The 60,948-nt window shown below is 42.0% G+C and overlaps 2 protein-coding genes across 8 annotated transcripts in view; one reads left to right on the top strand and one right to left on the bottom strand.

Annotated features, from left to right (window-relative positions):
- POLA1 (DNA polymerase alpha 1, catalytic subunit) overlaps positions 1-16,379 on the bottom strand; it is a 189,676-nt gene extending 173,297 nt beyond the window's left edge. For 4 of the 6 annotated variants that reach the window (XM_031599289.2, XM_090124333.1, XM_090124330.1 and 1 more), the window contains exons 1-12: positions 16,146-16,288; positions 14,819-14,943; positions 13,649-13,745; positions 13,083-13,163; positions 12,246-12,361; positions 11,940-12,002; positions 10,322-10,420; positions 8,319-8,517; positions 7,913-8,081; positions 6,863-7,041; positions 3,327-3,439; positions 2,759-2,875 (exon numbers count right to left, since the gene is read on the bottom strand). In XM_031599289.2, the coding sequence (XP_031455149.2) occupies positions 2,759-2,875; positions 3,327-3,439; positions 6,863-7,041; positions 7,913-8,081; positions 8,319-8,517; positions 10,322-10,420; positions 11,940-12,002; positions 12,246-12,361; positions 13,083-13,163; positions 13,649-13,745; positions 14,819-14,943; positions 16,146-16,158 (1,371 nt within the window). In that variant the 5' untranslated portion in view covers positions 16,159-16,288. The other 2 variants (XM_031599290.2, XM_090124323.1) reach the window with 2 other exon arrangements.
- Positions 16,380-28,461: 12,082 nt separating this feature from the next.
- On the top strand, positions 28,462-60,680 carry PCYT1B (phosphate cytidylyltransferase 1B, choline). 2 transcript variants are annotated; one of them, XM_031599292.2, is made up of 8 exons: positions 28,462-28,613; positions 40,521-40,620; positions 42,006-42,122; positions 45,271-45,422; positions 46,190-46,268; positions 49,243-49,385; positions 51,453-51,641; positions 58,078-60,680. In XM_031599292.2, exons 1-8 carry the CDS (start codon positions 28,497-28,499, stop codon positions 58,282-58,284), a joined length of 1,104 nt encoding a protein of 367 aa, XP_031455152.1. In that variant the 5' UTR covers positions 28,462-28,496; the 3' UTR covers positions 58,285-60,680. The 2 variants fall into 2 exon arrangements, with proteins under 2 accessions (XP_031455152.1, XP_031455153.1); XM_031599293.2 differs by lacking the exon at positions 58,078-60,680 and adding an exon at positions 57,167-57,503.
- Positions 60,681-60,948: the final 268 nt, after the last annotated feature.

The raw sequence follows: 60,948 nt of genomic DNA on the forward strand, positions 1-60,948 counted from the left end.
TTACAGTCATAAAGTAACAGATGGCCACACATTGCTTTTAGCACTTACCTTTTTTTTTTTTTTAAACTCTCAGGCTTCAAACAAGTTCTTGTTACAAATGCAAGCTGAACACAGTGTAAAAATAGCATGCGGCAGTGATTCATCTGCGTTATTCCACAGAGCTCAGCTCAATTACACAAGCCCCTGGTCATAACTGCAGTGAATGAATGCTTTGCTGCAGAGTAATCTGCCCTTGAAGTGGCCCTTCAGAGAGCAGAAATGAGCAGCAGTGATTAGCTGCTAAGTTTCTAAGTGGAGTATAAGGCTGCTTTCAAATTGATTTGTGAAGACTTGCTAACTTGGCAGCAGTGCAACCCACTGAAGCTGCAATTAGCAGCAGGTGCAGGAGGAAGTGATATGGCTTAAGTGTATCTGTTCAGAGGGACAAAGTTTGGGGCTGGCAAGGCCAAGACAGGCACACACGTGCACGCAGAGAACAACTTGTTTCAGTGTATAAATACTAGCTCTCTCTGTATCATTAGAAAACAGGATACTCTGAACAAAACAACTTTGGGTGCATCATAGGTATGCTAACAACTTTTCTAATTCCCAGCTAAAGGTGGAAGAATGAGAGTTTCTCCTAGTTTCATACTGCTGTGCAAGAAGTCACACAGTACCCCAGTAGTTCCACCATTACCTTACAGGCAGCAACAGCACCCCCTGCTGCAGACATGCAGTCTGTCCTGGTTTATGTTGTGTAACCCCATCACTGGCCACAGAAATTTTGTGTTAAACTGGAAAAGCAGAGTATACCATATTTCCCCTCCAAAAGCCTCACCAGCAGCAATCCTTCCCCTCCCCCCCCCAAACCTTTTCTCATACCTCCCCTCACACTACCACCTGTACCATCCTGCCTGCTCTGGTCCTCACTTCCTCCTAAAAGGATTTAATAACTATCAAACTCAGAAAAAAAATATGCCAACAAAATAAAACTAAAGAGCATTCTACCATATTCAGTTAGTTAAAATCAGTTATCTGGAAAGCTTGACAATTTCTAACAGTAGAAACACTGCTGTCAGGTTATTTCAGAGCTTCTGTGAACCCTCAACTCAACCCAGTCTAATTTATTCACAAATTACATTTTATAAGTATATTCTTTTGCTAAAATTATCCTTTTAAGCAGCTCTTGTACTGCTTATCTCCTTTTAATGTTTTTAGAGAGCAAGAAGAATACCGTTATTCTTCACTTTACTGGACTGAAAATAAAAATAAAGCTCTTTCATAGTAATCTCTGGAATAACTGACTTTCCTTTTGTCTCAACCCTCCTAATTGCCATCTTCTATATCTACTGTCCCTTAAGTTCACTGTTCCTCATCAGGACCCCAGATGCACTGCAGTCATATGTCCTGAAAATACAGTTCAGTCGTTCCTCTAAGCTCTATATAAAAATGAGTAAAAAACTGACAAGCTTTGAACAAATATCAGAAAGAGCAGCTTACAAACTTGCAATGGCTTGCTTAATTTCTAAAACCCAACTCTGAAAGTTAAACTATCTTACTCTGTTACCTTGTCCATACTATTTTTCCGGATTATAATGAAATGGATGTTTTTTTATCACTATTCTTTTAGCAGATCTGCATCTGCTTACAAGGTCTTCTTCCCTCTTTCCTTTCCTGAAATACAAGTATTTGCAGCCTCTATTTTAATTAAGAATTGATTAGCTCTAAATTTCCTTTTTCATTCCTGGAAGGGTCTTTGAAAAATGAGCTATTACAACCATGAAGCATTGCTAATGTTTTCATTTCATCAGCCTGTATTTCCCAAGTACTCACCTCCTAAAGCTTCTCCCAACAGGAATTACCCTATGAACTTGCTTTTATTTTCCCTCATTTATTTACTGTTAAAAATTCCATTCTTCCTGTACTTTTACCTACCATCCCAATTACCAATCACCCATCCCAGAATGAATTTCATCAAGTCACAAGGACTCCTAGCCTCAGAAAAGTTACAACTAATTCCATGCCACCAGTAATAACAAGGAAAGTCAGCTTTACCTCACCAATGTTACTTCAAGAAACAGAAAAGTTTCTGAGCACCACATTTTGAAGACATCTTTTCCTCCAACCGGCACGTTAGCCACCTTTCTCCCACACAAACTCCCTACCTCCACCCTCTCCCTCTGCCATCAACAAAAGATGGATGCTCTGCACAGTTAAATGAGAAAGCCTCCTTGTACTAATTTCATCCAAATTTGCAACACTTAGCAGCATTATCTGCTTTTTCCCTGCGGCTATGACAAATTTCGTATTACGTGAATATGTATGTATGTGCATGTTTCCTAAAACAGCAACATTTTATTTTTCAATCCTCAGTTAAGAATTTGTTGAGTAAACAGCACAGCAACAATAAAGTTATGTAACTGTAAGGCTGTAACAGCTGAAGTTTCAAGACTGGATGAATCTTAGAACATGTTATCTCCTATGTAACTCATTACGACAATCCATGTTCCAAGCACACTAGGAGGGTAAACATACCAGGGTAAAGGATGAAATATGCAAAGAAAAAACTTCAATATGACAACTGGGCGAATGCAAAGACAGTCTAATCCCAGCACTCTCATCTCTCTGCTGAACAAAACCATCTTTCACTTTAAATTCTAACACAATCTGATATCTACAATTCAGAATAACCTCCCCCACCAGACAGTGTTTCAATAGACCTTCCACCTTTCAAATCAGAAAAACAGAAAATGAGCAAATAAAATGCTTGCATACAAACCTTGGATTTGAACTTCATAATCTTATACTTTGGTGAAATGCAGTCATTAAATTCCTTGAAAACATTCATTATGGTTACCGGAGTCTCTGTCTCTTTCCCACTGGATAGATCCACTTCCTTAAATACAGAAGTTTTACAAATCAGACATGAACAAAGAAGTTGAATTTTGCTTTGATATTATGAAAAATTTATCTCCTCTAAGTAAACACTCAATCAACAGTAAACAGCAATTAGCCAGGAAAACCTGAATTTAAAAAATACTATTTGAAAGAGTGTTAAGAAAGCTCCACTCTTTCTCATAATACTTCAAGATGTTTTACTCCGTGAGCAGCAAATCTAAACATAACAATTTGTCTGCACTCGTTAGCAACAGTCAGGGGAAAGCAGCAACACTACAACTGCATTTCACACAATATACACCACGTGTATGGAGCAGATCACTTTACCACCATCTGCATCAGACAATACTGGCTTCAGCAGTTCATATAAACACGCTACTAAAACTCACAACCTGCCACGATCAGAATGAAAGGCACTTATGTTTGACATGCTTAAAAGATACACTTACTGTTTCACGTGGCAGTAGATAAACAGTTCTCTCAATGTTTTTCACTGTCACACAACAGCTGACGTAGGTGTTTGCTGATTCGATCCAAACTTTGCCAAACAAAAACACCACACCTAAGGAAGAAGAGCAGAGCAAAGAGTTCAATATGCAACTCTTAATCTTGCTTAAAGCAACTAATTATGTATTATTTCTACGTGCATAGAAATGCAACCATTTCCTCACTTTGGTCCTTGAACAACAAATCCTTTCTATGCAAGCAGTATATTCTAAATCATTTTAAACACCAGCTGTGTAAATTATCTGCATAGTTCTTCACACCACGACCTCCATCACAATAATAACAACACTCTGATATGTGAAATTCAAAATGGCATCACCCAACCAGCCTCAGAATTCCGATCTGATATTCCACTTCTACCTACATTACTTTCGTAAGTTATGAGGAAAGAGAGGGAGAAGTCACTCAGAGCTGAAGATAATCAGAATGCCTGTACTGTAAATCACTTCTGAAATATCTGTGTTATCTGCAATTGCTCATTCTTGAGGTAGGCTTGTACAATTAATCCCATTTTCCTTCAGTACTGTGAGATTAAGGCTCTACTCCAAATAAAATCTAGAGAAACACATTCAGAAGACAACAACTAAAAGTTAATTGATTGCATGATTTCAATTGGCTTTTTTTTTTTCCTTTTTATGTAGATGAGGACATTGAAAGATGTATTACATTGCAAGAAATATGCTATGATGCAGTTATATTAACAGTAGACTTATATAAAGCTGAACTAGAGTAACTGACTCTTCACAGTGAGCCACATCATAATTGGATGTGCACAACTTGAGCCATTAAGAATCTGGAACTAGCAAATAACACCACAAACAGCTAATCCGTGATGCTAACCTTTGAAATAACACAGAACAAGTGTAGTTGAATTTCAAGTACAGTTTCTGAATTACGTGTAAAACGAACTTCCAGGTGCACTTGGAAAACCTGATTTCACCTGACTTCCCTCCAAAGTCCATAAATAATTTGAAATTTGATTACACATTACATAGTTTCTCTACTATTAATGAAATCAGAAATATCAGAGCTGCGACCATCTCAGAAACAATGATTCAAATAAGAAAGATTTTAAATTTTGTAACCTATTTTGGTATGCTGACAATGCACAAAATAAGTCCTTTTTTAAGCACTGCAAATTATCTTTGCCATGCAATCTATCAGATGTAAAGATACCTTCCTTATTCCATTAGTTGTAGATAAATCAGTGTAGATGCACTAAGCTGGATGACAGAGTTAGAGTGACAGGCAAAGAAAAATCATTTCTTGAGTGCTTGGAGTAGATGTGAACAAGACTACTTTTGTCAAGAACAGAGAAAAGAATGTTCAGTTTTGAAGATGAGAGTGAGGATGCATGCTTCAGTTGCACAAAATGTCTTAAGAGATTTTAATACAGATACAATCTTCAAGATTTGGACAGTTTGAATAAAAGGATCTACAAAGGGCTGAAATTACAGATCTAAATGACAGGGAAGATGGAGTTCTTGTCCTTGGCAACCATTTCTCTTTTGAGAGACAGACAGACAGATTTGGGTGGGTTTGTATCATAGCAGGAGTTGGCTGTTTGAACAGCATATGATATTAACAGCAGTGGAAGTTAACCTGCAAGAGGCATACATGTAAGCAGATGAGAAGTAGAAATAAGGATACACAGGGCTGCCAAGGAGAGGATAAAGAGCCACCTGTATTGCAGAGAAACTATAATCAACTCTAGCATGGACAAATTCATGGCCTCAGTCCCCATATTTCACAGAAACAAAGTAATTTACAACAGAAGGAATCTTTGGAGGTCAACTGGCATCAAACACACGCAATCTCTGAAAGAATGGCCAACTTTCAAAAGAGTTCTCAGAGATATTTCATCTGTAAAACACAGAAACGAGAGAAGACATACAGGGCTCTATCCCCTGTAAGCTTGCTTGTAGAAAGAAGAAACAAAGGAAAAAAGAAGTAAAATGTAAAACACAAAATCTGTGAAAAGAAAGATTAGTTGTCAATGAATCAAAATGCAAGCAAGTCAAGAGACAGGGAAACTGCCCTGCTCAAGGTTAAGAAAGGTGGATTTTTTTATTATTACCAATTACTATTACTTTAAACTGTTAATAGGATTACAATTCTCAAGTTCTCTCCCGAGATGGTGAAGACAGTTATGAAAAGTAAGCCTCCAAAAATGATTAAGTTTGAAAGAATCTTATGATTACACTGTAGTATTTACCCTTCAGGCCACGCATTTGAGATCACAGCAAATGAGGCAAAAAGACCATGAGCATGTTAAACAACAAGCAGTACCAAAATTTCCTCTTTTATGCTACTAATTGAAAACAGGTGCAGTCTTTATTATTCAATCATGAAAAAGTCATAATGAGAAAAGAACACTCCTTGTAAGCGAGGAACAGAAATCCTTTCATAATTATGTTCCATTCAGCAACCACTGACTTAGAAGACAAAAAAAAGGAAAAGAACAATAGCGGGGCCTTTAAAAGGAGTAATTTTACATTAGAGCCATTGATTCCATCAAGATATCTATGATTATTACCACTCCCATCACTAAGCTGTTCAATGCAGTACAGTCTCACATTTAAGTCTGGCATCCCCACTTACAGCAAAAGGTGCAACAGAGAAACATATCTGACTCAGTGCTTGCAGCATCGACCCCAGAAAACCTTCAAGATATGGAAGAATCCTCTGGCAAACCTGCCCTAAGCACATATTAGAGAAATAGAGTCTTAATCTTTAAAGAAAAGGACAGACAGGAAGTGCTGAGAACAGATGTGAATGCAACTTCTTTTGTCAAGGCTGGTGGTCAGAGAGCTGAAGTTTTGAAGGTTTGAGAGCCAGGATTCACGCTTCAGAATCCTAATGATACTTTGTGCATCTAATACAGAGACAGTACTCAAGAATTACACAGTTTGAATAAGAAGATCTAGATAGCATTTATATCTTTCAGGCCACCTTCTGCCCTTTATTAACAAATCTTCTCCTTGTATAAAATCATACAACTATTGCAGGACTTCCAATAATCCACCAGAATCATAGAATGGCCTGGGTTGAAACCAGTTGACCTTTGAGGTCCTTTTCAACGCCCCTGCCATGGGCAGGGTTGCCAACCATGAGACCAGGCTGCCAGAATCTTAAAAAGCATTTCCAGAGAATCTGAATGCTCAACTGTTGCCCTAGGAATAAGCTGGTACTGTTAATTTCTTACTTAGTGGTACATGTATAAATGTTAAGAATATCAATAGGTCACCAACATAAAGAAGAGCCTCTGCACCACCTTAGTAGTACAATGCAATATTCTTTCTTTGTCACGTCATACTGTTCTGCACTAAAGATGAGGTGGCAGAGGAACAAAAGAGATTACCGCACAAGCTACAGAACACAGATATAAAGGGTATATAGACACAACTTAAGCAGTACAAAATTCCAGTTGCAAAAAAAGAATGAGAATGGCATTTTCTGCCTTTAGGTGAATAGTTACCTGGCTGACTGTATTGATCTTCATAAGCATCCAGCCAATAAAATCTTAAGACTTGATCATCATTTTCCCCGTGCACAAGTGGAAGGAGATTGGGGTCCAGCTGAACATCTGTCGCCACCAGATCAGCTTCATCCTCATCTACTTTGTCCCAACATGAGATATCTGGGAGAGAATAACTTCTGCAGGTTTTGCAGAAGAAACACAACAAGAAATCAAATAACCTTTTCCATTGTTTCTCCTTTTTCCACTCCTACATTCTCACACCTTTGGTTACTTTTCTCACTACCAAGAAACATGCCAAGAAGTTACATTTCTTCAGACTACTTCTGAAGAGAAGGATGGAGCACGAGAGAAATCCACATGTAAGTATGGCTCTCATTACACAACACATAAGCTTTAGAAGCCATACACCTGGAACTTCAGCTTTGGCCATTCAAGTCTTTACATAATTAAATCTATACAACTGTACAAGTTGCTTAGTGGGAACAAGAAATTATTTCAGCAAACTACCTTTGAGTCATTCAATGTTTAAGCCAACAAGAATTTTATAATTTAAAGTTATGGGAATATAGGAGTCAAGATTTTTCCTAAACAATCAAGAAAAAACAGTAAAAACATTTTTCTTCTATTTCCAAGATGTAGCTGATAACCATGATCAACTACTTCTAGCTACAATACTTTCAACAACTAATCTTAGAAAATTCCTTCTGGGTTGCTTAGTATAAGAATCTTCAGCAGTTTCTCATTTTTGTTCGTTGGGATCAAAGTGCATTCACACCCAAATTAAGTCACCCCAGCATACTGAAATACACTGTTATGTTGTTACGTGCCAAATCCCAGAAGAATTCAGTATTTCTTAGTGAAATAAGTAGCTATCAGCATGTTCAATATGATCATTTTTAAGGTGATGATATAAACACTCACACTGGATTGTTGCTTTCTGTCTATATCACAAACAAGCCACAGGCAAATAAAGACAAATCTAAGGCTTGTAGATACTGAAAAGGCTACTTGCTAGGAGTTAAAAAGAATAAAAGGAGAGATTCTTACAAGACAGATGTCTCTTTCTTCACAGATTCCAGCTGCTCTCTCTCTTTCTTTTCAACTTCCTTGTCTCTTTTCAAGGTTTCAGCTGTCTCAGGTACAGTTCCCATCAGCTCTGCTTCCATAGGTTCATCAAAGTCCTCATCATCAAAATCCATCATTCCCTGATCATCATCTGCAAGAGATGATAGAACTAAAGGTCTGAATCATTAAAATGACAGTGCATACTACACCTGTGCATGCAGACTGCAAACCATATAACCTGCATGTTAACACACAGTACTAACCTACAAACTCAACATCACAGTTAAGCTATCTAAATATCTAACTAAAGCAAACTATGAAGAGTTTTAACACTAATATGATGTATTTAATGAGTTTCCAGAGTTTGGTTTTGATTTCTTTTCAATACCTTCAATAGCTTTTTCTTCTTTTGCCTTCACTATTCTCCCATTTTCTGTAGCTTTTTGCACAGACTTGATATCCTCATTCTCTTCAGAGGCTGTGACAGACTTTGCTGTGTAATTTGGATGTTTAGGATGAAATGAAGCTGGAGGAAGAGCTTCTTTCCTGAGTTGAACAGGAGCTTTCTTTGATACAGGAGTGATTACCTGAAAGACATTTTAGACATGAGTTAAAAAATTTTCGTTTAAAAGTGTGGAAAAAAAAAAAAATCCAGCACTTGCTATTTGCAGTAGTAACCAGGGCTACAGGGAAAGCTCCACATGTTCTGCAGCATGACAGCTAAAACTCCTCAAGATTAAGCTTTTACAACAGAAGTGATGCTAGAGAATTAACGTGTTCCTTCTTTAGTTGAAAAAAAAAAAAAAAACCACACAGTTTACAACAGGCCATAGTTGACATTTAGTTATTTTCACTGTTTTCCCACATAGTATGACCCCATTCCTAAATTAATATTTCTGTGTCAGCTGAGTATGTGACAATATACATCAGGCAGAGACAGGGCCTGAAACAACTAGGGAAAGCTAATGTGTTAGTCCCCACTTGTTTGGATCAGTAATGAATTCAAGCTTTCTAAAGGACTCCATGGGACCAGACAGCAATGCTCCATGTCAGAAAGAGTGAGAGAGACAAACATACTGCATTTCAACATTATCTGCAAGCCTGAACTCCAAAATGGTACGTACACAGCTTATATATCAGTCAGAGTGTAACTACAAAGCAGCTACAGAACCTCTTCTAACAGATGTTTATTAGATGGTCTTCACTATGACCAACAACAGGTTTCTGTATCTACTGGCCTTTAAACTGCAACAAGAGCCCAAACGTGTTTACAGATGTAGAATTTAGAGTTGCACTCATGTATTTCTAGGGTTTTAATCTCAGTTCAGCTGCTTTAGTTGCGGCCACCAGAATTCAGCTCATCTTAGAACAGAAGCAAACATTATGTAATACACCCCTACTAACAATTTCTTCTGCTAACTCAGCCAGATGAATTTATTCATACTTCCGCTCTTGCCTTCTGCACTAAAAAGTCACTGATATCTTGTTCTTTCATGATCATTTATTTTCTAAGGCTGTACTCTTCATTTATTTCTCTGTCCAAATTTCCAGCTCCTCCTCCTAGGAGGAAGCTATCACAGTAACTGCCTCTCATTTCCTACAGAGATGACTTCTCTTTTGCACTACATAGACACAGATCTCCTTTCTTACCGTATCTCCCATTTGTAAGTTACTCCCACACTCCACCACAACTGTTGAAGTAAGTGCCAATGGTGACTATTTTTAAGAGTTGATTTCAGTATAATATTAAGTTTTCACATTGTATTTAATGGCAAACCAGATTTATCTATTCTACTCTGTTTGCTCTCTAGACTCCTAGCAAGCATCTCATTGTATCTCCAGCTATACAGTCCTTCCCATTTAGCAGAACCCTTATTATAACAGTAGCCTCCCATCCACACAGAAGCCTATTACTCCTCTCATTCTCAGTCTTTCACTAAGTCCAACTTCTACCCATAGCTTCAGTTTCCCATTTGTTTTCCAGTTGTGCAGGAGTCTCTTATACTTTTCCACAACACTGACACTTTCTACTGCTTACTTTATTTCCCATCATCTTCTCTTTGCCACAAGGTTTTTTCTACTCTTAGGGAAAAGAGACAGAGGCAAAAGCTCACCTTCACACGACGCACCTTACAGAAACAATTTCATCTATCAGCTGTAACAGCTACACACACTATGGCTCTGAAGATATAAAGAGCATTATTCTTTTTATACATGAACACGGAAGGAAAAGAAGAAAAGTGTGCTATTACACAGCAATATGGCTTAGGAAGCTAATGAAAAAACTAATTTCTAGAAGCAGAAACAAAAGACAACAGTATTCAAATTAACCAAAACACAGATTAATAGTTAGTGATGAGAATTTTTAAAAAAAAAAAACTTTTACTTCACCTTAGGAGCTTGAGACTGTACAGAGAAAGGATTCAGTGGCATTCCAGCAGATCTTTTCCTTTTCAGCACTAAAATTGGCGGTGGACTTAGCTGAACAGTCTGAATATTGAAAGAGACAGAGACACAATGGAGAGGGATTGTTTAGTGGTTTTTTTTTTTGCCTTGGTTCGTAACATCTTCCATCAGTGAGAAAGAAGGCCACTGATATTTCTCATTCATCAAGCAAAGAAACTTCCAGATATACAACTCAGCTATGTAAAAAGAAAAAAATTATCTGAGCAATCAGCCCATGAAGAAAGACACTAAATTTTTTTGGTAAATTTTCAGAGAAATATTGTCATAAGTAATTAAAACAGTTTTCCAATAGTGGACATTTCAAAAGCCAACCATGCCTTCAACATACAAGTATCAGAATAGCTGGTGGGATGTTCTTCATTTCTGCTAGAACAGTAGTACTGAGCACACGCGCTTTAAAGGCAGAAAGGCTTTTTAAGCACTGTCATACTAGAGCAAAAAACAAACTTTAACATATTTGTAAGTACAGTTATTTTTTACTCATCCTTACCAACAGATAACAAAATAAAATGTTGGAAAATAATCAACAAAGACAAAACAATAGCTAGCTATTATTTAAATAGAACCTATAGTGTAATTATCAGCATTATTTCCTCTATTTAATGCTCTGCAAAATTTGACAGCAGTAGAATGCATTTGATTAACGATTTGAGGGTTTTGACAGCCTAAGATACTGTAACTCTCAACCACAAAGACCACAAAACTAGGAGAACAACTTTATACTGGAATCATAGAATGGCTCAGGTTGGAAGGGACCCAAAGGATCACTAAGTTCCAACCCCCTTTGCTCTTCAACGATAGAATACATTTTAATTGTACATTTAAATTACATTTTAATTGTACGCTTAATTGAACATTAAAATACATTTTAAACAGTATTTCTCCACAACAGCAATTTCACATGTTTACATGTAAGCAATCCTTCAACTCTAAGAAATCCTTCTAAGTGGCAACAACTCACTGAAAACTCAGTGATGATCAGGAATGGCTTCATTAGAAACAGTCCAACCTTGGCTGCTGTAGCAGCCATCCTGCACTCACAGTTCACAGAAAGTAACCATCAGATTCACCATGCAAAGGAGGTGGCAGACAGTTCAGACTGTCGTGTCCCAGAACAAGCCTTCCTTATCTCCTCTGATGCACTCAAATACACCAGATGGAAATACCTCACAGCATGACAGAGCATGGTGATACACACATATAGTACACACTGTCCAGATGCACACAAGTTTTGCTTCATTCCAAGCTGATTGAAACCTAGAAAGCTGCATTAGCACAGGTTCTAGGTCACACACTATGAGCTGTCCCTAACTAGGAGATACTAGCTTTGGCTTAACAACTCAATAGTCATGCGACTTCTGTGCAGTAGAGACAACAGGCAGACAGATTGCAAACATACATGAAATATATCAAGCAGATGTGTTATTGCAGATATCAATCTTAGATGGTCTGGTTTGGGGAAAAATTTTATTTTCTTCACAAGTTCCACAGCAAGAAAAATAAATGGATGACGGTATCTCAGAGATTTTACCTACATACTTACTTCAGCATTTAGATCTTGAAGAATATCCCCCAGTAAATCATCCTTTGACAGGTCCACAGTTTTCTGCAAGACAACAGTTTAACCAAACAGTTTTTAGCTATTAATTCGAACCCAGTCAGGAGATTAGCACCAAACAGCTAAAGAATCTGCATAAAACACACGCACAACTTCAGAAAAGCACTACACACAAGAACTCCTGTTAGGAGCTAGACACAGGAAACTGAAATAAAACTTCACTTTATCCCACCCCCACTAAAACAACAAAAAGTTAACAAAAACTTTAATCTTCACCATGCAATAACTTACATCCGTGTTTTTCTTCCCAGCACTGGCAATAAACATAGATTTAATTGTGTTTGGCTTTGATACCACAGATTTTTTCACATTCTTTTTATCAATTGTAGAAGCTTTGCCACTTTTTCCTACAGAAAAAGATAAAATCAGTTATTTCTACATCAAAAAGTTAAACGTTTAGGGGTCCAGTTAGAGGCAAGAATAGACAGATGAGGTAATCGCTTTGTCTACCTTTACACTGCTGCATCAAATGAAGCCTAATACTTTTTTGTTTGCTGCCAGTTTTCTAATAGTTGTCATGCACAAAGAAGTACGCAAAATCCTATCAAAATCATATCTCTGCTAGTCACATCAGGGATGATCTCTGCATCCATACAAGTCCGTACTCCAGAAAAAGAACCAAAATACTTCATATGGAATCTGCACAGAAGTAAGAAGTACCTCGGCATTAGGCCTGGATTCTCAACATCAGGCTCCACTGCAGTCATAAAAGACGGCAAAATCATTTGATCCCAGATCCATAAACACATTTAAGAATTGTAGTGGTAAGAGAAACCATGCAACCCTCACACGTTGGCTTTGAAAGCCAAAAACATTCCCCAGATGTGTTTGCTGTAGATTTGAATATACATTCCATAGAAGACTAAGCACTAAAGTAGTTAGAAGTGACTTGACAACAGGTTGTGGACCACTCCCTTCTGCATCACAGAGACTAAAAAAATTTAAGGTCAAAACCATGGAACTACACTGCATGCCTTTGGCCACATTTACCATATTCTGACACCAAGAAGTTGCCTGTTTGAGAAGCAGCTGAAAACTTACTTTCTATAGTGGTTTAGTTCATCCTACCTTTCTTACTGGAACCAAGAGCATCATCGTCCAGATCTTCATCAAAGATTTCCCGTCCATCTTCTACATAACCAATTCCATCTGTACAAATCCAAAATGTTAAACATCTGCAGTTCCAATTCTCTTTTGTGATATTTCTAAATATCTTCATAATCCGAAGCGTTACATAAACTTTTATTTCCTTTAATACAGAGCAAGTGATATAAATGCAAACATTAAAATGCATACCACTCTCAGCTGCATCTTCTATTAAACAAAATATAATATTATTATTACTTAATTAGATATTACCAGTTACAGTACTTCTTTTTAAAGTTACATAGCTGACAATTGGAAATAAAGTTTCAAAAGCAATTACTGGTAGAAAAATACATTCACTACTATCTTAATGCAGTACTATGAGAATAATGCAATACTCATTTCCATATTAAAGTTCTTTTTTTAATCTGCTAAAATGGTTCTAAGAATGCACTGAACTATAACTTACCTCAAAACACAGGCATTATGAAATCCAGCTGGTTATAATACTATAATTGGAATAACTCTCCAAATGAACCTTAACTTACCATCATCAACAATCCAGTCATCATCCTGACGTTCTCTGACTATCTTGGAGTATTGTTCTTCATCTATTTCATCGTAAACACCGGTGAACTCCTCAACCTACAGTTAAAGTACACTGATAATTAGCTGTTCCATTCCTTATTCATACAGGCCATCAATGAAAACACAAAAGTTCTCGGAAACTGCATGTCCTCCTGGACAGATGCAATATTTTCATTTAGTAAGCAAAGCTATTCATTCAATTTAAGTTTCCTTTTTTTTTTTTGTTATAGAAGAACTGTTACCAATTTTTTAAATCATCACATTATACCAAATTTCCTGAAAAACCAGTGGAGATTTCCTTTGAACCTGATATACTTCATTGCTCATTTCACACCACAAAGAAATAAAATAATAAATGAATCCTAACAATTACTAGCTGTAATGTTCTGCTTTACTCTCAGGCACCAAGATGAGCTTGGTGAAAAGGAAGGCAATTTGATATGAAGAATAATGCTGAAGATGCTCTTCTGTGCTTAAGAGTGAATTTGCATCTTAATGATCTATGCATTTCAGACTTCTTCAGACTTATCCACCTCAACGTGGGAGCCACTTTCTGATAACACTACAATTAATTGGATGGTCTTCATGTCACACTGCCAAATTTTAGTTATATCAGTTGAATACTTAAATTTTGTATTCTTTGTGGAAACATAGTATCATATTCATGGACTAACAGAATTAATTTGATTTGAAGGGACTATAAAGGTCATCTAGTCCAATTCCTGTGCAATGAACAGGGACACCAACAATACATTACAGTATATTCAATCCATATTAATGGATTTCAGTCATGTAAAACTTTGAAATTTGAAGAATAAGATCACTCAAAGTTTAAAAAAAAACAAAATATCATAACATTAACTAAATTATATTTAAAGGCTGTTCCTTCTTTGCTCTCTGTGGGATAGCTACCAAGCAAAGATGTTGCATATTTGACTAGCAATTATTAAAAGACAGTTTTGAAAACAAGAAAAGCAATATGAAAGACAGTTACATTCCAAAATATACACATTATTAAAAAAAGTAAGCTGAATGGCACATTTTGCTTCACATAATTTTGGGAAATGCATAAAGGGTGGTTAAGCATTTCAGCTCACATTAACTTTTTATTAAAGAGGGGGAATTTTCACCTCATATTTCAATTTTTCCCCAGCTTTGGCCTTTTTCAGACGTTCCAGTGCTTCTTGCTGACCTCTTTTTGACTTCCTCTCACGCCTAGAGCGTGATGCTGCAAAACTCCCAGACTCAGGCATCGCTGAAATAAATTAAAAACAAGAGAAGAAATTTTAGTAACGAGCTGCTGTTATCTCTGGTATTTAGCATTCAGTGATGCATTAAGAGCTGGCTGTAAGTGCTCAGGTAGTTACTGAGCAAAATCATAGAATCATTAAGGCTGGAGAAGACCTCTAAAACTATCAAGTCCAATTGTCAGCCCACTACACCACACCCACTAAGCACATCCCCCAGTGCCACATCCACACGTTCCCTGAACACCTCCAGGGATGATGACTGCATCACCTCCCCAGGCAGCCTGTGCCACCGCATTGCCACTCTTTCTGAGAAGAAATTCTTCCCATTATCCAACTAGAGCCACCCCTGGCACAACTTGCAGCCATTCCCTCTCATCCTATCACTGTTACCTGGGAGAAGAGGCCGACACCCACCTCACCACAACCTCCCTTCAGGCAGCCGTAGAGAGCAGTAAGGTCTCCTATGAGCCTCCTTATTCTGCAGACTGAACAATCCCAGCTCCCTCAGATGCACCCACAGGACACGTGCTCCAGACCCCTCACAGCTTCACTGCCCTTCTCCAAACACGCTCCAGGGCCTCAATGTCTCAATCAAAATAAAGACCCCGACTGCCCTTGGCTAAAGGCACAGCGTCACGGACGGCTGTTGAGAAGCGGTTCTGGCATTAGGGAACACACGGTCTCTCACACACACACACAACAAGCAGGTTCCATGCCAGCCGATGTTCAGCAGGATGGGGAAGGACAACACAGAAACTGCCTCCCGGATTTCCAAAGCACCCCTCACATCTCATCAGCCTCCATCTGAAAAGAACGATTTCCCCGGGCACTTCCAGTTCCTTATATTTTGCACGTCTCCATGACAACTAGGAAATAGACAGGCAGCGAAGGGGCCCATACCGCTGCAAAGCAGCAACGTTCGTTACGTGGATCCACAGCGCTTAGGAGCGCAGCTGCACTGAGGCAGAGCCGCGCTCTGCCCACACCTGACGGCTGCCTCCCGGTTCTTCCGCACCTTCACCCGCGACCAGCGACCCCCACGAGGTGATTCCCTCCTCCTGACCTCCTGAGAACCCCGCCCCAAAGTCCATTTCTCCCGCCGGGCTCGGATAGCCCCGCAGCCCCGCTCCACCCGCCCAGCACTGCAAGCGGGAGCTCTCGGCCGAGCGCCCCGCAGCCCAGCCCAGCCCAGCCGCCCGGCCCTCACCGTTCTCGGCCATGGCGCCCGCGCGCGCTCCGCTCGCGCCAAAGGCGAAAGTGGCGCGAGACGGGAGTCCCGCGAGCCGCCGCCAGGGCGGCAGCCAATCAGGAGCCGCGGCGGCTCCTCTCTCCCCCCTTCCCACGCACACACACGCACCTCCCACCCCACCGCCCCTGATGGTGGGGGCGGGTCTTGCGCTGCTGCCCGGGGCTGGAGCTGGGGCTGCGCGCGGACCGGAAGGGCGGGATGGGGCGCAGCGGCTTCCGGTGCGAAGCTGTGTGATGGGCGGCTGCGTTAATGGCGGAGCTGCGGGAGCGGCTGAGGTGACTGAAGCTTTGAGTCCTTTCCTCTGACGTGGCGTAGGACTGCCTGTGGCTTTATTTAAAAGCCTGGGAAACTAGTGGGTTTTGTTCCTTTTTTTCTGCTTGGGTGTTTTTCAGACGTCGTCGTTGGCCGGTCACTACCCAGTGATCTTTCCACCTTTGTTTGTAGGATTTACTTGAGGAGCGTTTGCTGCCTTTGAAAACACGCGGGCATTGACTTTGGAGTTAGGGTGCGTGGGCTGTAATGGAGGCGGGTGGCACCAGCTCTGACTTACCTACCCACCTCTTGCTATAGTGCTGTCTGTTACTGCTGCACCTTGTCTTTAATGGAACCATAAAACCTACCGTAGCAGCAGCATCAGAAGTGCCAGACATGCCCCCAACCATCCCAACAGTCCATCCCTGGACATAGAGAGGAGACCACCCCTCTCAGCAACAGTTGTTTACTAGATCAATGAAGCTGTAGCAAACGTACAGCCCTGGAAACCTATAGCTTTGGAGGGCTGAAGCTTGATGATCTTTAAGGTCCCTTACAACCCGAGCCATTCTATGAAACACTGACAGCTGCAAGAAGAATGCCTATCTGATCTACAGATACACTGCATCAAATGAAGTGCTGTCTCATGTATATAAAATTTATAAAATAGCTATCGCAAAATTGTTCAGTGGGAATAAAGATACAATGATACTGCATTTCACATACACCTAAATGATTTCTTACACATTCTTTGTAATTCTGAATTGACTGGATTTTAATTGTTTTGATTAAAATAAAACAATACCCTTTGTCAGCTGTCAAACACGCAGTGAAATGTTATTCAGGTGATGCCATGATCTGAGATGATACACAATGATACAGTTAACTTATCGAACTGTACTTGTTGATGCAGCTCCACTGTGGGACAGGGCAGACTAAACAAAACCCTTTTTCATGAATGCTTGTTCAATCCTGGCATTCATCTTTGACCATAACAAGAAGGTATCTGTTTCCTGGAGCATAGCATAATAAGCATTTAAGTGCTGCAGGGAGGAGAAAAGGGGGGAGGGCGCGGGGGGGGGGGGGGGGATACAGTTTGCTTTGGAAAAGAAAAATAGCCCAGCAGGATCTGGGACTTCCTCTGCTACATGGCTTTGTCACAGCAGATTACCTTGAGCTGAAGTTTAGCCTCCCTTGGGACAGTCACTCAAGAACAGCTTGGTATGACCTTTGCTCAGTTGTCTTTGAAGTAAAAGAGTGGGAATTTCACTGTGCGGCTCCAAGCCACTCAAGGTTCTCTCAAGGAAAGTGTGATAAGCCTCAGAAAAAAAGCACAAGAGAAGTGCAGTAATGAAGATGGTAGGCAGCCAAAAGCACGGAGCAGAAGAGGAAGCTCAGGAAACCTGCGCTCCCAGATTTCAACGAAAGGTGACAAAGATATATTTTTCATGTTGTTTTCTTAGAGCTATGATTTAAATATGTCAGTTCTGAATCAGAAACAATATTTATGACTAGAAAATGCGGAAAACCACTGCAGGAGCTCCAAGTTAATATATGCTGCAGTATATATTAATGCACAAATGGAGTACAGTATCAAACCTATACTAAATTGACAAGGTAATTACTGTATTGAGAATAATTCTGTTCTTCCTTTTTATATCCATGTATGCATGATCTGTCTCAAGGACAGCAGGGCAAAAAGTTTAAAATTCTCAGATTCCAATATTACACATTAAGCTTATGCTTGGTAATTTTTATGATGATGAAAAAAAATCTGTTGAAATTAAGAGGGATTGTATAAAATACAGAATGCAAGTAGACTATGAATTGTAGCAGAGATAGCAAATTCAGCTGTACTAACTTAAAATGCCTAAGCATTACTATATCATTGTTAAGGACAGAGTATCTCAGTGGAGAATTGTGTGCTACTGCATAGAATATGGGTGTGTATATAGTATGTGTACTCCAAAACAGATTATTTCATTCTCAGACTTTTTATCCTTATGTTGGTCTGAATTAATTCATGTTATCACTCAACTTAAAGTTTATACATCTGATACGATTTAGTTCTTTTCATTTTCATTTCATTTCATTCACTGTTTCATTTCAGCAGTTCAATTCAGCAGCACAGTTACTCAACTGTGCTATTCATGTGACATTTTATCGTGACTTACTTTAGTTGCTACAGCCAGTGCTGGCTGCACAGGGGACTAAGCTACTAAAAGAGCACAGATTAAGTAAATTAAAAATAAAAAAAATCTCAAATTATTTCCCACCAAGAGTCCTTTGATTTTAAAACTCTTCACATGTATTTAACTTACTTATGAAGAAAGAGATGCTTCTCCTTTTATTTATCAGTGAAAATGATAATGCAAACAGTTATGTTCAAAGAGTAGGCTTGTTAATTACCAGGCCTGTAAATGCGTTTTGTTCACTGCACATCTCCTTTTAATTTCTTACCCATATTTCTTGCTAACAATAGGATAAAAAGGATAAAGATGCTACTATGACACAAAGGCTCTGAAGTGTAAACGTAAAATAGAAACCTGAACAACACAATTAATTTGCCATCTGAAAGAAGAAAGTTGGTATAGAAAGAATATCCAGAGATTAAAAAAAAAACCAAAACAAATGCATTAAATTCTAATTGCAGTTAAACAAATCCTAGTAACTCTTCCAAAATCAGTGAAATTTACCTAGCAGTAGCAGAGAGCAGAATCGAATCACCTGCTTCCCTCATACAATATTCCTTTTCAAGTACAAAATATTGTAATGTAGATTAAATAGGGAAGACAAGTTAGAGCAAACGCACAGAGAATGAGCTCACATGTAATTATAATGTCTAAAAATTAAGTCTGATGCCAGTGGTATTCAAAAGCATACAGTTATTGCCACAGCACGGAAGTCTCTGTTTTAACTACTTTCACCACTCCTTACAATTTCACAAAAGTGAACCATCAATGTATAAGCAGAACATTATTGCAGAGAGGCTGTTACGTTTCAACACCTGGCTGAAGATTAAATATACTTTGTGTGTTCAGAATATTTAATCTTAATTTTAAGACATTTCAGCAGGAAAGACAAAGCCATCGCACTATGCTGTGAAATAATTGCTAGTCTTGTTGCAGTCCCCACATGTCTCTTGCTGAATAAGTGCCAGTAGAATCCATGCTCACAGTATTGAAAGGCAACAAGGGCTGGCTGCTCCCCAGTGGAGGGACAGGGAGGTCCATGTCCCACACAGTCTGAGTAACATCAGTAGGGCAGGCACTCAGAGGCAGCCAATTGTCCAGTCCATGCAAGTCCCTGGTAGTGAGGCAGCCCTGAGGTCAATCATAAATGGGCTCAGGGGCAGGTCCTGTGATGTTAGTCTGGGTCCGGCATGGCCTGATTGTCACCAGGCATGCCCATGGTGATGAGTCAAGTCAAAGTCACCGCATAGGTGAGGATCAGACCTGGTGATGGTATCTAGGGTCAGACAGAGCCCCGTGTTCACCAGACAAGTGTGGAGTAACAGGAAAGGTCCAAAGCCAAGAAGCAGGGGCATGGCTGTTGCTGAGATGGAGGCTGGTACTACTACAACACAGCTCTTGCAAGAGTAGAGCCACTGAGCGGAAGGTAGAGACTGGTCAGGGCTATTGATATCCTTAGGGCACTACCAGCTGCTTCCCCTCCTGAGCAGGGTGCATCCTCGCATTTCACAGAGATCTGCACTTGGAAAGAAAGTAGTATGATTTAATTGTTTGGGTTGTTTGTAGGTTACTTCATTAACATTGACCTGGGGCGGGGACAAGGACCTGGGAAAGAGATGAGGTGTAGGGGATCAAAAGGCAGCAGGGACCCCTGAAGGCCATGTCTCAGACGGAAGGATTTGTTCAGGAGCCTGGGGCTTGGCAAAGGCCAGCATCATGGGGAGACCAAAGCTCAGGGTCAGGATGATGAGTCAGAATCATGTGAACAAGATCTCATACAGCCATGGACCAGGCCTCACTGCACTGAATTTAGGGGTTGAGAACATCTGAGCTAATTGCCAGGGTGCAGCAAGAATCAGCTGTTCCATAAGGGCAAGGATAATGACACCACTGGTGTGAGAAGGACCTTGCCACCAATGGGCTCAGCCATAGTAGTCAGGGTCAGCCAAGAGTCCAGATCACCAAACAAGATTTTGAACTTGCCTCATTATCACGGGCAAGCCAGAAGTGCAAGGCATTGTCGGGTCTGGTGACAGTAATGTGAGTCAGACAGGCCAGGGACCACCAGACAAGTCCACAGTGATGAGACAAATCCCAGGGCAGGGCAGGAAGTCAGTCCACAGGACAAAGTCTGGATCAACTGGGCACATGGCTGAGCTCAGCAACAGCACATCTGTGTTCATCCTCTCCTACAGCATACTATAGACATTGAAGACCCAGGGCTGAACTGAAATGAGGCTTCTGATCAGTTTTGGTGGCTTGATCTGCCTTATTTTAGAATAAGAGGTCTTCAGAGTTTCCAAGTCCCAGGATTAAACGAGGCAGTTATTCAGTAGAACTAGACAGGGGTTGCTTACCTTCACCCACACCCAGTAAGGAATGGAGTTTCCAGGTAGCTTGGTAGCTAGACTAGTGATTATTCATACTAGTACTGTACACGTTGACAGGGAGTAGTAGGAGTGGTGCTGCTTGTTAAGGAAAGGCAAGTTAAGAGCCAAGGGGCTGGCAGGACAGGGCATCACCAGCCAGGGCCCAGCCCCACAGTACCCAAGCAAACTGAGCATGGTCCACCCAAGAGTCCAGATCATAAGGCCGTGAGGCAGGCCTAACAGCAAGCCATATTGTCAACCTGCAGATCAGGATTAAGATCACAAAATAGGTCTTATTTCTAAAACAAGGAAGGGCTGAGGTCACGCCAGAAAATCAGCCTGCAGTTTCAGGTCCAGATCATACTGGTGGTTAAGTAAAGCATATGATGGAGGTGAAGACTCCTCCAACAGTGTTCAGTAAAAGGGCTGAGGCTTAAATAGAGCTTTTGGGCCCATAGGCAGAGAGTGCAGACTGGAGGTCCCTGCTGAAGCTTCAGTGCCATCAAGTTCATTTAGTGCTCTCAGGACCCTGGCAGATATGAAATGATTTATATCCAAGGCTGAATTGCACGAAATTGTCGCAAGTGCCAGGCCTCCAAGCAAACATCAAATAGTTCCTCCCAGTCACAGGAAGCAGCTATACTGTGCTGGTAGAAGTTTTCCACAGGTGCTGAATGAATAGAAGATGCCCAGCCAGTAACATGCCATATCAATAGCTTCAAAGTTGACTAAGTTATAAACAACTGAATTGTGATCTTGGGGTTGAACAATCTTGATAATTAATTAAAGCTAAGCTAGCTAGCAAATCCTCATTTTGCAGTGCATAAGTGAATGTTTTGCTTTAAATAAGGTATGTCACTCTGCCCAGATTTATCAAATTCTACAGTTGATAAGCTTTGGTATCCAAAATAATAGACTTTGATCCCCAACTTGTGTGCAGACTAGAGTACAATTTTTTGGTGTTTTATGTGGCAGCTTGAGAAGACATTTGCATGAAAGTTTGACAAAAGGTTGACATGAATGGTATTGGTGGCTTATAATGCTGAAAAAGTCAGAGTGATGGAATACTGAAGATCAAGAAGTCTGAAATTGAGCTGGGGAGAAGGAAGGTGGCAGGTAGATTGAAGATGAGTAGAAGAGAATGCAATAGAAATATAGGCAAGAAAGACAGCTTTGGCAAAGGATTTTATGTGGATTTGAGGGAATTGGTGTGCACATCTAGAAAGGCGGAAGAGGGGAAGCTGAAATTGATCCAGAAAGAGAGAAAATAATGGCTTGCAGGGAAAAAGTGAAAGGAAGGGTAACAACATAGTTTAAATGTACATAGGAGAAAGTTTTTTCTTAAATCATATTTTATTTGTAATGAGTATTCACTCAATAGCAGGACAGGCTGAAGATGAATCATTTAGGCAAACTTATACTGAGATAGAGAAAGCACTCAGCTTTATATTTCTCAGCAGTGGTGAAGTTGCAGCTATACTGTTCTTACACTATTCTGCAGTAATGCTTTAGAGAACCCAAAAAACAACATGAAAGATAATGAGATGGTCTTTAAAATATAACCTCTGAGAAATCTTTGGAAAAATTAAGGCTGTTTAGTGTAGAAAAGCATAGTAGATTTGTCAAAAATAAAAGTCTACCTGAATCTTCACTCCAAATCCTGAAACTATTGATTCAAAACCTTAATGAAAAAATAGTCAAGACACAAGAGAATGAAACTGTTATCTATGTCTGATATAAAAGCAAGCAATAGAGTTAGGCAGCTTCAACAAAAACTCAGGGTAGATGTTAAGAAAAAGACATTCTCATAAGAAAGTAAGAACAGCAATAAGAATGGATTGAGTAGGCTGTTGCAGTGCTGGGAAGGGAATGATGAAGAGAGGTTAGCTAATTGAAATTCTTCACAACCTCTGTGCATCCAGCAGGAAAGTCCCACTGCTGGAAAAGCTGTCCTCCCATGACAACCCAGTAATTAAAAGCTTGATTGTTAAAAATAGCAAGGACAAAAAAAACAATTTAATGATGGGAGACACAGACCTAACATTTCTCACTCTCACTGAATAGCTCAGTGGAAATATAAAATTAAGACAGCTATTCTCTTGCTCAAATACTAACCATGATTTCTATCTATTTTCTTCAGAAGTGCTTATAAAAGCTGCTTACAAAAGAGAACGCAAAGAACCTCTGCACTATCAGGCATGGATGAATGGCACTCTAAAAGCCCCTGCTTTTAGGAATTTGTGATTTTCTGATCATTTGTTTATAAATCATATTGGAACTGAAATGTGCTTTTTTTTTTCTTTTCTTTTCTTTTTAAATCTCAGCCTGGTCTACAGCTCCTCACAAGCTCTGCTCTCTGTGACAGTGACAGGGCCCAAAGGAACAGCGTGGAGCTGTGTTGTCAGAGGAGGGACAGCTGGGGGCTAGGGAAGGGGTCTGCTCCAGAGATGGTGAGCATGGAACGGGATGCACAGGGCAGGTTGGAGTTCAAGGAGTGTTTGGACAAGGCTTTCAGTCACAAGGTTTGGATTTTTGGTGGTCTTGTGTGGAGCCAGCAGCTAGGCCTAATGATCCTTGTGGATCCCTTCCGACTCAGTATATTCTATGATTTTATGATTATTATTATTGAAAGACTGACTAATTTGATTCTATATATGTATTTTGAAAATATAGTACTTATTAAAAATCACATCTCTGCTACAGAGAGACAGATATAAGATGATGTTACGCCAAACCCTGTGTTTTTTCTTTTAGTAATTTACAGACTGTCACCGTACATGAAGAAGTATGGATTTAATCCATATACAATTCTGTAAGACTCTCTTATAAATCAGAAACATTTTGGATTTATTCTAACAAAAAGACGATAGTTTGTAAGCTCTGTGCATTCCACTGGAATGATGAACTGCACCCTAAAAGTGAATTAAAGCAACAGTACATGGAAGCAGCAAAGAGAGTGTTGGTGCTGGATATCTTTCATTCTCTGCCCATGCGGGTGTTAAAAAAAAAAATATGTCACATTGTGGGGTTTTAATCTCAGTCTAAAAATCTGTCATTTTCTTAATTGATCATCATAGCAATAAGGTATCTTTTTCTTCTGTTTTATTGTTGTTAATGGTTATTAATTCTAGCAAGCCTGGAGTCACTGTGGTATAGATGGGTAGATAGAAAGAAACAGTATTGTAACTATTCTGAACATAATGCATTCCTGCATCTTACAAAGTCGGATAGCTGACAGTCGTTGAAGCCTTCAGGATCCAAAATATATACACTGAAGCAAAAACCAGCTCACCGTTAAATATTCAAGAACTTACGCTGCGATTATTTGATTAAATGTTGGCTTCAAAGTCAAACACTGTTTAAGCACGTCTCTCACCAGTTTTCCATAGTCTCCTGTTGACTTCTGGACAGAAAATACCTGAGGATCTCTTTTCCTTTTTTATAAGTCAGAAGACTACTTCAGCCTGTCTTATGTGCAGATCATTTTAAATACAGCTTCTGCTGTGTTACTTAGTGCTTCAGATCCCCTGAGGCACTTCAAACATTTGATAATTTTCTAAAGGTCTGCAATACATTCCTGTCCATGTTTTTACAAAGGACATTAGAATCACAGGTGTCTTTCATTAATACTGCAGTCCCCAGCCTGGAGAATCTGCTTAATATTTTCAGACTTCTCTGTAGTAGTAACAGCTCTGGACAGCTGAGGGTATCTAAGCCAAATTACCTGCTGGCAAATGGCTTTGAAGTCTATCATTACACTCTGCTGAAGATAGCAGGCTACATCTCTCCTTAAGAATTAAAAGCAGTATAAAGCATTCTTTGTTAACTAATTGTGAAATGCATGTCATTTTCCTTCCCAAGCAGTTATGGGTTCTTTAAAACGTTTATTCCCAGTTGCCAAATAGAGGTTTCTCTTTTAGGGATTTTGCCACAAGGCAAGAATGCAATTAGTATGCATTAAACAGCACAATTGTGACCTTGATGTAAACGTGGTTCTTTCTCATTTTAATCCATCAAATACAGAGAAAGAATACCCTCTCTAATGGAATTGGCCATGTTCAGATTTCAGCCGTGTTATGTGATCAGTGCTACTGTGCTAGAACTAGTTTAACATGAATAATAGGCGAAAGCATGATGGAGGTTTTACAAGTGCTGGTGTCTACAAGTAATTTAACTTTATTTAGTTAAATCTGTGGGCTCTGATGAGTGCTTCACTAAAATATATTAATAATTTTAATGGCTAGATGAAAAAAAAAAAGGTAGAGGAGATTTAGCCTGGAAATGCAGAAGAACCTACCACACGATACTTGTCTTTATAGAATTCATCTGCACGAGAAGCTCAGGAAGAGAATTAAATGTAACAACTAGACATTTATTTATTTATTTATTTATTTATATTTCAAACTTGGAGAATTAATTGTTCCTTTGTAAAAAGAACTTTCATATACAAAAAGTTCCATCACATCTCAAGGGGAAGCTTGCTAGCTGTTAAGAATTTTCCCTGTTTGCTGTCTACTTTGTTCAGGTCTTGGGAATTGGATCATGGTTTCTTGCGTTGTTTGCATAGAACATCAATTTATGCATTTGGGAAACAGGATTTTCATGCATTAGATGTCTACTCACGCCCAAGCAGTTGTTGCCAAGAGCTCAGTCATTACAAGTAGTGGTATATATCCCTGTTATTTCTGAAGAAATGGCGGAAGAGTCCTCAGAAGACAACCCTCAGCCTGATGTGAGATATTTGCTTACATACATACAAGAAATGAGATGCATGAACCATCCTACCCGTCATTCTTTCTCCATTCTTCTTTTAAAAGTTGCTTTATTTGTAAGGATGTGAGATCCATCTATTCAGGTCCTAGCACTATTTGCCCAAATATCCTAATAGTGTAATGCTCCTTCAGAGCTTTTTTTGTAAGAAAGTGAGGGGGAAAGGAAAGATCAATCCTCTCACTTCTAGAAAGTTGTGAAAGCTTCATGTTACTCTGCCAGGGCTCTCAAGTTCTAAAAAGGCATGAACCAGGTACTCCATTGAGCTGTGCAGAGGCTATGGCTGAAAAATGAAAATGTATTACAGAATCACAAAACCATTAAGATTGGAAAAGACCTCTAAGATTATCTACTGTCAACTCATCCCCACCGTACTCATTAACCATGTCTCTCAGTACCACATCCACACATTTCTATGAGAAGGTTCATAAGGAGGATTTAGGGAACTACAAGGGTGTCAGCCTGATCTTGGTGCCAGGGTAGGTTATAGAACGGATCATCTTGAGTGAGATCACATGGCATGTGTGGGATCAGGAGCAGCTAGCATGAGTTCATGAAAGGCAGGTCCTGCTTAACCAATCTGATCTCCTTATATGATAGGATGACTCATGTGGCAGATGGGGGAAAGGCTGTCAATGTAGTCTACCTAGACTTGAGCAAAGCCTTTGACAGTGTCTCCCACAGTATTCTCCTAGAGAAGTTGGCCAGCTGTAGCTTGGACAGGTTACGTTCTTTGATAGGAAAAGAACTGGCTGGAGGGCCAGGTCCGGAGAATGGTGGTGAATGGAGTTAAATCCAGATGGCAACTTGTCATGAGTGCTGTTCCTCGGGGGTTGGACTCTGTCCTGTTCAGTATCTTAACTGGTGACCTGGACAAGGGGACTAAGTGCACACTCAGTGAGTTTGCAGATGACACTAAGCTGGGAGGCTTGTTGATCTGCTTGGGAGTAGGAGGGCCCTACAGAGGGATCTGGACAGGCTGGATCACTAGGCTGAGGCCAGTGGGATGAAGTACAACGAGGCCAAGTGCTGGGTCCTGCACTTCAGACACAACAACCCCAGGCAATGCTACAGGCTTGGGGCAGAGTGGTTGGAAGACTGTGGAGGAAATGGACGTGGGGGTGTTGGTTGATTCTTGGCTGAGCATGAGCCAACAGTGTACTCAAGTAGCCAAGAAGGCGAATGGCATCCTGGCTGTTATCAGAAATACTGATGCCAGCAGGAGCAGGGAAGTGATCATCTGACTGTATTTAGCTCTGGTGGGGCCACACCTTAGTGCCGTGCTCGGTTCTGGGCCCCTCACTACAGGAAAGACATGGAGGGCCTGGAGCGTGTCCAGAGAAGGGCAGTGAAACTGGTGAGGGGTCTGGAGCACAAGTCTTATGGGGAGCGGTTGAAGGAACTGTGATTGTTCAGTCCGGAGAAGAGGAGGAACAGGGGAGACCTTATCATTTTCTACACCTACCTGAAAAGAGGTTGTATCAAGGTGGGGGTTGGCCTTGTCTCCCACGTAACATTGATAGGATAAGAGGGAATGACCTCAGGTTGTGCCAGGGGCGGGTTCAAGTTGGATATCAGGAAAAATCTCTTCTCTGAAAGAGTGGTGAGGCTGGCACAGGCTGTCTGGGGAGGTGAAGGAGTCACTGTCCCTGGAGGTGTTCAAGAACTGTGTGGTACATAGGAACACGGTTAGTGGGGAAATACTGATGGTAAGTGAATGGTTGGACTGGATGACGTTGGAGGTCTTTTTTAATCTTGGTGATTCTATGATTGTATAATTCTTGAACAACTTCAGGGATGATGACTCCACCACCTCCCAGGGCAACCTGGCCAGTACTTCATCACTCTTTCTGAGAAGTTTTTCTAGATATTATACTTGAACAGCTGTTGGCACAGCCTGAAGCCATGACCTCTTGTCCTATTGCTGTTACTTACCCGGGAGAAGAAGCCAGTCCACTTCTCATCCTCCTTTCTGGGAGGAACATTAATTTCTTCCACTGTAAAACGACTTCATTTTGAGCAGCAGAAATATACGAAAGCATTACCCAGAGAAGCTCAACCAAAAGCACAACGTTTTTACAGAAACGTCCCCTGACTTCTTTCGGTATCCCTAACGGATGACGCGTAGCCACAGAGACCCACCCGGCGGCAGCCCGAACAGGCGTTCCCAGGCGGGGCTGCCTCCGCCGGCGGCTCGGCGGGCTGCGCAGCGGGGGGCGGTCGGAGCGTGGCGTTAGGGGCCGCCGGGAGCTGTCCGTTCAGCACCGCGGACGGGACAGCGCGCCTCTCCCCTCAGGAGCGCCTCCGCGACCTCGCTTTGCTTAAAAAAACAAAAAACAAAAAAACACGTATATATGTATCTATTTTCATTTATTAATAAACCGCACCTCTCGCAGCTCTGTCCCGCTCCCCCCCGCTCTCCCCCGGCCGTGCTCGCACCCCGCATGGTGCGAGGCGGGAGGAGCCGCCGAGCGGCCCGGTCCCGCAGTGGCGCCGCGGGGCGGCAGCCAACCAGGAGGCCGCATGCAAATGAGCGCGGCGCTCCCCCAGGCGGGCGGGAGGCGCGGCGGCCTCCCGGTTGCCATGGCGACGCGAGGCGGCCGTGCCCCCGGGCTGCTCGCGGGGAGACCCCCAGCGGGGCGGGCACCCGCGTGACGGCGGAGCCCCGCGCCGGGCGGGCCCGGGCGGCGGCGGCGGCGGGGAGCGGCGAGCGGCGGGAGCCGGCCATGCCAGTGCTCGCCGGCGGTGCTGAGTCAGAAGCCGGTATCCCGAAAGCCCCCTCTGATGAGCGGCGCCCCGGGGCCATGGAGGAGCTGGAGCACACCTGTCCGCAGCCGCGCCTGGTGAGTGAGGCCCGGCCCGCGGGCGGCTCCGTGCGTGCGGGCAGCGTCGGCGCGAGGAGGGCCGGGGCGGCGGAGGGCAGGGACGGCTTGCCTGGAGCCCCCTTCCCGTTACCTCGCGGCGCGGGCCGCCTGCCTCTTGCCCTTGCTCGTTCTTTGTCGTTTCGCTGACTTTGGGAAACGCGGTGACAGCTGAGCCGAGCGAGTTCCGGTCCTTTTCCGAAAGCGAAAAAGGAGACGATAATACAAAGCGCCCCGTTAAAAAAAAAAAAAAAAGGGGGGGGGGGGGAAGGAACGAAGAACGCCGCGGTGCGGTGGGCGCCGCCGGAGCGCCGTTCTGCGGCCTCGAGCGCAGGTACCGCGGCCGTGGCGCTGGGGCAGGGCAGGCAGGGCAGGGCAGGCAGGGCAGGGCAGGCCGCGGCGGCACCGTGCGGACCCGGCTCCCGTAGCGCCCGCAGCGCCGCCCGCCCGCGGAGCGCCCCGAGGATGCGCTGCGCTGTGCGCGACCTGCCGCGCCTCCGTGTGTGCGGCCCCCGGACAGTCCCGAGCCTGGGAGCTGCCTCTTCTCATGTAATGCCAAGTGCGGGAGTGTTGTCTTGCTTTTTGTGGAAACCTTTTGTTGTTCTTGCACACACGGAGGGGCGGGAGGCAGGCAAACGGCACCGAGATGTGGAAGTGTGTGATTGATGCAACAGCTGAGCGTGGAAATCAGATCGTTTAGCTCCGGGATTCGGTCGCGGTCCTAATTAACACGTAGTTAAGCATCAGACTTCGGTAATTAACTTCGGCGCTATATTTGAATTAGTTGACACCGTTTTAACGTGACAAGAAATAGCAACAGTCACCGGAGTTGACCTAAATAAATGTTTCCTACTTGGTAGAGCTAGAACCAGCTTTAAAGAAAACCCTTATTTCGTTCAATCTTTGGAGCTGTGTTGATAGGGCAGGTTAGCTCACGTGTGGTTACTGCTGCATTCTCCTACACGCTGCCCAAGATTTCTCTGTCAAAACACCCGTTTGAATAGATTACTACATGCAGTCTGACACTTTAAAAGATTCTAAAGGAGGCAGTGACAACGTGATGCCAGTGTTTGTGGTATCGCTGACTCCACTGTAACTCTGTGGAAATTCAGGTGACAGCTGGAGTGCGTTAATAGAATAGGGATTCATTATGGTGTCTTAGATCCTCATGAGTACCAGTAAATTCATAATGGGCAGTGGAAACATTTTGAATGAAGATTATGGAAAATGTGTCCATATAGAGTGGTATATTGACAGCCATTGGATCTACCTTGTCTTCAGATAAAACAAAAAAAAGCCTGTTGTATTATAATGGAATGTAGCTCTCTTGCTTGTATAAGGAATGTTATGGACAAGTGCTTTAGATAGCTATGATATCTTGAGAAGAGTTCAGAGCTGGTGTCCTGATGGGTCAGTCACAGCTCCACAGATGCTCTAGGAACGTGGGCTTTGAAGCTCCTGTCAGACTCTTTTTAATAATTTCACTACCTTCTTTGATCCCCCTCCATCATGTACACAGGTGGATCACTGACCAAGGCACTTACTTTATTAGTATAACTGAAAGAGGAGGTCTAACTTACCATCTTTGTATCATCCTGCGATGCTGGACTACAGGATGGTACCTCAGAATGACACCAGTTATAGACAACTTTTTGATACTGCACTTTGGTTGTTACACAGCTCGAAAATGATCTGGACCTTCAAGTTCTTAGTACAGGCTCTTTTTTAGGAAGCTACTTTTGTTAAGGAAGAAGATTTCAAAACATGAAAAGGAGGTTAGTTGTTTTCTGAAACAGTTGTTGTCATCCTGTTCATTAAAGAAAGCAATTATTTATTTTAAGCCTTACATCTGTGGATATTTTTAATGGATATCTGTCACCAGGTCCTCTGACTTTAGGCTGTGCAGTCTGCTAGCTTGGCAGGAAGTGTCACAGTAGGACTAAGGAAAACCCCTGTATCCTTCAGTAGAAAACAGGGCACATTGAAGACAAATTTCTGGTAAGTTTCAGTGTGTATTGAAAGTTGATTTCAGTGCATAGTGCTCTCGTGGTATAAATTGCCATAATTTTTTTCCCAAGACAGTCTTTGTGTTTTCTTAACCAACTAGAACATTAATGAGCATTCTTGCTTCGGTCAGTTCCCCTGATACATCTCTCACTCAGTCTTTGCCATCTTTATGTTCTCAACTTTCACGTTTCCCAGTGCCAGAAAAAGTCTCTTAGGGTGACATGCATACCTTAGTCTGAATAAAGAACAGAGAGACAAATGAGTTAGATTCTCAGTTTTTGTCAGTAATAGTAATCTTAGCAGTATCTTAGTCAAGAAAAAATGCAGATAGCATTTTACCAATCCTAGTTTGCAGTCTGCTTTTCTATCCTGCTCTTGTTTAGACCAAACTGCTGGCTTGGACCACTTTTCAATCTATTACTGCCCCATCTTTTTTTTTTTTTTTTTTTTGAGCATTGCTTAGTCCTCCAGACATCCATGGTTTGGTCAGATATCCATAGTTTGGTCAGAGGGACCTTCATTGTTTTAAGTGGATAAACATTGCTGCTTGTCATATCATGACATGCATTCAAAAGATAGTAGTTTCCCCCACGTCGTGTTCAACATGTTGTAGACTGCTGATGAGCTGTGGATCTCAGTCAGGGAATCCTGTTATGGTTTGCCTGTGTCTACCTGCATTGAAAAGGCCCGTAAGTGAGACAAGCTCTTAGTTTAAAGTGATGGCAGAGATATCAAGGGAGGAAATAGACGAGAAGTGGAAAGTCGTGTGAAAAGATATGCCTTTTTATTATTATTTATTTCAATATTTGGGGATCATGAGTTTGACTTCGGTTCCAGAAGAAACTCTACATGGGCAGCTTATGGAAGGGTTGGGGTTCACTTTGTGAATTGCCAATCAACCTAAAATAAAGTAAAGGACACTGCAACAGCACACTTTGTTCAGGAAGACTGTTCCAGAGAGTGTCTTTGACAAAAAAAAATAAAATAGGAACAATGGCAATTTATAAGTACAGTGCTGCAAATAAAGCAAAACTGAATACACATTGAAACTTTCCTGAAAACAAACTTCAAAATGTACCAGTTGGCTTCATTTTTCCTTTGAGGGGATCTTTTCCTCATATTTCAAGTCCCTGTTGGGGGTTGGACTCGATGATCTCTGGAGGTCCTTTCCAACCCCTACAGTTCTGTGATTCTATGATTCTGTCACCTCAGTGAGAACATCTGGAAAAGAGCTGTTGGGACCTGAGTTACAATGCATTATTTTCAAAATTGGCTGAAGCCCTTAGGGTTTGGTCAGTTAATGGGAATGAAGTATCTTGAAATGTGTATTTCCATAGCAGTACCTAGCTCATTGTGCTTTGTGTCTAAGGAGAGGTAATGCTTGAGTTGGGAATATGGGTTTTTCTGCAACAGGTGGGGGAAGTTAGGCACAGCTTGAGGAATCCAAAGAAATCCAATAACCACCTGAATTAGCCAAGGTGAACTAAAGGGGAGAAGACAAGTTGGCCTATGTGTACAGGGATGTTGATGAGTACAGGGCCAGCAAGGAATTAAGCAACTTTTTTCATTACTTTAAAGTCTGTCTGCATGATGACCTAAAGAAGCAGGTAGGTGACTTTTGCTGTGTCTGCTCTTTCCTTGGCTATGTAGTCCCAAGAACACCAGGTTGTTCTGGGAATCACAGTTCTGTGACATCCACACTACCACAGGAAGCTATTCTCAGACATCTCAAGCTGAAGCCGGATCCCATTTGCCTGTGCAGCAAATAATATCAGCCTTGTGTGGAAATGCTGTGCTAGTTTTTTTTCTGACATCACTGCAAGGGCAGGGAGACTAGCTGGAGACTTTGGACCTATCCATATGGTGAATAAAACATGTTGTGCCAAGGCACTGTAAGCATCAGGGCTATTTGAGGTTCACCCTGGCAATCCCAGCAACTGCTCTCAAGCCCGAGCTTCCTTCTACTGCCTTGACTTGAGATTCAGAAGCTACAAGCTCTTATGAATCAGTAGGACTTTGGCACCAGATACCCTGGGGCCATTGAATCTGAAATAATTTGGAAAATCAGCTTTAGTAATGTTTGAAGAACATAGCTTTCATGTAATTTGAGGTATCAGCTGCATGAGTCGTTTATTTTATTGTATGATTTATTTTAGAAGAAATGACAGCACAGTGAAGGCATTATTAGGCTCCTCTAGATTCCTGTTCCTGCTGTTAAGCAATAAATTATTAAGCACAAAATCTGAAAAAAAAAAAAATTGCAAGAAACTTGTTCATGTCTTGGCTTTCTATATTTTCATCCCTGGATACCTTACCTCCTTCATATTTGCAGGCAGTGATTTGAGAGGGTCTGATGTAACCTGTAGAATTACTTCAGATATTTTACTTCAATGAGCCTCCATATATCTTCGCATTTACCTTTCGTATCTCACTAATATATATATATACAGTTTTAACCAGAGGAGCTAATGCCAAATTTAGGGGCTTTTATTGTGCTTTCAAAGTGTTTACTCTCTCTCATCTGATGTTATGACTTAGGGGGTCTGCCATCTGTTTACTTCAAACTGGAACTAAGCATAAATGTATACATGAAAACCTTGACATTTGAGAAACCCAAAATGACTTTAGGTGATCCAATACCTTTTAGTTCCTTTACAAGTTTGTTTCCACTCCGGCTTAATTTTAGTTTTCATAAATGTTGCCAATTACACAAAAGCACAAACTCTTAAAAAAAATGCCCCATGTTTGTACTTGGAGCACAATCTTTACCACAGTTTGTTTGTACTTGTAGCAATCTTTACCATAGTTAACAAATAAATAAAAACTTGCCTGTAGGCACCAGAAATCTGCTGTAATTTGTGTTTGCCGCATGAAAGGACACACATTTGGTATACATTCCAGAATGCCACAGTCTCTGCAAAAACATATTGCAATCCATGTTGATCAGATCTTTTGTAGAATTCATAAATGACCCATAAACACAGCACACAGGGAGCAAACACTACATTCTGTGTCTTGTATTCCTTGTTTGCAAATACGGATCTGCAATTCCAGAAGAAGCTTTACTGGGAGAATGTGACTGAGTTCTTAAACTATGCTGTTGTTGCTACTGTGGCAGTTTGAGTAAAAAAAACATTGTAGTAGATATTTCTGCTTGCTCCCCAAAAGCGTATACAAAATTATGACATATATAAAACATAAGAAGAAACCCAGTAATATAGAAACAGGAATTACATGTAGCCTGTTAAGTCACATTTAGGGCTGTGCACAGACAGTACAGCTGGAACTGTCTTTGTGTGTGCTTACTTTGTTCCCAGGTAGTTTGCCCTGCATGCGTGGAGACAGAAGACAAAAGGTGAAAAAACTCTTGTGAGAAGCACAGATAAATCAGAGGTCTGCTATGAAAGCCCAGTGTGCTTCCTAGGGGGAAATAGTTCATCCCAGGCTGCTCTTGTGTTCCAGCTGGGGAACTGCAGAGAATACTTGCCTCGTGCTGGGGAAAATTCTTTTTTTTCTTCTTTATGCTTCAACATAGCTCTATTTTGAGTAATGATTTATATATATATATATAAAAAAAAAGCTATCCTACATCTGACATGAAATAATTGATAGACATTAAGTATCTTTATGTAGAAACACGAGTAGAGATTGAATACTGTGCCAGGTTCTCCCAGAATCTCAGCTACAGCTGAACTGATTTCAGCAGATTAACTCTTGCCTACAGTAAACCTGAAGTGAAGTCCTTTTAGGCATGCATCAGGAATATACACTAATGTGGGTGACTAAAGAAACGGGCATTGGAAGTTAAAAATATATGAACCAACATCAGCAGTTTCTGCATTGGTCAATAAAACACAAAGTGGCATTGGAGCAGAGCACGTTTTGAGTCTATTGTACCTGCTGATTTTAATTGCAAATTCATGACAGACGATTGGGTTCTGCAGTCTGGTTGCAGTTTCCTCCTTTTATGATGGCCTCTTCAGGCTGCAGTTTGGTAACCAGCGCCCGTGGGGCTCTGTGCTTCCTTGTCTTGGACTGTTGCTTCTCTCTCCTCCTGTCAGAGACCCCTGACAGCTTGAAGCTCTGTCAAGCAAGGCAGTAGGATCGAGGCTCACAGACTGCACGCTGCCTCAGCTTCAGTTTGTTCTTTCAGTACCCGGGTCACTTTTATGCAGCGCTCCTTCCAGGTGTGCTGGGGGAAAGAGGACAGATCTGTGATTTGCAGAGGCTCTTGTTTCTTTTCCAGCTAGCCTTCATGTAGGTGGAGGTGCTTCATGATTCACCTGAGCTCTGCTTAACCTGGGATGCGTCCTGCTTCTGCAAGGGATTTTAATTCTGAATACTGTGTTGCACTTTGGTCAGAAGCTGTGGTTGTCACACAAGATCTTGTCACAAAATTATTTCACCTTTTGCAAAGATTAGAGTAGAATATCGTTGTGTAGTTTCATCATCTGTGAAACATATTTACATCAGTGTGCTTCTTGAGAAAGCAGTGGAAGCTTTTTTTCCTGCTATTATTCAATTTCTAATTTGTAATTACATCTCGCATTTAATCATGACTGACTTAGTACTAATGACAAACAAAGTATAATTGAAGATAAAGCCCCAGAAAACGTAACTGGGAATAAGGCAATTTGGAATGCTTTGCAAACAGAGGTGTTATTATTTTTTAAGCTATTGTTCTTGTTAGGTTAGTTTGGCCTAGTTTTTTAGATCCATCTCTTTGAGTCAGCAGAATTGCTGGAGAACAAGCTAGATTTTCTTTTGATTCGTGTGTCAATACTGGAGCTTTTTCCTTCTGAAAAGTTTATCTCAGGGCACCCACCAATAACATTCAGTCGCGACTGTCTGGGCTGAAGTTCCTGAAGGCAATAAATACATCAGACAACAGGATTTTCATTTTGTGTACTGTTCACTCCCCAGGTAGGAAGCCCTTCCACTAGCAAAGGGCATTTATACTTCAGAAGCTCCACGTGTATTTTTAGTTCCTCCTAAAGAGTTTCAGTAACGTTTTGCTCTTAGCAAATGTTCCTTAAAACCGATGTCAGCATTTCCTGCTCTGTAATTACTGTTTGCTAACATCAAGAGCAGATTCCCAAAATATTCTTTCTTCGTGTGAGTAGACCTTACCCACATGACTCGTTCCAGTGAAATCAGTTATTTGATTTAAATACTGCCTCAGAGATGGAAGGAGATTGCAGCATCATTCATACCTCCCACAGAATTTCCCTGCCAGCAAAGCACAGGCCTTACAAAGCACAGCTCTGCGGAGCTTTCCATGTCTAGCCATACTGGTTCAGGACCTCAAATGTGCTTAGACCTCTGTTGCTGGCCAAATCCTTGGTGACATAGAAGAGTTCTCTCTATCAAGAGAACAATGTTTTAGTCTGCTATGCGCAAGGTAGTGTAGCTGTGTTTAAAAAAATAATTTTTGATAAGTATCCTTCCTTCTATATACATGCATTGCATGCACTTAGCCTGCAGACAGAGCTACAATTGCAGGTGCAGTATTGTGTGGATGGCTCTACGTGTGCCCAGTTTCAGTAATATTTCTCTCTTCCTCGCTGCTGCGTTGGAGAAGAAAATAAAAAGAAATACATAAAACAGTCACACAACTAGTTATTCCTCTTACAGACTGTAAACAAAATAAATGGTGTAGAGGTGCTCATACTTTTCAGGTGCTGTTTCAGTGGTCTGACTCCTGTTCCTCTACAAAACACCTCCCACTTTCCTTTAAAACCGGTTGGAAACATAAGCTGTTGGTATTTATCTGCTGAATTGTAGCTGAGTTAAATGGCTACAGTAGCCTAAGAGGCTATGAAGAGGGGTAATAAAAAGGCAGCATCAAGATACAGCTGAAAATGAACTACTCCTAGTAGTCATATGGCATTTCTTCTGTGGTTGTATTCTGACTCAGAATGGAGCTCAGTTGGAGAGAGCTACTGCCCTGCACTCTCCTCTCAGTGTCTCGTTAGTTATACTTGGGGGCTGCTAACATGCTGAGTACAAATGACACTGACGCATTTACTTGGAAGCCCCTCTTTTCCTACCTTTCCATCTCTTAATTTACTGAAGTTGATTGAACTTTGTTCAGTTCTTGTGTGAACATGTGAGATACTTTAAACTTGTCACCAGTTGGGTCACTTCTGGTACGCAGGGGTTATTTGATACCTTGTTTTCACATCCATTTGCTTTTAGGAATTCAATTTTTAATTACAATTCAGTGCAGCATCTTCATTTCCAGGAAACACGAATTGCATTGCAAAAGTTTTTTTTTATTTTTAACATCATCAGAAGTAAATATCACTAAGGATTCCCCATTTCACAGTGACTTCTCCATTTATGACAGGTAACAGGTTGTCTCTAGACTCCACAAATTAATATTACAGTAACAACATGGCATTTGAACTGCTTAAATGAAAGTATGGTCTCCCTGCTGGTATCAGGTGCTTACAGCATCAGATAACCCCAGAGTGTGAGCACCATGTAAATAATTTTCTATTCCTATCTGTTAAAGCTTTACAATCACAGAATCATGAAATGAACACAGAATGGTTTGGGTTGGAAGGGACCATAAAGCCCACCCAGCCCCAACCCCTGCCGTGGGCAGGGCTGCCCCCCACCAGCTCAGCTGCCCAGGGCCCCATCCAACCTGGCCTTGAGCGCCTCCAGGGATGGGGCACCACAGCTTCTCTGGGCAGCTGTGCTAATGGCTTCACCATCCTCTGAGTAAAGGATTTCATCCTAACAACACCTAACCTAAATCTCCCCTCTTTTAGCTTAAAGCCATTCTGCCTTGTCACAAGTAGTCCGTGTAAGAAGTCAGCCCCATCCTAATTATAAGCTCCCTTTCTAGAAATTGGAAGAGTTATCAGCTTGAACAGTGTATAAACCACCTTGCGGTTAACAGAGAAGGACAAGAAAAATAAAGCTGTGGACCAGCTGTACGAGGGAGCAAATAATTCTGTTATTTAATCGAGGTAAAATTAGCCTGGAAAAAATGACCAAGAGGAGAAAGGAGAAACAAATCACAAAATAACTGAAATCCTGAGAGACATGGAACAGGTGACTATAGATGATTTCCAGTGCAAGAATATAAAACAATACAAGCAAAAGGCAGATGCTGAGCAAGCAAAAGGAGATAATTTGCCAGTGAGCTCACGCTGAGATTGTAGAGTATCCTGCTACAGGATGATGCAGATCTCAGAAGCTTATCTTGGTCCAAAATATGAGGGTAATTTGATTTGCTTGGCCAAATGCAAAATGAAAGTGCCCAGAAAATAATGAAGACACAGATGAAAAATCTGTCAGAAGAAGACAGAAGTACACTTGTCTAACTATCTGATTATTAACAGAACTGAAGCAAACTTCTACAAGTACTTCAGTGGATTAACCAAAATGAAAAGGCTGCTATGTAGATTATCTGTTTTCTCAGTTGAAGTTATTACTCACAAGAAATTGGAAAGATAGGAGTAATTATAATAAAAGCGGAAAGGCGCTCGATAATTTATTTCTGTTTTTTTATCAGTTCTTGAAATACTTTATCTTACACCATTGCAGACAAACCAAATGATCTTATTTTATTCATAAGATGTTCTTTTTAAGCTCTGTGGCATCTTTTCTACGCCAGAGAAAATGGAATAGTATTATATACACTAACTGGGAGCTATCGATGTGTTTGACTTCATCTGGCAGCACACAGTATTTCTCCATTTCTCCATTTATGCATTCTGTCTTTGACAGAATTTTGCTGATTTTAACCTGCTGTGTTTAATGCATTTTCTTATCCAGGGACTGAGAGGTCACAGAGTAACGGAAGCACGGACAACTCTGGGTCTAAGCCCTTGGCCATGACTTTGTGAGCATTAATGATGAGTGTTTGCAAAAACTAGATTGATGGGAAGCTAATAGAGGTTGTTCTCCATTTAGCAGAGCCTGAAAGAAAAACCTTGGTGTCATAAAGGTGTTTAAGTGGACCAAAAGCCCCACTGTGTTTGCCTGGAAAAAAAAAAATCTTGCTGTCAACGAGGCCTATTTTCTTCAAATAACCTCTAAGGAAACAGCCTCTGCCAAGCTAGGATCTGATTACCAGTTGCAGGCCTCAGACCATAGCCATTATTGTTTTAACATTTCTACCTTCCTCTTTATCTCAGCACGAACCTGGCTGTATGGGCTGTTGTGTAACTTGACCTTGCTTGAAGTTAAAAAGACAGGTTAGCACTCAGGGATCACAAAGACAGGAGCAAAAAGACAGTATTTAGAAAATAAAGGAGGGAGCTCACACTATATGATTATGTGTAATGCTCTGTGCTGTGCTACGTGGGTAGCCAGTTGAATAGTTCCTTTCCATGAGACCCAGGCAGAAATGTGGAGTTGTTTGGCATATTTTCTCCAATTTTAACCTTGTCTGTGCAGGAAAGCTGTGATTTTCATCACCGACATATTAATGTGACCTCAGATGATTTCCAGCAGTCTTTGATCTTAGGAAAAAAAGGAAGGAAAAATGTACACGTATATATATATAAAGGTTGAGTGCTTTAGGGAAACAAAACAAATAGTATATCCCAAAGCAGGAAGAGTTGAAAATGATTCTTATGGATCACTTTTTACTGTCGTTTTACTACTACCTTTGCATGCAACAAGACAGTGAGCACAGAGGTCAGCAGCAATTAAGCTCTACGTGTCTTTGGATTTAAGCATCTTGGGATGCTAAAGAAAATAAATGCTCAGTGATTAAGTGCTCGATATCTAAAAGCTAAAAAAGTGTAAATAAACAGGAAGAGAGATTCTGTTACTACCAACAGATCAAAGTCATACTGACAGCTGTACACTGCATAAATGGTCACTGTCGAAACCAAAGCAATGGTGCAAGGCCGTGAGGTCCCAGCTAAATCACGGTGGAAGCAAAGTAAGTAACACCTCATCTCACAGAAACAGAGCAACCCAAAACTCAGCTAATTATAGCTTGTTGTTTCTATGATTCTGGAGAGACGTCAAGCCAAGAGTAAGGGAAGCATGTTTTTTTTTCATATCAGACCATATGGCAGATAATAAATACCTGATATTCCTACTGCCGAGAACTTCCTACATAGGCATGAACAGTAATGTCTGTAGCAGGGTTTCCTGGCAGATAACACCACGTCATTCTTCACACATCCTCACTCTCTCACTCTTGTCTTTAATTTATAAGCTCTTCAGACCCTTGTTGTGCTCCGACAACAGTTGAAGCATTTTAGTACTATTACAGTATATGTCAGAAAAGAGAAGGGAATTGCAGCTTAGATAGCTCTGGCTAGGTAGGACTTCTGGATGCAGTCCTGGCTTTATTTTGAATGGCTCCTCAAAATTGTCTGAGATTCTGATTAAAGACAAAGCAAAACAGTGTATGGTCCCAGTCATCTGTACTGCTGTTTTGTCAGTTGGAAGAACAGGTATGTGTGAGGAGTTGGCCCATTTGTAGTATTCTAGATTCCAATTAGTTTTTCCAGCTATTATTTACACACAGCAAAACACATCTTGTTAACTTGGGCCTTTGGACTTGTTGAGACCAAACCAACGATTAAGCTGCTAGGACCTAGAGCCATCAGGCCTGTCTTTGCCCTGCAAACAGAGCAGTTCTGTGCCTGCTCTCACGTCAGAACGCTTGAGCTTCTCAACTGAGACAGTGAGTTTGGTTACACAGTGGAAAGCTTTGGAAAGCTTTATTTTCTTCATCATTTTACTTTGTGTGAATTGTATTTGCTGAAGGGTGACCGAAAAGCGAAAGTTCCTAGGGAACACACCTGCATTTAGCCTGGTTAGAGCATTCCGACACAGTTCAGTGGTTCTTTTTTGACTCCTTGATGACCAAACAAAATGACTTTGTGTTTTTCCCTCTTCCAGACTCTGACAGCACCTGCCCCATTTGCAGATGAAACAAGCTGTCAGTGCAGAGCACCCCACGAGAAGCTAACCATTGCACAAGCCCGCCTAGGAACACCAGGTATGTGTAGAGAATATCAGCAGGACCATGAGTATTCTCAAAGCACAGGCTTTCTCTTACAGATATGTATCAATACTTGCTTTTGCCTTCTATTTGGAAGCAGAGAGGCCAGCCTGATATCTGGTGCTATCAGGTAATGGGGAAGAAACCAGTGCCTAAAGGCATTGTTTGATAGAGAAAAAATCCAGGAGAAAACATTTCAAGCTAGAGTTTGATATTCTCATTGATGCTTGCATGTTGTTCAGAAGGAAGGCTTGCCAGCCCACTCCAGACAGCCTGAAAATTGTTGTGTAATGGCTACCACTGGAGTTTCTTTCACCAATTCTCTTGCTGACCACATAAAACCTTAAGTAAACCTTAAGTGGCCTTAATTAAAGACTGTTTGCCCTTTGTAAAGAAAACATTCCTAATTTGTGAGCTCTGTCTGAACTTTTTCCCAGGCTTACCTCTGTGATTGGGCTGGGGAAACAGAATAATTTCACAGAAAGTCCCAAATAAATATTTCAGTCCCACTGAATTCCAGGAGTATCAATTTTTTTTTTTTTTTTAAAGCTTTTGCATGCTTACTCTACATACTTAAATAAGCTTCTAGAGTACATAAGCAGATCCACTGTAGAGGAATTAATACCAGATTTCTAGTCAGTTCAAGGTATTATGTGGTCCCAAATTTTTATGGACCCCTGGACTGATAGCGGAGATATCTCTCTGTAGCACTGAAGCACATTCCATGAATGTTAGGGCTCTGTTTTTCTTGTCTCTATTTCCCTGTTGCTTGAAGGTAACTTCTCTGTGGCACAGCTGTCAGGCCAGTCATTTGGTATAGTATGTTTTACTTTTTCTGCCTAAAGGCTGTTGCTGAAGATTTCATACAGGAAGAGATATATGGGTGATAATGGGTATAAGATTGAAAAAAAAGATGAGCTCATTAATAAGAGGGAAGTATGAAAAAAGGACAGCGAAGTGGTTATGTGGAAGAGGTGAGTTATGGGGAAAAAAGCCACAAACCAGAAGGGAGAAAATGTGAAGCAATAGTAAAAAGCAAGGGGAAAAAAAGAAAATCCAGAACTGTCTAGAAAGGCAGAGGGAAAAGAACGAGACATATGGTGGAACTCTGAATGAGACAGGAGGATGACATTTTTGCTAAATTAGAATACAGGGATGATGGATGATAATAAATAGGCTAAGTTTGAGAGAAAACAGCAGAGTACACAGAAGAAGTAATAAGCAGGATACAACTCCTCAAGTTCACCCACAGAGAATTTTGAATATCAGAACTGGAGTAGATATTCACAATGATCTTATCTGGGAACAAAAATCTGTTCAGCTGAATTAAGTGAAACTTGTTTGGGCTCCGTAAAATCACTGTTGTGTTTCTTTCTCCACAGTTGACAGACCTGTCAGAGTGTATGCAGATGGGATTTTTGACCTCTTCCACTCTGGCCATGCTAGAGCTCTTATGCAAGCCAAAACTCTATTCCCAAATAGCTACTTATTAGTAGGAGGTAAGATCAGAGTAATTTATTGCACTGAATTTTTGCTTCTGTGCTTCAGCATTGGAGTTATTGCTGTGCTCTCACCCCCAGCTGTTAATGCACTATGACTTTGAATGCTACTTTCACTCTGAGGGCTTTCTATAGGTGATTTGCCTTGACTTGCATCTTACAATTGCATCAATTAAAGTAAAAGTCAAATTCTGCCCTCAGCAGCACAGGCACAATTCCCATTCTAGTTAAAGCAGGTGTCTGCGTGACTCTGTGCTTAGAATAGCTCCACATGAATAATTTACCTTTTTCAGTTATTCGCTCAAAATTGTTCAGAGATGGAGATGAGTGAATGAGATCAGCCACTCATTTATTTCTGGCTCTTCAGTCTCTCTGCCTAGTCAGGCACAGCCCACGTCCCGTGGCTGCTGGGTCAGTACTGTGTGTGTGAGCCCAGTCTTCAGCATCAGCTCAGAAGCTGAATCTAGCCCGTTATCGTTGTAGACCTAAATGCAGATCATGACTTGAATGTATTTTTCAGCTCACAAGTGTCCCCAGGCAATTTACATTCTTTCCAGCTTTTTCCACTAATTCCTTCTTTTTTGCCGTGTGGCTTGCTAGCAGATGCTCAGCACTTGGCATATGCCAGAGAAGTCACTGGAGAGTGGCTGTTTCCTGCCCAGCTGGCTGTGCAAGCACTGTTCTCATGAGGCCCCAAGATCATGCATTTCATTTCCAGTTTCCCTGCACCTTTGAGTTTGAGATACATCTCAGAAATATTGCACAGCAATATTCAGCTGCTCAGACGTTCATAGAAATGATAATAAAGAGAGTGTAAATGCAACCTCCAGATGCTTTCTAAGACACTCATTGCATCTTTGTTCCAAATCAGTTAGAAAGGGGGAAGGTTAAAGAAAAAAATTGTAGAGGAAAAGAAAATCTCCTTTTAAACATAATCTTCAGTTTTACTCTTAAGTTTATGAATGGTGACAATTCAAAGGAAGCTTCCTGAGAGGGAAATGACATCCCTTTGTTATGAAGAAAAAAATTAGGGTGTCTTGTTTCCCTCTTGATCCAGATAGCTTGCAGTAGAAACAAGTGGATGTGCAAAAGTGTGAAGAGTGTGAAGCTTAAAAAATGGAGATTATGTAGGTTTTGTTCTTGTTTTTAAAAGGAAGAGAAGTGAAATGGTTGTGCCACAGGTCAGGGAAGGAGCTCTGGGGCAAAAATGCAGCTTTATTGAATTTCATGGCATAGCTCCACTGTGCCTTTTAATTCTGGAGTGAAAGACAAAGCAGCCAGCACTCATTAGTACCTTTTCACAGCAATGCAGTGCCTTAGCATGTTTAAAGAATGGGCACTTTTCCACACCCACGTACAATTTGTGCTGCAAAAGCACTGGTGTCATGTGTGTTGCTATGCATCACAACCAATCCCTTTTATTTCTTATTGTGAAAACAATTATTTGGAGCTAAGATGTTTTTGATAGACTTTTATGCCTCCCCAAATCACTCATTAGAGCTTGATGATAGAAATAAAAAGAAATACAGACATACTGTGACTGCAGTCTATATGAACAAGTAGTACTCAAAAATTAAAATCTCACCTTTCTACAAAATTCAAGCAAAAACTTCTGTTTTCCAGTAATTTTAGTAAACCCTTTCTTCCAGGAGAAGGTAACTCTAAGAATACATAAAGTTTGTAAATAAATACAAATGCAGTCTCAGAAAGGAATCTTCCAACTGCAAATGCATTTTCTCCATTAAATTTCCTGTCAGCAGGCATGATAAAAATGATGTAATAAGAGAGAGTAGCAGTTAGCTAGCTGAAATACACATATATACTATTATCTGACTTTGAATTTTGCCTGAGCTCCAGGGTATTTACATTTTGCCTGCTTTAAAGGTCCTTAATGACCGTACATGAAGAACATCCATTTTAAATCTCAAAAAAGACTTAATCTTTGCCAGAGCCTTGTCTGATAGATTGACGTTTTCAAATTGGAAAGAAGTGGCTGCTGTTGGGCTGCTGTCACGTGCTTCTGCAGCACTAATAATGTTGCATTTGTCATTTGTCAAGTATTTTTACTGTTTGTCCAGGTGTCACAGAAAAGTGAGATGCAAAGGCATGGGTTTGACCTGTGGTGAAGGACACATACTGTCAACCCAAAGGGTATCAAATTATTCCATGTGGGAGTCAAATGACTATTGCAGCTATAATATTGGACAGAGTTAGAGCTGTGGGGACAGGCCACTGCATCTTATGCAACATTATGTGAATGGAAGGATAATGGCCAACTTTTATAGTCCTCCAGTAACATGGATGTTGCTTCTCCCTCATTTTAAAAGCAGTGTGACATAGTATTGGCACATCTGGAGTTAAAGATGCATTCCCAGGCTCCATCCTCTCCACTGGAGTATATGGCTTCTCCCAGTCCTTTCCACAGAGCTTTTTCTTCTGTGATTTCCTCTTTGATCATACCATAAGCCTTATTTCTCTTTCTGTGAAATCTGCTGAAGTCAAAGCTAAACTCAGACACAGATTCCTGTAAAATTTGCCCTGACTTGTTTTCTATTTAATGCTTATTTAATGAGAAACTGTTCTTCTGTGATTTAGAGCTGTGTGGGCAAATTAATCATTTAGGACTTTGTTTACGTAAGAGCAAACCTTTATATTGCGAGGGCGGTTGAACGCTGGAACAGGGTGCTGTGGGGTCTCCATCTTTGGTGTGCAGTCCTGCTGTAGTCAGCCCCCCTCCAGGGAGGGGTCATTGGATTAGGTGCCCAGGTATCTTCCTGTCTCAACCATTTTGTGATACATGTGGTTTGACACTGCAGTTTCCATTTATTTTTAAAGCGCTGTCCATAATCAGCTCTGAAATCTCTGCTTGTAGTGGGATTCACTTGCCTCACATGTGCTTACAGTACTGTGTGAGATGTCCTACATTATCTCACTTGGACTCCGGCTGCAGCTCCAGAAAGGGAAGATCTCTCATAAATCTGTGGTTGTACTTGCCAACCATGAGCAGAATTCCTAGAGGCCCTGGAGCTCCCCAGAGTTAGCTAAGGTGATAACTAAGTGCTTAACATAACTATGGGAAGTGAAAAATGTCTGATCGTGCAAATTCTACAGCAGGTGAAGCCATTTTGATGATACTTCCATATTTTAGTTTGCAGTGATGATTTAACTCATAAGTTCAAAGGCTTCACTGTGATGAATGAAACAGAGAGATATGAAGCCCTCAGACACTGTCGCTATGTGGATGAGGTCATCAGAGATGCACCCTGGACGCTAACACCAGAATTCCTTGAGAAACATAAGGTACCTTTCTCTTCTTATCCCCCTTTTCCCTTAGATGGGCTGTCAATTGAAGATAAACAGCAAGCGTGTGAAATTGTGTCAGCTGGAGTAAGTTATTTAATTCAGTTCACTCCAGTCACCAAAGTTAGGTACCTGCCTTGCTTGCCCTCAGTCTGCGCCAGAAAACGTGGTATTTCTCTTGTCTTTTTTCCTCAGTATGCTGGGATGATTTTTGAATGGCAAAATAACACTGAAGAATCATCCATAAACTCACATTCAGGAAAGATCATGAACCAGTAAAGCTATAATGTAATGACTGAAGTTCTGTTAAAGTCCTGAATTCAAGACATATTTCTTATTAATGTGAACAGGTGCAATACTTGGCCAGAAATACAAAGAAATACAATCTCCTACAGTTATTGTCTGCCATGCAGTACATGTCTTAACAAAACATAATTTACTGAATGTACTTTGGTGTCCACATGTCTCAGCTCTTCCAGTAGCAGAAACAGCTGTCTTAGGTTTTCTACAGCATATCACACACACACAGCCACAGTGCTGTGTTAATGACAGCGCTGCTGGAGGCAAGCTTTCTGTTCTTTCATTATTATCACAGAACTTAGCACTTCTAGGCCTAAATCTAGAGTGCAGTATTCTAGGTGATGGCTTTAGGATGAGAATGTCAAAAGAAAGTCAGCTGAGATCAAAGCTTGATCCTCCACAACAACCCCTCTCTGAACCAAAATTCAGTGATGGTGGCATGTGATTCTTCTTCTGTTCACTGGCAGATTGACTTTGTAGCCCACGATGACATCCCGTACTCCTCTGCTGGCTCGGATGATGTGTACAAGCACATAAAAGAGGCAGGTAAGAGCAACTTCACACTTTTAGCACCTCTCTATTCAGCCTCAGCTCAAACTCTTTTACTGCCTTTTGACCAAAACTGCTGGGAGAAAAGCAGCAAAGATAACACCATGTTTTCTTACACTCTAAAATCAGGTATTGCTGATTTCAGCAGGAAGATTGACTTTGTAAAACCACAGAGAATGTCCTGCGCTGAATTCCTTCCATGGCCCCCAGGAAAACATTCAAATCTGTCGTAATAAAGAGTCCCATCTTTTTTTCTTTAATGAATTTAGCTAAAGTGAGAGCTCTAAACTGATGGAAATGAATTCAGTTCCCGTAACAACCTAGCCAACTGCAGTGGCTTGTTGGTGACCACAAATTGATGACTCCTTGACACAGAACAGGCCTGAATATGAGGGCACACTGTAGGTCTTCAGGAGTCATTAGGATCCACTTCTGATTTACACTGAGGGTTTTTTCACTACACTGGCAGAGGGTTTAAATCATTACCAGAGTAATTAATTTGGCATGACCACTTAGCAGGTGGTTGACTACCATAATGCGTTGAATGTGAACAAGCTGAAGTTATCATGAGTTTGTCTTCAGCTTCATGGAAGCTGATCTAAGCAGACTGAGTTAAGCCACCCTTTGCTTGTGGCAAAATAAACAGCACAAGAGGAGGAACTGATTGTTTCTTTCTTCCACTGCTCTCTGGAAGCACCACTTTGAATAGTGGAGAATCCGTCCTCTTCTTGGTCTTAAAAGAATTCAAGAACAAATCTGCTTGCTGGTAATTTGTAGCACAAAGTGACATTCTCAAGCTGTACAATGACAGCAGTAGAGCAGGTATTGACCCAAGCTGTACAAATAAGCTTTTTATAGCAGCAGTTCTTGATCTTTTTCCACTTGCAGATGTCACTGTGGTGTTGGACTCGCAGCCATCCTCTGGGAACTGCTGTTCTGCAGGTTCAGAACCTGCACCACTTCACTTTATTAGGCAGTGGAACAAACATACCTATGGTATGGATGGGACGTATAGAATAGGTGCTGACTGGAAAACTATTTTGCATTAGGTTTGTGAGGTGCCAAGTTCCCTGTATAACATGACAGGAGCCCTTGGTGTCTGTTATTATCAGACTGAGCTAGAGAGTGCCCAAACTTGACACATTCTTCTTTGCTGTTACACCACAATATGAGCTTATAACTTCAGAGAGCTGTGTTCTGTCCTTTGTCCATCGCTGAAGGATGATGGAGAAGTGATTTCAATTTTGTGCTACTGAACTTCGTTAGATGTAAAACAGGAATAATGCTACCTTAGTTTAGAGATCTAATAACATAATGGTCCTAACATTCCAGAATAGCATTATCAGCAACGTGAATTTCCCCTAGGGCATTTTGTTTTAAATAGAACAATGTTGGGGAAGCATTTGTGCATTTTCCTTCGTTTCAGTACTCCCATTTTCCCAACACCAAGTTGTTAGTGAACAGAGAAGCAAATACAAAGTTTGGAGCCCCATGTATAGATTTCCATGCACTGCTGTTTTCCTGTGTAGCCGATGGAGGAGAGGGCATATAGACAAAAAGTGGGCTCTGCAGCGCTGTGCTGACTAAACCTCTGCCCATCTGTAAACTGGGTTTGAAAACATGAACTGGTTTAGCATCTGAAGCAAATAAAAGCAAAATCAGTGACAGAAGGTAAAAGGGGCAAAGACAAAATGGCTTTTAACACTTGAAAACAATTCAGCATTTGGCATAGCAAGGGTTGAGTTTGGCTTCTGTTAATGAATTCTTGTAGCTCCTATTTATAGAAGCTTCTGGCTTAAAGCGGGTTTCACTGCTTCCAAAAATACCTTCCTGAGTGACTACTGCATGCCTGAAAAGCATGACTGGGGAAACCTCTCTGCTCTTGATTAAAATAATCTAACTTTGAAGAGAATACTAATTAGAGATCATAAGGAAAACATCAAATATCATTTAGTCACAAGAGGCTGCTAAGCTTCTCGATTCCTTCCCCATTTGCTTTTCTAACCCTGTGAAATTGGCTAGCAATGCCTGCCTTCTTATGTGAATTTGAGAATTAATTGATCAATAGCTATAGTACTCTTTTAAGACAAAGCACTATTTTTTTTTTTTTTTTCCAAAACCATTTCTAGTCTTAACTCACAGCTTTCTCTCATTAGCAGCTTAATATTGCAATTACATATAAGTGATAGTAGTAATTTTTTGTGGCACTAACTAACTCGTAAGGCAAGGCATGCTGGTAGTATTGCCTTTGTCACTTGTTTTAACAGGTCAAGTGATCCTGTCTTGATGAGGAACGGTGAAAAACAAATACATTCCTCAGCTGCATTGAAGAAAACAATGCAGCATCAATAAAGTACCAGTTTTGCTAGTTGGAGAAGGGAGAGTGATAAGGCAACCACTGAAGCAGCAAGATACACATGAAGGAGGGACTGAAGAGCCTGATGGCCTCAGTCCCCACTGTATTTTTGTACTGTATTTTTGTATTTTATAATGCAGAGTATACATCTTCTGCCTGAAGGTGCTTGGTGGTTTTGGCCAGTGGTTTGTCTGTTTTTGTTTGGTTGGTTTTTTTTAACCTTAGCAGAACAAAGACTGTCAGACAGCACAACACAGGAATGGAGGGGTGAGTAGAAATACACAAGAGAGCAGCAGATGATCTTTCAGTAGTGTGAGTGGAAGCTAATTGCTTCTCCCAGCGAAGGGCTGACTCGGGAGCCTCTGCCAGTCTGTTAACTTCATCAGAACTGGTGCTGTGCAGGGGGAAGGTTTTAGCCTTTCTGCAGACTGAGGAAAAATGAACCGTACAGCAACCCAGCACCCTCTCACAAAGGAATAAGAAGAAAGAACAAGATAGCCAGAATTGCAAGTGTCTTGACTTTGGTTAGGCTTTTTGTGTCCCTTCTCAGCTACCTGCAGTGTGCCTGGTCCTGCCGTGCTTTCCCAGCTGGCTTTCTTTTCCCACTTTGCTCAGGAATGTTCGTACCAACGCAGAGAACTGAGGGTATCTCAACATCAGATATAATCACAAGGATTGTCCGGGACTATGATGTGTATGCCCGGCGCAACCTCCAACGGGGATACACCGCCAAAGAGCTGAACGTTAGTTTTATAAATGTAAGTACTCTGATCCACATTTGCTTCTGAAACGTTCCTTCCTAGGACCCCAAAGGTACCATAAAGGGTAAGAAAGTATATCTTCCCACTAATGTTTTGAAAAGGGAAGACAGAGCTGGGAAGAATTTAATTTAAAATAAATAGGTAAGCTGAAGATAGTTTTAAATCCTCTTAGTAATTAGCAGCTTCATTTCCAGTTTTGGCTTTCACATTTGTAACAAAGCTGCTGCTCCTGTCCCTCCTTGAGCTGTAAATGACTTAATAGCATACTAGGAAGGAAACCAGCCCTACAGCTGCTGTCTTCTCAAACACTGACCCAGTGAGTGATTTGCTTCCTTATTCTATTGCGGGAAGGCAGCACAGAAAGCAAAGATTTTCATATCCAAACTTTCTCTGCAGTGTGGCAAGAGTAATAAAGAAATTAATAACAAAAATGCTGATCCCTGAGATAACTAGAGAAGGCTAAAATAGGTTTTAAAACACAAGGAAGCATGTTAGGAACTAAATATATAACTGATGCAGAAATTTTCAAAAATCACAATATGTAGCACAAGAGCATAAGTAGGGCAAGAGTGCTGTTTGGAAGGATTGCTCAGAAAAAATCAGCTGCACCTTACCCTCCAGTAAACAGTGACAGAGATGAAAGCTTATTCCCTTCATTTTCTGTTTCAAGTCCCAACTTAAGGCCTAGAGATAACGTAGATTACTGAAATCTTCCTCGTGATTGGGCTAGACCATAGGGGGCCTTACCCCTCCTTCTCTGGAGCTGGGAAGGCCCCTCATGAATGACTGAATTGTGTCATTTCTTGAGGATTTTATTTACTTGTTTCTTATCTTGAAGTCTGGCAGATAAATTACAGCACACTGGGCATAAATATTTCACCGTGTTTCTTCTCAGTCTTTTACACTTCTAAAAATCCTGCTTTAAGTGTTTTACCCATAACAATCACTATTGCAAGTATCCATTAAATTAGGGCATGCTGGATGCCTTGGGGGTTCTTAAAGTCATTCTTTAACTGCTCTGAGGTTAAATTACTATTATATATCTTATGCTTCCCCAGTCTCAAACCCATAAATTCTGAAGTCACTTCTGACATTTGGTTATTGTAGCTTATTGTAATTTAAATGCAAAAATATTACTTTTGACCAGAGACTTTTTGTGTTTCAAAACAAAAAATGAGATTTCACCAAGTCAGAAAAGCGTTGGTTTCCTAGGTAATGGAAGGCTGCCTGCTAGGTGCAAAGTGAGTTAGGCTTTTTTGGACTTTAATGATCTTCTTTGGTCCCGTAGCCTGCAAAGACAGTTCTTGCGATTCATGAGCTAGAATAACCTCAGCCCCCAGCACTAAACAGTATGCATTTGGAAAGCAAATTAAAGGGACAATTAAATGAAGTTCACAGGAAATTAAAAGCTGGTAGTATGCTGTGCTGCTGTGGATTTGCATTCTGTTTCCAGGGCCAAAGGTTCGGTTAGCTCTGGATGCTGTACTTTTGAGGAGCACAGAAGCATATCAGGACAAAAGCCGTGAATTACTTTAGAAGCTTGGCCAAATAATGGCTTTGTAACAGTATCTTCACTTCCGCTCTCTTTCTCTTGGCTACCGAGCAATAGGAGTTTGCTCTCTTTTCTGGCAGTCTGAAGCTCCTGTATTTGCCAGGCTCTGAGGTGAATAGAATTTTCCTTCTGCTCTGCAGAAGTCTGATCATAGAGGCATTTGGGACCAAGTCCATATCCAGGCTGGCAAGTCAGAGCAGAATGCATTTGTCTTTTGCTTTCTATTAAGTTTGAACTGTTAATTTTTCACTTGTAGTCTTGACAAGATTCACAAAATTTTCAAAGTGCATTCAGTTTGCAAATACGTACAGAGTGATGTAGTAGAATAAACGCAGTAATAACATAAAACATCTTTTTCAGTATGCACTTTCTGTGCTTCATTACAGATATATTAAATGCGTATATAAATGTAAAGCAGATACAGTCATGAGATTTGTTTTTCTTCTTTGCATTCAGTGCATAATGTTTCCCAAGACCCTTTACATTCATCTCTGCCCACACTTTCTAAACAGGAGAAGAAATATCGCTTTCAAAACCAAGTGGACAAAATGAAAGAAAAAGTAAAGAACGTAGAGGAAAAATCAAAAGAATTTGTTAACAAGGTGGAAGAGAAGAGCCATGACCTCATTCAAAAATGGGAAGAAAAGTCCAGGGAATTTATTGGCAACTTTTTAGAGCTGTTTGGACCCGATGGAGCCCTGGTAGGTATTCTGCCATGCCAGGGAGTGTGAGCATTTTTATTTATTTATTCTCTGTAATACAGATTCAAGAGCAGATTCCTTTGCTGCAGTATTTACTTTGAAAGTCAGCACAGTAGGCTAATGCCAGACCTGCTTGCTGAATCCAGTAATGCGTGCCAATACTGCAGCAGGAGGATCTGCGATGCCTGTTGCTTCTTTGCAACAATTTCTGTCTTTTATGTTTATAATTTATAATATTTTTTTTAACCAGTGAGATATCCTGCCATTAAGTAAGTTGTGATAGTGGATGCGATACTACATTCAGTCATTGGCTGCCTTACAGCCTTCTTACTAAGCAAACAGATTTAGTACAGTCTGTTTTCTTCATTAGCACTAAATAAGACCACAGATAGTAGAGATAAGCTATACACTGAAGTTGGTGAGAAAAACAGGAATATTAGAAATTTAATTGTTCTGTTCATCCTCCATACTCAATAGTAGATGATATTTCCTAGTCTTAAGAACTACTGATTTTAAGTACTGAGAAATTCTCATACATGTCTGGTGAACTGGGTCGTCTAACTGCCTGCAGTGAATTTTCAGGTAAAACTGAAGCACTTTTGAAGGTCTCCTTGGTAAGTGCTGGCTCCACATACCCCATTTATCCAGGATCTACTGGTGCTTTGGAAGGGTAGTTAAGGGGCTGTAACAGTATTATCTGGGGAAGAAATTCCAGTGCACCACCTTCTCGAACTAAAATCCTGCAATGAGTGGTGAGTTGGTTACAAAACAGAGTCCCAAAAGAGACCTGGCTCTCATCTTCCAGTTCTGATAGCTGTCAAACATTCCGAAGCCCTGTTTTCCTGTAATGCTTCCCATTGCTACCTTGAAACCAGGAACAAAACTTCTTTTGAATGCAGAAGTTATCATTTGTTAATGCAGAACTTCTTAGCCCTTCGTGTTGGGAGTCAGTCCTTTTCCAGCAACTTCTCTGCACAAATGTGCTGTGGTGGAAGCCCAGGCCCCAGCCAAACCCTTCAATACTGGCGTTATCTCAGACATGCTGTTTTAATTGCAAGCTCCAAGCAAAGGTTTTGCTCAGTTTGAGGAACTTTTTGCAAGTACAGAGGAGAGAAGCAAGCAATGCACAGTAAGTTGAGGAGAGCAGAGTAAGAACAAGACACGCTCAGCAGAACGGCAGAATGCTTCAGAGGTGCATTTTCAGACCATGGCATGCAGACAGTCAGATCCCTCCTTATTTGAAATCAAACCTTTTGCAGGAGAATTGGGCATGGCTTTAACTGCCTGTGGCTTACTGTTTGAGACCAAATGTCAACAGAGGCAGCAAGCCAGAAAAAAAGCAGTTTAGCAGGAGCGTGATGCAGATCCCATTGGAACAGTTGTAAAGAGCCAACACACACAGTGTTCTCTCATCCTACTTTTATCAGTCCATAGCTGAACAGCATACCATTATGAATAGTACGCTCTGTTGAAAGGATCATAGTAGAGCTTCTGTTTATAAACAAATCCATGTCAAGATGGTGAATTAAATAGCCCATACAACAGCCACGTCAGAACTTGGTGCCACCAAGCTGTCCTTTACTGGAGTTTTCACCATCACCACCCCTCTGCCATCACTTGCTGCACTGATTACAGCTCAACAGAGAAAAGCCTAAAAGAAGGCTTCAAGAACATAGACTGCATCTTTATCATCTCCTTACAGCAATGGCTGTCCCATGCAAAGGCCCTCTGAACACCACATGTCCCAGTCTAAGATGTACCTTTGTTGGCCAGTTGTTCACTGGTAATATCATTTTCCTTAGGGAAGCGCAGACCATAAACTCTTCTGATGAAGAACCCAGGTCTATCTGCATTGACCACATCCACATAAAAAGAGCTTTATTTTCAAGTTAGTGTTCCCAATGTGGTCTTGTGGCCATAGGTGAACAAAGAGATGCAACCAACAAATCAAACCAATGCATACATCACATGAAATCCACAAGAGATGAGATGCATTTGGGTGTGCACTGGGAGGAAGAGAATTTCAAAGCCTTGATCCTATTCCCCTGCTCTACCAAATCAAAACTGAACAATAAGTACATTTAAAAACCATATGATGATAAATATTTTACAGAATTCAATTTATTAGAGAAAAGCTGTTCTGCAAAGATATTTTGGGGAGATGCTGTGGCTTTCAGCTCAGAAAGCAAATGGCATCCTGGGCTCCATTAGAAGAAGGGTGGCCAGCAGAGACAGGGAGGTGATTGTTCCCCTCTACTCTGCTCTTGTGAGGCCCCATCTGGAGTACTGCGTCCAGGTCTGGAGCCCCCAGTACAAGAAAGACAGGGAGCTGTTGGAGAGGGTCCAGAGGAGGGCCACGAAGATGATCAGGGGACTGGAGCACCTCCCCTATGAGGACAGGCTGAAAGAGCTGGGCTTGTTCAGCCTGGAGAAAAGAAGGCTGCAGGGTGACCTCATTGCAGCCTTTCAGTACCTAAAGGGAGCCTACAGAGGGGAGGGGAATCAACTCTTTGAAAGGGTGAGTGACAGCAGGACAAGGGGAAATGGTTTTAAGTTGAGGAAGGGAAGATTTAGGTTGGATGTCAGGGGGAAGTTCTTTACAGAGAGAGTGGTGAGGTACTGGAACAGGCTGCCCAGAGAGGTTGTGGATGCCCCGTCCCTGGAGGTGTTCAAGGCCAGATTGGATGGGGCCCTGGGCAGTCTGGTCTAGTATTAAATGGGGAGGTTGGTGGCCCTGCATGTGGCAGGGGAGTTGGAGATTCATGATCCTTGAGGTCCCTATCAATCCAGGCCATTCTGTGATTCTGTGTCCTGAGTTCATGTCCAGATCACCTAATGGGAAATCTGATGCAATCGGAGACCTTTGCTAAGAAAAAATCTGTAACAGTCCAGAGGGGTGTATTCTCTTTGTACTCTTGTAGGAAAAGCATCAGTGACAGTGAGCTGAGAGGTGTTGTGGCTTTTTTAAATCAGTTTGAGCTTTGCAGCAGGAAAGACTTTTAAAATAATGATAACTTGCTATTAGTGTCAAAACTGTTATTAACATTAATTTGCCCTATCGCTGTTAGTTAGATGTTGCTTTTAATGTTGACAGTAAAAGTACAGGAATCGTTACGGGTGTGGTAGATTCCTAGATCTGTAATTTGAATTCCATTAATATGCTGTTATTATTTCACAAATAGTTATTATAATACACTTTATGCTAGCATCAATTTTCTAAAAGTAAGGGCCACGTAACCCACAAAAAAATAGCAGCTTCTAAAAAAGGTCAAAACGTCAGTTTTCAAAATGAAAATTTGTAGGCAACTCATTTATAATTTTGCTCACCTGTACAATTCTCTGTATGCATTTTTTGAGAGAGAGTCAGAGAGGTGTCAGAAACAGCGACGATTAATGCGGCACAAAACTTTTGTTCTGGTGTGAGAGAGTTCCCCAGCACGTCTGGCAGACATGGAGCTCCACAAAAACAGAAAACAGTGGGACTAATTTCACCTCATTTCAGAAATCATAAGCGAAAGAGCTGCTTTTCAGATTAGATTAGCAGAAAGTAAAGCTTACAGCATATGACTTCTGCATGAATCTTCCTCTCAGTGGGATGAACCGCTCCTTCAGAGGGCCACTGTCCCTTTGCTGCATGTGCAGAGGCAGTCAGGCACAGCCCCCCAGGACATGGCTGGGGCACTGCAGGCACCCATGGAGATTTAGGTGAATTTTGTATGTTGCAGCTGGAGGCAGGGCTGGTATTACAACACTCCATACATCCACAGCCTGGACCTTGAAAGTCAGGAGAAAAATCAACAGTACAAAAGCATTAGTCCGTTGTAATTCCTTGTTGGTGCCTGTTTTGTAAGACAAAGGAGTATCAACATGTAGGCAGTGTAATTTCTTTTGCCCCTCATGGCATGTAGCTATCGACATAGACCCCACCCTTGAGCAGCATGATTGCCACTACAAGGTACAAAATTCAGAAGTGGGAAAAACACTTCTGTCCAGTTGTAAGTTTACCAAATCTAAGTATTATCTCCCTAAACCGCTGGAAGAATCTGAATTTGCTTGAAGCAAGGCTTGAAAATTCTTTTGCTGTCTCCTTAGAAGGTCCTGGCACACAGCCTTGTCCAATCCTCCGGTGTTTCAAGCGAGTCATTAATGTTGTTTTTATTTATTCAATGCCAGTGGCTAGAGGACCACTTCCATTAGGAACACGGGGACTGCAAAGATGTATGGGTGTCACTTACCCCAGGTGAGCAAGGCCAGGGGAAGAGGAGTCATCCTGGAGTTAGGAATAGCACTGCCATCTCCTCCTGCAGCTGGCCATGGTTTTGGCTTTCAGCCTGGTGCTTCAGGCACTTCTGTGTGAGACAGTGAGGATTGGCTGGGCACCCACCTCCCCAGCTGAAGGTGTGAGCACATCAGGCTGTTCAATCACCAAACCCTTTGCTGAAGCAGGGACCAGGAAAATGTCCTATGGTTCAGCTGAGGGCCTTAGCAGGAAGGTGAAATTCTCCTTTCCAGCCCGGGGGTACAGTCAAATGCCCACTGCCAAGTGGGATAGGTAGAGAGCCAGGCTGGGCCACTTCAGTTCCCCCCTGCACTGGTACCACACCATGAAGCATCACATTACTGAGCTTTTTGAAACGGCCAGTAGGTGGCAGGGGCAAGAGAGTCAGAAGTGGTTTTCTTGGCCAGGATAAAAATATATCGAACACCATGTTTTTAGTAGGGGTTATTTTCAGGGAGAAGATGAAACTGGCTAAATCAAACCAACACACTGGGTGAGCAATTGGCTGACAGGGCAGGCTGAAAGGGTTTTGCAAGGGGGGTTACGTGGGGCTGGCAGCCAATCACTAGTAGGGTTCCTTGGGGCTACATTTTAGGGCCATTTCTCTTCAGTGTTTTCATCAATGATTCAGATGCAGGAGTCAAATGTACACTAAGTAAGTTTGCAGGTGATACTGAATTAAGAGGAGCTGTTGCCTTATGGAGAGATCTTGACAAATTAAGCATGTGGTTGGCAATTATCAACCACATGAAGCTTAACAACAGTAAGTTCCAGATTCCATACCTGGGACAGTGCAACTCTGGACATACATACAAACTGGAGAACAAGAGGCAGGAGAGAAGCTTTGCAGAAAGAGATTTGGGGGTTCTGGCTGGTGGCAAGTTGAATCTGAGCCAGCAGTGTGCACTGGCACCCAGCAGGGCCAACAGTACTCAGGGGTGCACCAGGCCCAGCACTACCACTGGGTGAGGGGAGGGGTTGTCCTGCTCTGCTCTGCAGCCTCACCTCCAGCACTGGCTGCAGTGTTGGGCACCATAATTTAAGGACATAAAGCTATTAGAGAGTGTCTAAAGGAGAGACTAGCAGGCACGGGAAGGGGAGGAGGCAAAAATGTAACCTCAAGTTAAGAAAGCCTTCAACAGCCTAAGCAGCATGCCCAGAAGCCAGAACATATCTCTAACCAAGCATTTGGCTCTGAGACCTGAATGACGACTTAACTTTGCTGGGGATGGCTTTTCCATTCCAGCTAAGCGTCACCTATGAGCCGACTCCTGGCACTCCAAGCAACACTGAGAGTTCTTGCTCCCTGTTTCCAAGAGGAGAAATGAGCCACTCTGATTCTGAGTATTCAGCATGAAGCCGACGGCCACTGCGTAGTACAAGCTCTATCGCCTGTAACCGAGTCCCAGAGCCTTACTGCAAGGTCACAGCAGCACTAACAAGAAGCAGCATTTGCCTTATTGTAGCAGATCACTTGCCTGAAAATTTGGTCTGTTCCACCCCACCAGCTATGGAAGGTTCTCGCTCAACTTTAGCAAGCTAACAACAATAAAAAACGAAGCAGAATATACAGGCTGCGCGTGTTTCTCTTTTAACAGACATCTGAATTCTGACATTTCCACCCTGTCCCCAGTTTTAAGGGTTTGGGTTGTGCACGCTCCAGGTACCACGAGAAGCACTTGACAGTACTGGGCAGGCACTGGGCTGCTGGCCTTGAGAAGGGAGCAAGGAAAATGGCCTGCACTGGCCAGGCAGCTGAGCAGGAGGCAGGTGTCTGTGCAGCACAGCAAGAAGAAAAGGTCCTGGGAACAAGGGGCACCTGGAGGTCAGGCAGGGGACTGGCTTTGTGAGACGGCATGACTGTCGCATCTAAACTGAGCCCAAGGTATCTCCCCTGGTTAACTCAGGACAGTACACAATTTTCTCATTCCAAGGCTGTCCTTGCTAAAAGGAAAATCCTGTAATGACAAAAACCAGCTTATTGCAAGCACAGCTTGAGAGGTGAAGTACACGTGGGATGAAGGGGCTGTGCTTCAGAGCAGAAGTCTATCCTGTGTTAACTCCAGGTGAGGAACCACGCAGAGCAGCCCCTTTTGCCCACAGACCCTTCCTGTCTTGGTATCCTACTCAGAGCACGTTCCCACTTTGTTTTTGCAGAAGCAGATGTTCCAGGAACGAAGCGGCCGAATGCTCCAGGCTTTCTCTCCGCGGCAGAGCCCAACCAGCAGCCCTACACGAGGCCGCTCGCCATCCCGCTCGCCATCCCCTCCGTGGGTCTTCAACAAAGCCTCCCCGCCCTCTTCTCCTAAAGCCGCCTCCGCCTCCCTCAGCAGCATGAGCGAGGGAGACGAGGATGAAAAATAAAATACAGATATATTTTTTTAACCATGAGACAGAAGAACAAGCTATGGACTCAACCGCTGGATAGGGAGAAGCGTGAGGAACATCTGGGGTATCTCTGACAGCGGGGAACGTGCTCTGGGAGATGTTGGAAACGGACTGGAGCACAGCAAGGGAAATCTCAGGAAGAGCGTATCCCATCCCCGCTCCCTCGCAGTGCCGCACTGGCAGCATTTGCCTGGCATGGTGCTGGGGACTGGCAGGATAGCATCCACCTGCGAGTGAGCTCCTGTCCATGTGCTGCTGCTTCCTGCTGCTGGGGGCCGGCCAGATTGGGGGGGAACCTGTGCTGTGCAGGGCAGGCGGGAGCCAGAGTCCTCCACAGTCCTGACCCAGCATGTGGGCACACAGCTGTGGCTAGCAGTTGGAGAAACTGGACCCTGCTAACCCTGAGCTCTTCCAGCACGCGAAGGAAGGGCATTGCTGCAGCAAATATATTCAGAAACAGGAAATGAACCTTCTTTTCTGAATGAAATCCACCCCAGACCTCGAATCATGCCAGCAAAATGGAGAGTTGTCCAGCTGAGCAGACGGAAATTCATTTGATATGTTCAAACTGCTGAATGTTGCTTGTTGACCAAGCCTCTGTTCAGGGCATATGTAAAGATTCCAGCTGTACAAACACCCTGAGCTTTATCAAATCTTTCTCCATGTTCCTAGTGCCTGAACAGCTACGTCACAACCTCTGTTCCCCAGGTTTGCACTTTGGAGACAAGAAAGTAAGTGAAGACCACCCTAGCTGGAATTTCTTGCAGTGGGAAATAACTGGTCTGAGGACTGGCATTTTCTGCTGGTGAATGGTACTAACATATGTGGAGGCCTACTACCCAGGAACAGACCGACCTCTCCTGGAAACCCTGCTGCTCCCAGACATCACCCTATGGCAATCCCAGCAGTGCTGCTGTCCCCACGTGCTACTAATCTAGTTCAAAGAAATTTCGCATGAAACTCTGAACCAAGTGTGTCCATAGATGCGCTGTCCTTGCATGGGTGCTGGGGCCATTCCTCTACCCTAATACAGAGAAGAGGCTGAAGAAAATGATGCTACCCTCAGGCAGCCAATGGGGTCCCAGTGACTGCTGATATGAGGTGGGGCCTATCTATGTGGATGGGCCAGGCTCTGAGCAACCTGATCTAGCTACTGATGCTCCTGTTCATTGCATGGGAGTTGAACTAGATGATCTTTGAGGGCCTTTCCAACTCAAACAATTCTGATTCTGTGATACTAAGTGTGCTTAGGCACTGGAATCTCTCTCTTGCTTCTGACATCCCCAAGCAGAACTACAGAAGTAGCACTAAGGAAGCTTTCTCCTCTCCACGATGCACACTCTGATTGCCTCTGATTTGCTTGGCAAATAACTGACCTGCCTTCCTCCTGGCCCTACCAGGCAGACCCTCAGCTGGCATTTGTCCCTCCGGAACAGGCTGCCCAGGTGGAGTCACCATGGAGATATAGCACTGAGGGACATGGTTAGTGGGCTTGGTCAGTGGTTGGACTAGATGATCTTAGCAGTCTTTTCCAATCTTAGTGATTCTTATCATTAAGATCTTACGATGGGTCTTGGAGAATGCTTTACCAAACAACCCTGACTACGACAGGACCCAGTAACTGTCTCAAGGCATGCATTTGGAGCTCAGCTGGCTCCTCTGTCAAGAGCTGCAAAAAGAGGTGAGCAGAGAACAGCAGGGAACAGGACAAATGCCGCTTTCATGAGGAAGTGCATGAGGAGAGCCACAGCGAGCTCAGCTGCACACCTGGTGGGATGATGCAATTAAGATCTTTCTCAGCCTTAGGCAACCTGTTACTGTAATTTCATACCTGGGATGCACTCATTAGTTTTTTTCTGATCCTTTGCAAGTTTAAGTCTTCCCATCACAAACCACTCCTCCACCATGGGAACTGTCCGCTCGCTACTGGTGCTGTTCATACGAGCCATGTCCAAACACAATGGAGGTGGGCAGGTTTTTCTTGTTCTTGAGTTTTACTGTTTGTTTTGATTTCATAATTCTCCCTATTCAGCAGCCATCGGTCAGTGGTTGGGGTGGAAGACACATCCATGACGTGTAGATGGGGCTGGAGAGAAACTCAGAGTGACCTGTGCTTGGCAGAAGCTCTTTCTCAGTCCCAGGTGGCAATCCAGTGACAAAGCCATATCCTGTACCAGGCATCCTTTTCCCACATAGAAGGACATCAATAAGCCGAAGCCTTTCCCCTGCTGGTACAGACACCAATATCCATAATGCTATCTCCAGCAAACCAGAACCTCATTGTCTTTGGACACATGGAAGGCAATTTTCGCACTTCTGAGTCATGGTTGGCTTTTATTTTTCATGAGCATTGCTTTAATTCAGTCCTATTTATTGGCCAAGCTCCACATGAAAAATAAACAGTGTACAACAGATATTTCTGCCTCTCACCTTCATTTTATAGCATGTTGGAGCACAAGTCCTGGCACAACCCCATTGACAGCACAGCACTTGTCACCTCCATCCTTTGTACCCCACACCTCACACCGCACAGATGCCCCCTGAGCAGCTTCTCTGACCTGCCCAACATCTGCTGCTCAAGTTCCTAGTGCTGCTCTCAGGAGCCCCTCTCACATCCTCCTCCAGCAGCAGCTGTGGTGC

This window comes from Phasianus colchicus, chromosome 1, assembly GCF_987193195.1.
Source record: "Phasianus colchicus chromosome 1, bPhaCol1.hap1.1, whole genome shotgun sequence".
In the NCBI taxonomy this organism is placed as follows: domain Eukaryota; kingdom Metazoa; phylum Chordata; class Aves; order Galliformes; family Phasianidae; genus Phasianus; species Phasianus colchicus.

Excerpts from the sequence above, each read along its gene's own strand:
- PCYT1B (XM_031599292.2), top strand. The coding sequence starts at position 28,497 with ATGCCAGTGCTCGCCGGCGGTGCTGAGTCAGAAGCCGGTATCCCGAAA. Across the intron at positions 42,123-45,270 it reads TAGCTACTTATTAGTAGGAG|TTTGCAGTGATGATTTAACT; the intron begins GTAAGATCAGAG and ends TCCATATTTTAG. Across the intron at positions 51,642-58,077 it reads TTGGACCCGATGGAGCCCTG|AAGCAGATGTTCCAGGAACG; the intron begins GTAGGTATTCTG and ends TTGTTTTTGCAG.